The sequence below is a fragment of the Acinonyx jubatus genome, chromosome B3 (genome assembly GCF_027475565.1).
Source record: "Acinonyx jubatus isolate Ajub_Pintada_27869175 chromosome B3, VMU_Ajub_asm_v1.0, whole genome shotgun sequence".
Taxonomy (NCBI): domain Eukaryota; kingdom Metazoa; phylum Chordata; class Mammalia; order Carnivora; family Felidae; genus Acinonyx; species Acinonyx jubatus.
In genome coordinates, this window is record NC_069386.1 from 16,205,655 (window position 1) to 16,277,743 (window position 72,089).

Here is a 72,089-nt window from a genome sequence, read left to right on the forward strand (position 1 = left end):
TGTTTCCTGTTCCCCTTGGTAGCCCCTTCTTTTTCCCTTCCTGTGTCCCCACTCTCTCCCCCTCTCCTTTCCTTCTCACCCCTCTCGTCCTGCCTCCCAAAAGAAACTGCCACTCTGTTTTCGAAAGTGGCCAGTCCATCTTCGATACCAACCAGCGGCGTATGAGAGATCGAACCATTCCCGCCAACACTTGCCATGACCAGTTTCAATTTTAGCCATTCTATTAGCGGGGTAGTAGTATCTCCCTGTGCTTGGAATTTGCGTCTATAGTCTCCATGTGCAAGATGGACCTTCATCACATCACGCCTTTGGTTGTAAGTGTGTTAGCAACAAATTGGCACATTTTAACATGCGACTAACGATGTTGAGCATCTTTTCACGTGTTTATGGGCCATCCATATATCTTCTTTGTGAGGTATCTTATCGGACTTTGGTCCATTTATTTTTATTGAGCTACTAGTTTTTATATTGAATTTCAAAAGTTCTTTGTGTATTCTGGATACAGGTCCCTTATCAGATATGCTTTGCAAGTAATTTCTTCAGTCTGTGACTTGTTTTTTTTTTTCCATTCCCTTAACAGTATCATTTGAAGGGCAGATATTTTTAATTTTGGTAAAGCCCAGCTTATCAATTTTTTTCTTTTAGGACTCAGCCATTGTGTTGTCCTTTGGGAACCTTTGCCTAACTTTAGACCACAAACATTTTCACTTGTTTTCCTTTAGAAGTTTTGTAGTTTTAGGTTTTACATTCAAAATTATAATTAGTTTTTGTATTTTATTTTAATAATTAATCATTATATTTTTCATGCTATGGTAAATGTGTTTCCTTTATAATCACTATCTCCGTTTGTTTGTTGCTTGTATATAGGAACAAAATTATATTCTATATATTGATCTTACACCCTACTACCTTGGTGAATTAACATTACTTCTCGTAGTTTTTAGAGATTCCATTGGATTTTCTACATATACAATCATACCTGCGAATAAAGTTACATTTCTTCTCTCCTAATGGGAGTACAGCACTCCTTTTGTGCTTGACCACTGTGGCAAGAACGTGCAGTGCAATGTCGATTAAAATTTGTGAGAACTAGGGGCGCCTGGGTGTCTCAGGCGGTTGAGCATCCGACTTTGGCCCAGGTCGTGATCTCCCGGTTAGTGAGTTCAAGCCCGCGCTGGGGTCTCAGCTGTCAGCGTAGCCGCTTTGGATCCTCGGTCTCCCTCTCTCCCTGCCCCTCCCCCACGCACACCCGCTCGCTCTCTGAAAAATAAACACTTAAAAAAAAAGACTGGATGTTGACTTTTTTCCAAAAGGCTTTATTTGTATGCAATGGAATGGTCATAGGGTTTTCCTTATTCACTAGGAAAACATAAGAATAACATCAATTAATGTTTTCTAATGTGAAAACCACCCGTTGGTAAAATGCACTGGCATAGTTTCCTGGGCCTGAAATGGTCTTCTGAGAACGCTTTAAACTAAACAGTATATTTCTTTGGTAGGTATAAAGCTATTTTTGAGTGATCACTGTTAGTTTATGACTTTCAAGACAGTTGGCCATTTTAGCTGTCAGATTTATTGTCTTGAAGTTGTTCATAATATTGTCTTCACATATTTTTAATATCTGTAGAATCTGCTCTATGTCACCAACATAATTCTTAATGTGGGTAATTCGTGTCTTGCTTTTTCCTGACCAGTTTGGTCAGAGATTTATCAATTTTATTAATCTTCCCGAAGAATTAATTTTATTTCATTGACTAATTTAGAAGTTTTTCTGTTTCCTATTTCATTAATTTCATTAACTTCATTAACTTTGATATCGATTATTTCCTTTATTCTTATTACCTTGGGTTTAATTGATGCATATTTTCTATTTTCGTAAGATTGAACCTGAAGACTTTGATTGAGACTTTACTTATTTTATAATAAAAGCATATAGGGCTTTAAATTTTCCTTAAGTTCTGCCTTAGCAAAATCCTACAAATTCTGATATGGCATGTTTTATTTTAATTCAATTCAAAACACTAATGTCCCTTTTGCATTTTTTATTGACCTATGCATTTTTCAGAAGTATGTTACTTGTTTCCCAACTATTTGGGAAGATTCCACATATATCTCTATTATTTATTTATTTTAATTTGGTTCGAGAATTATGGTTAGAGAACATACATGACTTTAATCATGTGCAATTAATTAATGACTTGCTTTATGGCCAAGATTACAGTCACCATCTCCAATGAGTGCCATCAAGTGGCACTCAAGTGGGACTCCCCCACCTCAGAAACTACATCGGGTCATTTGGAGTTGGAATGACTGAATATATGAAAGGAGGGAAAAACTTGCTGGCTGGAGCCATGAAAACTTCTAGAATTCTTAGAAAAGAAATTTTAAAAGAAACATTTTCTATAAATCAGAACCCTTAAAACCATGATCCCATGTCCCTTAAGGAACACAAATCATAGATTTCAAAACACTATTTTGGTTCAATCCCAAACTCTTCAATTTTTTTTTTAAAGATTTTATTCTTACGTAATCTCTACAGCCAACATGGGGCTCGATCTCACAATCCTGAGATCAAGAGCCACATGCTCTGCTGACTGAGCCAGCCAGGCACCCCTCAACTTCTTCAATTAAAGGTAGAATTGATTCAAATGTCTGGGCTACAGAGCCCCTCGACTGAACCTTGGAAGAAGATTGGGACAAATGGTAATCACCCAAATTTCTGCCATATTTTTGGTAGTTTTGCCTCTCGCCTTAAACCTTCCCACCACTGCTGGTGCTGGCCTCACTGGCCTTGACACCTGAGTGCCTAGCATCCATGGGCTGAGTCCATGAGCACATCCAACCTAATAAGGAATTCATTTTTGTTTGTTTGTTATATTTGACTGGCAATGGATATTCTATACATAACATAGAATAAGTTCTATAGCATAAGATAGTATAGTATGAGTTCTTCTAAAGAGTAAGATCTCTTTCAAAGAATAAAATGGAGCGCTTTGCGATGGAAAAGGTAATGCAAAGAATAATAATACCAAGGATAATAGCTTTATCCTGATTCAAAATACAATTGAAAAAAGGCATAAAAGCCAGTCTCCGAAAGCTGTCCTCATTCCAAGAATACATACCTCCTGGTCATTTAAAAAACGAACTGGGTCCTGTTAGAGGCACCTCAAGCACAGGCCACACCCCCTCCCTGCTTCAGCCTATGCATTAGGAATTCTGCAAATGAGTGCTCATGGTTCACGGGGGGGTTCAATCACAGAAAACGAGTTGTTGATCTTTGGATGCCTGCAGGCCAGCAATCTGTGCTACAAGTTTATCCCTCCTAGGGAAAAAAAAAAAAATTTAAAGGAAGGAAGGACGAGACAAGAGGATGGAACCAGTACAAGCATCTGTAACAAGCTAATTGGACCCTTGTGGGCCACCAGCAGGCACAATATTAAAACAAACAAAGCCTCTCATTGTGCCCTTTCAGGGCTGCACCCACCCCCGGCCTATCAGCTTTACCCCTGCCTCCTCCCCTGGTCCCCACTTTTAAAGGACCTAATTATGGGTCTTTCTGAAGGATCACAAGCCAGTTTTCATCTAAAAAGAATAAGGTATTTTGCCTCCAAACTGGAGACACTGTTAGAAGTTGGTAATTAGTATGACTTGTTAATGGAGTCTGGCTGTGATTAAGCTGTGATTGAGTGTGAGTTTGGTGCCTGTCAGTGGCTAAGCCTGGGAGGACGAGAGATGTTTAATGAGACACCTGTTGTTGGGGGCCCACTGGGGTTCATTGCCGCTGATTGGCACTTGCATGCAGTGTTCTCCGGGTGGGGGCTGGGATGAGCCTGGCAGGTGGTTGGCATCACAGCAGAGCCCGCCGCTCCCTGTGAGTCAAGGCTGGCTGCGTTTCCTGAGCTGTCTGTCCAAGGCCACGGTCACATGTTGCCAACTCCCAGAGAGCACTGCACTTAGCCTGCAGGAGGAAGAGTCCCAGCTTCCCCGTGACCCCTGCTCTCCACCAAACACCAGGCTGGGCGTCGGACATCCCTCCCCTCAGCTAGCCTCCGCTGATCCCCGCGTGTAGATGAGGAAGCTGAGGCAAGGGAGATTAAATAGTGCGCCCAAGTTCACATAGCCAGAGACATACGCACTGTCCCCAGAGACGGTGCCTCTCAAACTTCTCAAGAATCCCCGAGGAATATGTTAAAATGCAGATTCTGATTAAGTCCAGTCTGCAGTGGGCCTGGAAAGATCACGTCCCTAAGAGCCTCCAGGCAGGGGGCGCCTGAGTGGCTCAGTCGATTACACATCAGACTTCGGCTCAGGTAATCATCTCCCAGCTTGGGTTTGTGAGTTCGAGCCCCACATCAGGCTCTCTGCAATCAGCACAGAGCCCACTTCAGATCTTCTGCCCCCCACCCTCCGTCTGCCCTCCCTCACTCATGCTCGCTCTCTCTCTCTCTCTCTCTCTCAAAAATAAGCAAATATTAAAACAAAAAAGAGCTTCTTTGGGGCACCTGGGTGGCTCAGTCGGCTAAGGCCGACTTCAGCTCCGGTCATGATCTCACGGCTGGTGAGTTCGAGCCCCTCGTCAGGCTCTGTGCTGACAGCTCAGAGCCTGGAGCCTGCTTCGGATTCTGTATCTCCCTTTCTCTCTGCCCCACCCTTGCTCATGCTCTGCGTCTCTCTCTCTCTCCCTCAAAAATAAATAAACATTAAAAAATTAAAAAAAAAAAAGAGCTTTCAGATGATACCTATACTTTGTAAGTCTAAATATAGGATACTTCCTTGTGTTTGAGTTGAATAGAACCCACGCAAGATATATGCCTATGGTGCATTTCAGATTTATGAGTAAGATCTCATTGTATTTTTAAAGTTGATTTATTTATTTTGAGAGAGACTGAGACAGCGCAAGTGGGGAAGGAGCAGAGAGAGAGCGAGGGAGAGAGAATCCCAAGCAGGGTCCACACTGTCAGTGCAGAACCTGATGGGGGGCTCGAACCCGCGAAACTGTGAGATTATGACCTGAGCTGAAACCAAGAGGCGAACGCTTAACTGACTAAGTCACCCAGGTGCCCTGACCAGATTGTACTTTGTAAGGAAGAGAGAAGGGATGTACATCATACTGCGATACCTCATCTTTGCCCTCAAATAGAGCCTGATGCTAAAGATGTTTAGGAATTGTCTACCTAAGCATGCAGTGGAGGAAGCAGGTAGACACAGCAAAGTAGCAGGGGCCAACCTGAAAAATCACAGGAGTCCCACACTCTACATGAACACATTGGCAGAACATTCCCAGGAGGGAATAAAAAGTCTCGTCTCGGGGACACTGCCCTTTCAATCTGTTAGGGATCCAGCCGCAACCATCCACCCTTACACCTGACTCTGCCCCTGTCCAAATCCGCTTGACAAATACCAACCTTTCAAGATCAGCAACCAGGACCTCAGTAAACAAAACAAAACAAAAGAAAACAGCCCTTTGTTTTTTCCTGATGGTTGTTTCAGGCTGAATGTTGAGTCAAAACACACACAGGAAGTCATAAAGACACCTGCAGCCACCTGCACGAGGTTAGACTCTCAGGTCCAGGGGGAGGGGCTCCAGGATTCCATCTGACCTTCCCAGAGACTCAGCCTACAATTCAGACCACGTTGTTTCAGACATTCTGCTGAAGATTTTCCGAGCTGGAAAAAAAAAGACCCACAGCCTCCAGCAAAAATCTGGGCTCACTTGGATAGTTTGTTGAGCATAAAAATACCTGAAGAACAAAACAATCTTGGATGCCTTCAGGTTCCAACACCAATATCAAAAACAGACAAAACTGCATGGGTGGGTAAATCACAATACAAAACACTTTGTCTTAAATTCCATAGATCATTGAGGGTAAAATGATTTTGTTCTGATTATCCAGACAACCATCTCATTTCTTGGTTCCCCTTGGCTGGGGGAGACCTGGCCTGAAGGACATACAATATTGTGTCAAGCATATTTTCCTTGTATGAAAATGATCAGGGTATTGATTTACGGTTCTAGAGAAGTAAAATATTTAGCTGACGTGGGCCAATTTTATTTCAAAATTGATAGAGAAATGTCATACTAACCACAATTTGATCTAGTGAAAGGTAAAACCCAATAAATAAGTTGTTTAAAAATTTTATATGTATTCTCTTTCTTTACATTTATATTTATGACATCAGAGTATGAGGTGTTATCAGGACATTCACGTGTGTCATTTCCAACAGAAAAGTATGCTTTAGACTTCTAGAAGGATATCAAAATTTCAGATCCACCTTTCGGTAGGGATTCAGTATGCTTTTTTGGTAAACATGGAGATAGGGGGCAGTCATCTGCCAGAAACTTACAGAGAGGCAGATATGGTGTCTGGCTTATGGGAATCTTTCTTTTTGAACTGTTAAAATTTTCAAGTACCAAAAGGTGCTACATCTCACAGATCCCATATGAAAAAGGAATATGCAAGATGCTTTAGGATAGAGTGAATAAACAGCAGATCTGGAGACAGATGGGTTTGGGACAGAGGCCCAGTTCTGAAAAGTACTAGATGTATAGCCTTGGACCAGTGGCTTAACTTCTTTGAGCCTCAGTTTCTCCATTAGTAATTTGGAAGCAATCATATTATCTTGGAGTATTTTCATAATAATTAGACATAAGGTATGGAAAGTTCCCAGTATGTGGCAGATGCTGAATGAACCCCGAAGAGGGTTTATCATGATCACTATCCTACCAGCATTACACTGGTAAACATCCCCCAGCGGGAGCTGGGAGGGCATCCATTTAACCGTTTCACACCGCAGAGGTGGACTATAAAAACACCCATCCAAGTACCATCAGCTCTCACCCGGGACTATTGCCATAGCCTTCTAACTAACAGGTCTTCTTGACCCACTCTGGAACGCCCTCTCCCCTGGCATCTGTTGTGTACATGAAAGTGAAAGTGAGCCTTTGGAAACGTAAGTCATATCGGGTCACTCTGACTCAAATCAGATGGAGCGATAGCCAAAGTCCTTCTGCTTGCCCAAAGCCCTACTTGATCGAACCTCACGTCCCAGCACTCACCTGCCCGCTCACCCTGCCCAGTCTCCCTGAACTCTCCATGGGCCCCAGCTCAGCTCCTGTTGTTCCCTACTGAGAATGTTCGCCTCCAGCTCTCCACCAGATTCACCCTACCATCCCATCAGTTTTCTATTCAAATCAGAGAGCCCTTCACAGATTAGCCTGTATAAATTTGCCTTCACCCATGCCTCATGGTGCTTCTCACCTCCTTACCTTGCTGTATATTCTCCATAGCACTGATCTGCTCTAACACGTCATAATTTGTTGTTCCTAAACATTAATATCTTACTCTCCTCCCTAAAGGTAAAGGCTGTATTTTTTTTGTCTTTGTTTGGGTTTTTTTGATAAATCCCAAGAGCCTAGAAACATTACCCGGTACACCATAAGAAAGATGGTAACAAATGGATACATAAATTAATAGGTGAATAAATGAATGAGTTCCTGACAAACAGTAGGCCATGCGTGACTGTTGAGAGACTGAATGGCATTGGTTCTTTTAATAAGACTTCTCTCTAAATAGGAATCAGCCTCTTGTGGGGTACAGCGCTGTCTTTTGACCTCAGCATGTTTCCACAGGAAAGTATCAGAAAACATTCAGCCATCTGAACAACCAGTCTGCAAAATAAGAAAATCAACAATGGGAGGGGAAAAGAAGAAGAGGAAGGAGAGGAAGGAGAGGAAGGGGAAGAGGAAGAGGAAGAAGAGGAAGAGGAAGGAGAAGGGGGAGAGGAAGGAGAAGGGGGAGAGGAAGGAGAGGGGGAAGAGGAAGGAAAAGGGGAAGAGGAAGGAGAAGGGGAAGAGGAAGGAGAAGGGGAAGAGGAAGAGGAAGAAGAGGAAGAGGAAGGAGAAGGGGAAGATGAAGGAGAAGGGGAAGAGGAAGGAGAAGGGGGAGAGGAAGGAGAAGGGGAAGAGGAAGAGGAAGGAGAAGGGGGAGAGGAAGGAGAAGGGGAAGAGGAAGAGGAAGGAGAAGGGGAAGAGGAAGGAGAAGGGGAAGAGGAAGGAGAAGGGGAAGAGGAAGGAGAGGGGGAAGAGGAAGAGGAAGGAGAAGAGGAAGGAGAAGGAGAAGGGGAAGAGGAAGGAGAAGGGGAAGAGGAAGAGGAAGGGGAAGAGGAAGAGGAAGGAGAAGGGGAATAGGAAGGAGAAGGGGAAGAGGATGAGGAAGGAGAAGGGGAAGAGGAAGAAGAAGGGGGAGAGGAAGGAGAAGGGGAAGAGGAAGAGGAAGGAGAAGGGGAAGAGGAAGGAGAAGGGGAAGAGGAAGAGGAAGGAGAAGGGGAAGAGGAAGAGGAAGGAGAAGGGGAAGAGGAAGGAGAAGGGGGAGAGGAAGAGGAAGGAGAAGATTCAGCCAGTGAGAAGAACTGAAGCCCAGAGAGGAAAACTAATCAGGGCAAGAGGAACTTGAACCTGGGGCCGCGTGTTGTTCAGGCCTAAGCTCACTATTGCCTTGTCCTTGCTGCCTCCTTCACTGGGCCTATCACCCACTAAACACTCCTGGGCAGAGAGTAGGGCTGGAGGAGTCTTGGTCATGTGACTGACTGAAGCAGGCCTCCTGTTTCTGTGTATGTCACAGATGTCCTTATGCATCCCACGGGGAGGAGCGAGGCCTTCTTTATTCCTCAAACAGAAGAGCACAAGGTAACAGCCCTGGAATAATTCCCAGGAAGAAAAGCCACCATGGGCTGGGCACCTGCTGCTTTCTGAGTGCTGCTCAGTGAGGCTTGTGTGCAATGGTTCAACAGACCTTCTTGAAACTGTCTGACCAGGAGGATGACGTGCTGAACGTGCCAGGGACCCTCTGCTGGCGTTTACCCCATATGCAAGAAAAAACCATGAGTCCTAAGGGGGCAGAGTCCAGAGCATCCACATGAGAAGGAAAAGCTTCATAGAATCCCGGCCCAAATAGAGAGAAAGCCCCCCGCCCCACCTTTCCCTGTACCCCCTGACCTCTGGTAACCGGCCTCAGCCACTGGCAGAGTATATGATAACAGCAGGCCTTCTTGGAATCATCACAGAATGAGCTTGGAACCATGGCCAACGGGACCTGAACACATGCACAGAGGCAGGAGAGTCAGTGTACAAGCAGGGAAGACCTGGCCACAGGCAGGTAACCTCAAGAACCACCAGAGGCCCCCACAAGGGGGTCAACCCAATGTGGGCAATGCAAGGGGCATTGCAAGTCGTGCAGATGAGCCCCAACCACAGAATGCTGTAACCCTGCAGCTGACTCCTGGACAGCCTGCCCACCAGGGCACAGCATTGAATGTTCGGTGATGCAGGACCATATTTAACTTAACCGCATTAGAATGAATTTCATCTCTAGTTCACATTCCAGAATGTGGGTTTAGTCATTCTCAACTGGTCCTTTTGTTTTCTTACTAAAGTTCCAAATTAAAGCAAAACAAAACAAAACAAAACAAAAACAAAAAACAAAAAAAAGCTTCAGGGGGCACCTGGGGGGCTCAGTTGGTTGGGCATCTGACTCTTGATTTTGGCTCAGGTCATGACCTCGTGGTTGTGAGTTCAAGCCCCACGTTGGGCTCTGTGCTGACAGAGTGGAGCCTGCTTAGGATTCTGTCTCTCACCCTCTGCCCCTTTCCTGCTCTGCTCTCTTTCTCTCTCTCTCCCTTTCTCTCTCTCTCAAGAATAAATAAACATTAAAAAAATCCCAACAGGCTATCATTTTCAAGGGCTACATGGGACTAGCAGATATCTACTGTTTTTATAATTAATACTCCAGTGCATAGTCCAGAATTGGTAAAACCAAGGACTTTCAGGATGTGGCCTCAAGGAGGCTTACGTATGTCAAGGTGTATACACGTTACATTATAGCACAATGCGATGTACTATATGTTGTCTAATTCAACCCTGAGTGTTAGGCATATTACGTCCATTTTTATAGATCAGGAAAATTAGAGAAAATAAGTGCTTTTGTTAGCTGGCTAGGGCTGCTGTAATAACCACAGACGGGTGGCTTAAACAACAGAAATGTATTTTCTTATCGTTCTTATGGTTCTAGAGGCCATAAGTCCAAGATTGGGGTGTTGGCCAATTTGGTTTCTTCTGAGGCCTCTCTCATTGGCTTGCACATGGCCGCCTTCTCTCTGTGTCTTCACACGGTCTTCCCCCTGTGTGCACCCCCTGGTGTCTCTTCCTCTGACACCAGTCAGATTGGGTTATGGCCCAACCTAAAGGCCTCGTTTTAAGTTAATCACATCTTTAAAAGCCTAGCTGCAAATACAGTCACATTCTGAGGTACTGAGGGCTAGGCCTTCAGCATATGAATTTGTGAGAGGACACAATTCAGACCACACCAGGGGCCATATACTCCCGTTTGCCTGGAATAGCCAGTGTGAGCTCATTGCCCCAAGGTAATTATTACATAGCACCTTTTCACTGTCAAAAATCATCCCCGTTTGAATGATCAATCCCACACTCATGCAACTGTGACAGCAGAACTCATAAAACATCTCAAGAACGACAGATGGAGTTTCAGCTTTACTCACCAAATCTGCCTGTCCCCTCTTGCTTCTCAAATACTTCCTTTGTACAGATATGGGGTGCCCCTGAAGGGAATTATGCTTGCCTGGCACTTTTCAGGATCCAGGTAAAGAAATCAGGAGAAGCACAGTGACCTGGTAGGCAACAGTTGGCCACACAGTACGACATGGCTTCTCCCCAATTTCAAAAGGGAGTATAGCTTCTTTGGATGAACATGGGCATATGGGTCTTCTCCTGTCCCTCTCTCCTCACTTTAGTTTTGGCTGAGCATGTTTTGCTACTGTTCCTTTGTTCCAAAATTAAGAACATTCTTTTATTCCATAATGAAGAAGAAAGCCATGTGCATGTGTCCAGGAGAACGCCATTGGAGGACCTGAGAGATCTTGGTGGGTGTTCCAGCTGGAGCCTTGTGCCAGGCTTCTGCTGTTATTTATCTCTCTCCCTACCCCACATACACACACACACACACACACACACACACACACACACACACACACAAAGGCCCAGCAGCATATGGTGCTTCCCTCACCTCTTCAGCATCTTCCATATCACATGCAGCAAGACTTTCTCTCCTGGGGTGTGCGTGCTGGGCCCCTCACTGGGACTGCGACTGTATCGTCTGACAGACAACAGGCTGCATATTGCTGGGCTCTGCCACTGCTGGGAGCCGCTTACTTAGTCTTTTAACAGTTCACCATCGGGGAAGGTAAGATGGCACCCCGAGACTGTTAGCGTGAGGGATTTTGTCTAGGGAAGGAAGGCAAGACAACTCTGGCAAAGTCTAAACTGATTGTTTGACCTTTCTGCTCCAATTTATCACTCCAAAAATGAAAATTATAACAATAGCTTCCATATAGTGTTTGCCATGTGGTAGGCTTCGTGCCAAGATTTTTCAAACCAAAATTTAATTGAACCATACAAACCCATGAGGCTTCTGACAGTGAGTGAGCAACAAATCTGACCTCGGGTCTACCTGTCCCTCTATAGTTCTTGCTGCCATAGTACCTCTTCAGATCTTTTTTGCAATCGTTGGTAGGGCAAGCTTCCTGAAATGCATTAATAGCATCACTTTAGCTTTAAAAAAAGTGACTCATTCATATCTGTAGTAAAGCGCCTCAAAGTCTTTCCAAAGAATCTTTTGTCCACAAAATATTATTAAATCCCTGCCTTCTAGTCTTGACCCCGTCCCCAAAGAGGGTTAGTGGCCTCTTGTGTTAGAAAGGGTAATTTGCTCTGTTTCATTATTGCAGAACTTCTCCAAGCCTGAAGTATGTTACTATTCATCATGACTCTCCACTAAGGAGAGACAGCATGTGGTGTTTCCCAGCTTGGATACCTCATGGAACCCATTGCCTTCCTGAGACCCTCAGGAGCCTCGTCACCTGGACAACATCCTCCTGGAAATGCTGGCCTCTTAAAATGCCTCAAGCTTCCATATAGACCCCTCAGCCCTGCTTAATCATGTCCCTGCATTATTATTTGGCAGGAACATTTTCTCTTCTAATAGGTAGTAGGTAATCTTCTACCCACACTATAATTTGCCTCAACCCCAAGCCTAAACTCAAGTTATTTCTTCCTATCTACCATGCCGCTATCTGCCTGTCCCTACTTTGAGGTCTCAGCTAAACCCTATGGACCTCCTCCTTACCTTGTCCGTAATTCATTCTAGCTACCCAGTTAGTACCTGGCCCATGCCCTTAACTGTGTGCAAAGCACAAATTCACACTAAGTCCGCTCAGTGTCAAATATTCTTTTGTAATGCTAAAACTGTTCTGTCCTTGGTAGTCTTACTTCATTGGCTAGATTGTAAGCTCCATGTGGTGCTTTACCTAAACCAGCAGCATCTCCCACTGAACTGGGACCATGACTCTCCCGTCCGGCCACAACCCTCCTTTTCATTCTGGCTTTCCTGTAGGATAACCAATTTGTCCCAGCTGTCCCGGGACTTTGCTGGTTTTAGCACTGAAACCTCAAGCCCCAGGAACCTGCTCACTTACCAGGCCAACCAAGACAGCTGGTCACCCTACCTACCTTCCCTGGCGTGTGTTAAGGTTTTGCATCCTAAATCTTCATGCTCTGCCTGGAATGTTCTCATCCCATGGTTGGTCTTTCAAGGCCAGGTTCAAACGGTTTTCCCTCATCAGACATTCCCTTATAGCATTCCTCATCATATGCCTCTCTCCTGAGGGGTCTTAGCTAGATCTTAGCTAATCACCCACTGACTCGTGGGTCAGCTCTCCATACAGCTGTGTCCCCTCTGGGTGATCTCAAGAACAGGGCGCTGTCCTGCATCCCCAAGCCTCCCTACTAGTTCAGCATAATTGTTTACCCCAAAGGTTCATCAAATGAGTGGACAATCAGGTTTTGCTGATAGATTGATCGGTTCTGATCCAGGGCAGGCCCAATCTAGGGCAGGCTGAAGTCCCGGCAGGTGTACCAGAGAGAATCCGGAACTGACGGCACTCATTCTACTGCAGCTAAAAATCACAGGAAGTAATGCTCAAATCTTCAAACCAGCGGAGAACCGGAGCTCCTCTGTGCGATGCACGGGACTGTCTGTAACTCATTAGTTGTACGTTCGCTTCTTTCTAAAGACAGACCCCCAGGCTCCGCTGATATATGCAGGTAGGAGTTGACTTCCGTGCTGTATGCCTCCCAGGAACGGGAGCACTCTCCCGCAACGCTGCTAGGTCATGCGGAATAGTTATCATTACAGATCTTGCTGGGGAAATTGTAGGGGCCATCTTTTTTTTTTTTAAATGAATATAAAGTTGAAAAGGAATTTTGACAAGTCGGATTCACCAAAGCCAAAGTAGGCCACCCTGACTTGAGCTGTCAATAAGGTGTTAGGGAAGCCACTGGGAGATTAACACCCTTTCACGGTGACCCAGCTGTTCTCTTGAAGGTGATAACACGCAATCAGACACAGGATGATGAACAAAAGCAAGTGGGGGCTAGGATGGGGAGTTTTCCTATCTAAGGGTCCAGGAGAGCTCCTGCTTATTTTTCCAAAAAATGACGTTTATTTTTCTTAATCTAAGTAGTGTGATTTTCCAACCTGCATCAACTACAAGAAAGGAAAGATTTCACTGAGTATTTTTCCTCCTATTGTATTGCAGTACGTTGATTTTCAGGAAGCTACTATATAAAGAGAAGCTCTCCATATAGAGAGAAAACCTCTCTCTCTCTCTCTCTATTTTTAATCGATTTTTATTATGCCATTTATATTTCATTATATTATTTATTATGTAAAGTGTGTGTGTGTGTGTGTGTGTGTGTGTGTGTGTGTGTGTGTATGTATAAGCAGAGAGGCAAAGACCAATACCCGTCCAAATACAACCTGTCCCATTACCAGGTCGGCTGTGCACCATGTTGGGAAAAGTCACAGCAATCCTCAGACCCACCCTCCTCATCTAAAGTCAGGATTCCTCGGAGGTCATAGGTGAATTGAACTCAAGTCAAATGCTCAGTGGCCTGGCCTCTCACAGCTCAGCTAACGACGCATCAAGAGGAAGCCCTTGTATTTCCAGGATCCCGCTGTACTTCTTGATGAAATGGAAGTACAGCAAGTACAATAAACCCACATGTTGCTTTTAGAGTTTGCGTGAAAATAGAGCGCGGTGTAGGGGAGTCGACTTCCCAAATGGTTAGCAACTCCACGCGCTACAGAATTTAGTATCTGTGTGCCTTCCATTTTTAACATCTCTTATCAAAATTCTTTAAAGAGAGTGAAGGCTCCACGTGTCATGTAGTATTGCCAGTTAGCAGAATTCCTCTGCTCACACATCTGGCCTCCTGGGATGCAGCAATTTACCTCACTACCATCCCCATTAAATGGTAGAGAGCTCATTTGGACATTCTGAAGACGTAAAGATAGTTTTCTGTGGTCCGGAATGATTGTCCTGTGTGGGCAATTTGAAGCTTTTTTTTTTTTCAACTTACAGACAAGTGACAAAGAACAGGAAAGATACTGGAAAATTAAAAAGCAATTTTTAAAAAGGCAAAGAAAAAAAGCAGCACCAGTCTGTCTTCCGAGCCTTCATTCGTGTTCTTCTTATAGCTCTTATTATCTATTGTTTTTGTGTTTTTTGTTTTTTTTTTAAGTGGGCTTTGAGCCCAATGTGGGGCTTGAACTCATGACCCTGAGATCAAGACTTGAGCTGAGATCAAAAGTCAGATACTTCACCCACTGAGCCTTCCTTTAGGCAAAGCTAAGAACTCTGTTCTGGAGCTCCAAAAATATTGGAGCCATGCTTTGGTAAACTAATCATTAGCTAGTATGAATAATTTTAAAATAAAGGGGAAATAAATAAAAGCAAATTAGATTTTCCTTTTTTAAAAGCAGGAGGAAGAGTGTAGAACAATGCTTTAATAAACAGGCAGTCAAGAATGTTCTTGGACTCCAGCGTCTGGATTTGCCCTAGAGTAGCTCTGTGAATAGAAGCAATTCAGGCCATCTCCTGGAGACTCAATTTCCACACCAGTAAGTACACAATGTAGTTAGACCAGCTGAATTTCAGGTTCCCTTCCAGTCCTGACAGTCAATCAGTCTACAAGGAAAAAAAATTCGTATTTAAGAATCAATTAATTAAGATTCATTATGATATTATTTTCTCTTAAAGACATCCAGTCTTAGAACGATAGCATTTAAGTTTTTAAATACAAAACCAGAAAATGTTCATTACAGAAAAAAAGAAAATAATGTCAACCTCCCTCACTCCCCACCCCCAAATATTCCTAAAACCCTAGTATCCAGAAATAACCATTCTCAACATTATAGTGTTTATCTTTCAGAATATTTCCTGAGCTAAAACATAAGTGCACATCTAATGACATGTATAAATGAGATAACTGTGCTCATATCACATAGCTGAAGGATATAATCATTGGCTTACGTTTTCTAGAGACCAGGTTGGCCTTACATACCGAAAGTTTTAGAAATAGATGTGTTCTTTGATTTAACAATTACACTGCTAACAAATGTATATTAAAAGGTTATTCGTGATAGCATTGTTTAGCATCAGTTCTTAAAAATGGAAACAAACCAAATGTCCTAAAGTCAGGATTGTGTTAGGTAAATTGTACGGTGCATCCACACCGTGGAGTACAATGCAGCCTTTAATAATGATACCCAGATGAACAGATCGAAGGATATGAAAAACAACATAGGACCATTTCCTCTGACAACCACAGGTAAGGGAGCTCACGGAAACGCTTTCTTAAAGCCCCAGGGAAGCTGCCAGGATGGCACAGCCCTGATCTGGGCTGCTGACAACAATTCCAGGCTCCCCATATGCTCTGCAGCTCCCAGAAATGGCAGACTAACATTTCCCTCCTGCTGGCACTTGTGGGCTTTGCCACAACTGTCACTGTTCCTGTCCTCATTCTCCGCTCTATCTCCCAAAGCCCTTGCCCGCTCTTAACCAAGGCCAAAGAGACTGGCTTCTTGAAGAGTGTCAAGAGACACTCTTGAAGCTAAAAAAAAAAAAAAGAAAGAAAGAAAGAAAGAAAGAAAAAGAAAAAGAAAGAAAGAAAAGAAAAACCTGCTGGGTGGTCCTCTTAGACTTCACAGTGACAGGAGCCTTTCTTCCTCTGGAGCTGGGCAGGGGATGAAGGCGGCCACAGGGGCAGGAAGCAGAGGGGGCTGGAAGAGGCAGGGGAGTGTGTGGAGACACTCAGCAGAGAGAAAGAGGGTCCCAGAGGAAAACGAAATCAAGAGACCAGGCTCTGGGGCTACAGCAGGAAATGGGAAGCCGTGTTCTTTAAATAAGCATTCAGACCACGAAAGGAAGGAAGGCATTGTTGTGCTTTCTTTCTTTGGTAATGCGGCCAATCAAGGAAGGAAGGAAATTTAAGGTATAGTCAGCCAGGTTCTGAGCTGTTTCCTGGTCCCTGGGAAGGAAAAGCTTTCCTTCTGTTTTCTACTCCCCTTCCCTTTCTTCTCTACCATCCCACTCAGATTCCCCTAACCCACGGGTACACTTTCCCATCTCTGTTGTCAGAGTCCAGCTAAACGTCCCGATGGTTGGGCTGGTGCTAACAAGGCAGGGCCCTAGATGGGAGAAAAGTGGCTGGTCCGCCTGTGCAGGGTAGGGTGCGTGTGATGGTTCACCTCCTCCTCCTCTACTCTGCCACGTGTTGGTCCCCCAATGGGGTGACTACAGACTAAGAGAGTCTGGAAGTCCTGTACAGTGACTTCCACATCCTCTCCTGGCCACTCCAGTCATTGGGGTTTGGCTATACCCAACTCCTACTGGGCACTGTCTAGCTTTCCTTTTTACCTTAATTTCCCTTAATTTCCTTTAGTTCCTAATGCCATTAATGCCAAGTATACTTATCAAACTTGGGCTGTCAACAACCCCCCTTTCGCTCTATGATTTGGAATAGTACCCAAAGATCAGTTAAACTAATCCAACTCCCTCTCTAAAACGAAGCATCCTTTTCCTCAACGTCTCTACATTTTCCACCTCCCTCCTTTCCTGTTAGTGTGCCATGATGAACTATTAATTAATTTACATTTTTAATTAACAGACCCGGTAAATCTGAGATGCAACAATAAACAATTAAAAGTCTGCCCCAGCATCCACCTCGGCTGCCTGGTGGTGCCTGCTGCCTCAAAACTCTTGCATTTTTGTGTCCCCAACCACCATGAGGCCATTGGTAGATATAGCTTTTGCCAGCCTGATGCTATTGTGTTGTCCCCTGACTTCCAAGAATCCTGAATTTCTTAATGAGAAGGAATAAAACGTACAAGGAAAGTCCTAGGGTGACACAAAACTAATGGAGACTGTAGAGCACCACATTCCCCAATGGAAGAGGAATCCAATGAGTCAACAACACAGCTTCACAGTAAAGGGAATTCAATTGCCTAAGAACCTGCTATGTGCCAAATACTATGCTAGATGCTTCATGCCCACCAGGAGCCATTATCTCTTCAGGTGCTGAAGACACAATCCCTGTCCTCAAAATAAACATGTGTAGACAAAGCAGGCACATGATAACTGGCTTATAGACACTTGTAAGCAACATCTTAACACAGGGAACTCCAAAGGCAGTCAGACTAGATAAGCATGCATTTATGATACTAAAAATAATTTGTATTTATTTGGTGCTTAACAAAAGCCAGGCTCTTCATCATCTTCATCATCAGAGAGATGTTGAATGATGTAGGTATTAAATTAAATTACTTTTAAAGTCGGCGATCTATTGGTATATATAATGGCGATGAATTGACCTGAGTAAGAATTAAATCTTATTTTGTGAATATGTGAAGTGAAGTTTATTAAAACCCAACAATAATTAGTCATATTGGCTTAAAAGCTGCTAATTCTGGAACACAATTAATACTCAGTAATATTTTAATGGTAATTGATATTTAAACCACAACACGAATTATGACTAGTGTTCGTTGTGACAATTAGTCATTTTTGAGCACTGTCCTAAGTACATCCTAGAAAGCAGCTCATTTATTACTCCTATTAACCTATGTGAGAGATTCTATTATGGATCTCATTTTACAGATGAGGAAACTGAGGCACAGAACAGTAAAGTGATCTGTGCCTGGTTTTAAATATGGTGGGGATAGAAGTGAGACTGAAACCAGGTTCTCCTTGGTTCTGAACCCACAGTGTCCTAACCCACGACCACACCAACTAGATTCAGCTACTAGTTTGTTGGCTTATTCTTTAAAGTGGGCTCCATGCCCAACGTGGGGTTTGAACTCATGACCCTGAGATCAAGAGTCACGTGCTCTACTGACTGAGGCAGCCAGGCACCCTAGATTCGGTTACTAGTTTTAATAATAAAGAAATTACAACTTAGGGGCACCCGGGTGGCTCAGATGGTTAAGCATCTGACTCTTGATTTTGGCTCAGGTCCTGATCTCATCATGGTTCGTGGATTCGAGCCCTGCGTTGGGCTCCATGCTGACAGTGCAGGCCTGCTTGGGATTCTCTCTCTCTCCCTCTCTCTCTCTCCTTATCCCACTGGTTCCCTCTCTCTCGCTCTCGCTTTCAGTCTCTCAAAATAAATAAATAAACTTAAAAAAAAATAAAAAGAAATCACAATTTAAAGAAACCTCTAGGGTATGTTCCAGTATAATATAATAGGTAAAATCTAGTTGAAAACCAACCACATCAGGCCGCCTGGGTGACTCACTTGGTTGAACGTCTGACTTCAGCTCAGGTCATGATCTCACACTTTGTGGGTTTGAGCCCCCACATTGGACTCTCTGCTGTTAGCATGGAGCTCACTTTGGACCCTCTGTGTCCCCCTCACTGTCCCTCCCCCAACTTACACTCTCTGTCTTTCTTAAAGTAAATAAATAAACTTAAAAAGAAAAAAGAAAACCAACCACATCCTTTTTTCTTTCTTTCTTTCTTTTTTTTTTTTTTTTTTTTGTATATTTCTGACAAGTTAACTGTTCCGTTTCCAGAGGGTTTCTCTATAGGAGTGGTCATCACTACTAAAATCCTTTTTATCTGAAAACTCCTAGCCTGGCTTTCAATCACCCAAGCTGACTTTTTAAAAGGGGGTGTTGCCTCTTGTACCAACCGTTCTTTCTTTGCAATCCGACACCTGCAAAAGCCAAAATTGTTTTTCCCCTGCTGCTTCTTGCTTGTGGGATGCGGGCTCTGGGGCCTGACATGACTCACAATAGGCCATGGGGACCCTTGCAAGATCAGCTCATGGTGCTTCCTGAAGAAGCTCTTTGGACACCCAGGCCTGAGGGGCTCCTGGGGAGGCCTCCCGACTGCCTGATGAAGACATCCAGACCAGAGGGAGCATTTAAACACCGCTGGCTGCTTTGCATCCCTCAGAATGGAAAACGCTCTGTTTTGCTGGGTACCTTGCAATGGAAGGACCAGAATCTGACTCCTTCTCCAACTGCCAGCGACTTAATGCGTTGCTCTCTCTTATCAGGAGTTGAAAAACGCTTTGCATGATCAAAATATTTTAAGGTCTCCCCAATTTTTCTTCTCAAAATTGCCACTGATTCTGCCTAGGGTTAGTTTCTCCAGTATTTGATTACCTTCCCCTCTCTCCTGTGGGTTTTCACTGCGTGTTGATGGGTACTTTGAACTTGCTGAGTGTTACAAGTGGGGGCTGAGCTTGTATTATGCATTAGGTGAGATAACTTCAAGGCCATGAATCTAAAAGGATTCTAAGATGTGGCTGGAGGAATTTCTGTCAAATATCGTACTGAATTTTTTCCCACCAAATTCCTCACTGGAAAGATGAACGCCTTAGAGCACAAGGCTTATAATCTACATCTCCACTTAAATAATTTTATGCTTGGGGGCATGTGGGTGGCTCTGTCGGTAAAGCATCCATCTCGTGATTTCTGCTCCGGTCATGATCTCACAGGCCATGAGATCGAGCCCCACGTCAGGCTCTGCGCTGACAGCACAGAGCCTGCTTGGGATTCTCTCTCTCCCTCTCTCTCTCTGTCCCTCCCCTGCTCTCTCTCTCTCTCTCTCTCTCATTTTCTCTCAAAATAAATGAATAAATATTTAAATGATAATAAGAATAATGTCATGCTTGAATCTATTTTTAAAACCCATAAATCTGCAACCTATTGTAAGATTCTGATGAGGACTGATGTCTTGACTACAGCTGCTGAAGGTTCAAGAGAAGCTTCCCTAGGAAAACTGGATTGGGTTTGTAAATGAAAAAAGAAAAAAAAATACAAGCGCTCGTTCTTAAACTCTAGCTACACTGAAGACGAATGTGTGATTTACCAAAATGGTCCGGATTCAAGAAGAGGCTCCCTGTAGCTGACCCCACTCATATGTAAAGCCAAAACCCACAGCAAGTTAGCCTTGAGTCAAAATAAAACTTTGCTCCATCAAACAATGAGAAAAGATCTTGGAAACAAAAGTCCTTTCAGTCTTGTATCATCAAATGGATAGCAACAATTCTCGCCCTCACCAATATCGATACTTCCTCGAAGTTCAACACCAACAATTACATTTCCTGGACATTTGTGCGGCTCTCACAAGACACAAGTCACCTTCCACATTCCCACATTTCAACTCATCCTAGTAATTTTGTTCAGAAATTTTCAATGCATTTCCACTGAGACTCCCATCTCCAGATAACTGTTACTTCGCACAGGCTGGGTTAGAAAGTCAAGGTGTTTTTATTCTCCCATGGCAGAGTCACCAAGTTTTCTAAACAGCACTCATGATTTTCTACTTGAAATCCATTGTTTGTGTATACTTCTTGCTACCTGAACCACAAGCTTCATGAGAAGAGGAACCATCTCTTCTTCAAAGATTGCATCCTATCACCTACGGCACTTTGCACACGATAGTTACGCAATAAATATACATTGAAGGACCCAGAAATTCCCCTTCTAGGAATGCATCCTACAGATGTGTTGGCAGAAATGCAAAAACAGATATTCCTTGTAGCATTGCCTTCCACGATAAAAATTGGGATCTACATAAAATGCCCATCAACAGAGGAATGGTAAGATAACCTTCCATAGCATACAAACTATGGATTGCTACATAGATAAAAATATACATAACATGTACACATGCACTGATAACAGGAGCAAATTAACTATGATATGATAAAGTGTGCATGGCATTATTATGTGAGAAAAGTTAAAAAGGAAAGTTGCAGAAAACATGTATAGTATGCTCCCATTTTTAATACGTGCATATATATATTATGTACTATAACATTTTTATGCATCAAAAACATGTCTGAAAGGATATACAGTGTGCTCTCATAAGGAACATTTCTGGGAAGTGGATGTGGTGGAGGAAAGGAGAATTTTGCTCCTTTATGTGAATTTTGAGGCTGCTGGTGCTCTGTGCACTGAGTATGTATATCTTTACAATAAAAGCTTGAGGAAAATAAGTATTATCTAAATGAATGAGTGAATGAATGAAAATTGAATGAATAACATCCACATAATCAAGTAGCTAATTCTGAACACCTATGGTGGTTATGAGGACAAGCTGATTAAATCAGTCCTCTGCTAGGGATGGAAACATTATAGGATCAGACAGGTATTTACTGAAAGGCAACATAACACCATGCAAATTATCCCACCCTAGGAGTCTGTAAATTCCTGGATCATCTGCTTACCTACCGAGCTGTGGGACTATATAGCTTCCCTAGATCTTAGTTTTCTGAGTTACGAAATAAGGTTGAGCTGATTTACAAAATAAGGCTTATAAAAAAGAGTTCCAAAATTCCTTTGAATTCTAAATTTCCTACCCCTTTCTTGAAGGGAGAGAGAGAAATGATGGGGGTCATCAAATGGCCAAAGGATTAAAGATGGGAGGTGCACTGCTGGAAGAAGACAGGCAGTTAACAGAAACTGACATTGAAAAAAAGAAGTACTTAGGAGGTTAACATTCATTTTATACTTTACTTCATGATATAAATTTATGCTTTCATCTGCATTCAACCCTACATAACATCCTATAAGACAAGGGAACACTGTTTACAGCATGACATTTCAAATATCCAGATGATGGTCCATTTGGAATAGATTACAACTCTGCTTTCTGTCATCAAGCATTCTTGGACCCATATTGCATCCATATGTAGCCAAGAACCATTTGTTGGTCCAGTTTTCTTTCGTTTGGGGGAAAAGGGGGAAAATGGAGAAAAAGTTTAACCCAGAAGTCTTTCTTAATATGCTCTTTCTTCTAACTTTTCTAGATTAGAAACTTTTCTACATAATGGTTGATGAGCAAATAACGTCCAGTAATAACGTGATAGCGGAAGGGAACCTGAATCTCATCAACATGAAAGGTAACCTCCTGCCTCAGAAACCATATCGATCCATGAATTTTACGCCAAATATGTTGCAAATATCAGACCAAGAGGGTTACTCAGATATAATCTAATGAGAAGAGCTTCTTTTCTATTTTCCAATTCCTTGGTTTAAAAAAAAAAAAAAGCTAACTTCTTTTTATCATGACATCTTATTAAATGCAAAAGGAGCCAATGGTTTGCATTGCCCCCCGTGATATTATATACAGTTCTTTTTATGTTTTCTGACAGAGGATCTTAATTAGACCTTAGAAAGGACAAGTTCATTTTTTTAGCCAACTTTGAAAGACGATCTTACCCACCTAATTCTAGTTGAAAATCAATACATAGCATTCTGCCTTTAGCAGTTCCCAGAATGATATCCACACTGTCTTACCTCCCAGAGACCTGCATCTAGTTTCCGTTACCCAGATATTTCTTTGTTCCTTTAAGAGCTACAAAGAAACATCCAGTCTGACTGCATTGAGAACAATGGAAAATAAAAAGTTTCAGAGTCGGAAGAAAGGTGGAAAGCATTGCCCTCCTTGAAGTGGGAAGCCTGAGAATTTCAGCCTCGGTTGCCAGAGAGGGTGATGAAATCAGGGCTGGAAAAATAAAATGGCCATGTGAGTTCTCTGATCGGCACTTGCCTCCCACAGACTCTGTCTCCTTCTGCCTGTCTGCTATTCCTTCCAAGTGCTTTCCTACCTCCTGACAGTTGACCGGGCACCCCGTCTTCCCGACTGCAGGACCTCAAACCAGACCAGTCTTCCTCATTTGGGCAGTGTCCAGCAATGGGATCTGTTCTTCCAATCCTGTCCACACATGCCTAGCCTGTGTAGACCCTACTAATCTGTAGCTACTAAAACAGTTAAATGGTTAAAGTAAGAGCTACAGTGTAAATATTGTTACAGTGGCTTCTGAAAATAAAGTCTTAGATCCAAGACAACCCTTCCCAGGTCCTGTCTGACAATCCTACATTTGTTCCCTCTAAACCCAGGTGCAACCTTACAAATCTAAATACAGGATTCCAAGTAACCACTTCTTTCGGATGGAAACTATTGGCCATCATTGCTTGACCCTCTAAAAGCAAACACTACAATTGCTTAGATAAGCATGGATAGCTGTCAAAGAAGGTGGGTAAGATTAGTACCTTGTCATAGGTAAGGCGGACCTTTCAATAAATCCATATGATGACACCACCCCAGTTACCTATGAAACTGGCCCTACTTTAAATACACCCCGGGATGCCTGGGTGGCTCAGTCGGTTAAGCAGCTGACTTCTGCTCCAGACGTGATCTGAGGGTTATGAGTTCGAATCCCACATCGGGCTCTGTGCTGACAGCTCAGAGCCTGGAGCCTGTTTCAGGTTCTGTGTGTGTGTGTCTCTCTCTGTCCCTACCCTGCTCTCTCACTCTCTGTCTCTTAAAAAAATGAATAAATATAAAAAACATTTTTTGAATATAGCCCTTCTGATTCAGTACTGTAAGGACAGGAGTACCTCTAGTCCATCTATAGTATTCTCTGTGACAATAAAGCCAACTTCTTCCATCCTTGACTGCTTAATGATTTAAGTCTTAAGCCTTCAAGTCAACAAATTCTTTGCCAAACATTTAAATTTGGTGAAAAAAAAAAAACATAAGTCACCGCCGTTCTTGTCTAATGCATTTCTATTTCACCCAGTTCTGAACTTGCAAGCACTTACCCAAGGGTATGACAAAAGCATGCAATGGTCACTCATAATGCAAAACAGCCTACACCTAAAAAAGTCAGCAAATTTTATTAGTCAGCTTGAATTTGGGGAAGCCTTTCTGACATTGTATAATCCCATTTGATCTCCAGATTATTGTACTGAATTAATACATTTGTTACACATGTATTAAGGACCCACCATATACAAAGTAGCCATCTGAATCAATGACATATGTGATACCTTCATTGTCTGACTTTGAAAACACAAGACAATTGCTTGGCATTGATATGGAAGCATCATTTCTCTTCGGTGGCTTAGATTTGTGACTTTTCTCCCTGTCACCCCACCCCCACCTACACATGCCCGTTAACACAGGAATCAAATTACCCTTGTTTTATTCATATCAGGGTATTTCACCACAGATGTCTTCTGAAAACCTGTTAGATAACCAGAATCCCTCATTCATATTCACACAGTGTCTCAGTCCTTTCTGCAGGATTTCAACACATTTTTCCAAATTGTTTGGCGTTCTTCTCATGTAAAGGTTCTGAAGTTAGCTCTAGCTTTCTCTCAGATGAAAACTGTCTACAACACTTAGTAACTCGTATTAATAATGAAGTTTGACCCATCCAAGTTTGATCACTTACACAATTTGCTCTGTAGAAAATACCAGTTTGCCACTAAATCAAACTTAATTTTTCTGTAAGCTGATTTCATCCTAGAGGGACAAGGTAATGAGACTTGGCAAGTAGGTAGGGAACGTTAGAATCCCACAGAAGAGCAAAAAGCAGCGATCTCTCTACTCCTGACGTTACTTACTTTTCCCTACCTGGAAATCTTAATAATAATAATCTCAGACTCAGTGTTTATTTCATTCCCCATGAGCTGGACCCTCATCTCTCCAAATAATCCTGGACCATTCGGATTTAGTGACTGGCTTGAGATTCAAAAATTTCTGTACAAGGAGGAATTGGGTTTTGTTTTGTGTGTTTTTTTTGTAGTAGTAGTGATAGCATAATGCTACACATAGAGTGAATAATTTTTTTTAACGCACATGTTTTTCCAAAAGGCCAAATTTTTGTGGAAATAAACAGAGACCACCCACATGAGAACAAGCAGAGGCTCTCTCTTTTGAGTTCAAGGGAGCCAGCGACAATCACGGGCGCTTGGCAGAGATTCAAAGGCAGACAGAACAGAACATGTGTGCCGCGGTGGGGAAAAGGGAAGGTTTCAGGTGTGGCCTCATTGGAGGCACTGGTGATGGGGATGCTGGACACGGGCTAGCTAGAAGGGGGACATCCTATGTCATTGGTTAGGGAAGCGTATCTGGCTTTCTCCGCTTGGCCCTCAACTGGAAGCAGGGACAAAAATTAGGGAAGGTGTCAGTTACTGATCAAGTCCTGACTATTCACAGCCCGTTGGTACAGCGGTTGACTTAGTTGCCCGGATTTGTTGCTGCAGGTTGCGGGTCAGAGGTCTATTTTATTCATGGGCTGGCCATTGCCGATTTATACACTCAGTTTCTCGGCTGACACACACTGAAGAGTCTTGCTTAAATCCAGCAGCATTAAAATGGCCATGCTGTTTTAACAACTGGTATTTCCCATCCAATTAGCTAGTTGAACATTTCTTTTCTGTGATGACAAAGTAGAAGTCATTCAATGTACATTATTTTGAAGAAAGTAAAACACACACACACACACACACAAATAAACACCAAATATTCCACCATGTTTAAAAGATAACTGTGTTAACATTTTGGGGTGTACATTTCCACTGTTCATTCTTTTTTTTTTTAGTGTTTATTCTTGAGAGAGAGAGAGAGAGAGAGAGAGAGAGAGAGAGAGACAGAGCACAAATGGGAGAGGGGCAGAGAGAGAGAGGGAGACACAGAATCAGAAACAGGCTCCAGGCTCCGAGCTGTCAGCACAGAGCACAATGCGGGGCTCAAACTCACGAACAGTGAGATCATGACCTGAGCCGAAGTTGTAGGCTCAACCAACTGAGCCACCCAGGCACCCCTCCACTGTTCATTCTTTATACAAAAGGTACAAAAAAACAAAACAAAACAAAACAAAAACCAGAATTGAACTGGGCATAGTAATTTGCAAACTCTTACAAACTAACAAAAAATCCAACAATCATGAGCATTCCTCTGCTTTGTCATTTAGCAATCTTCTCTATCATCATTTTAATAACTGTTATTTTAATGGCTACATATATTAAGCATCCTCTGATTTGAGATCTTCATGGTATCTAGTTTTCACTATGAGAGAAAGGTATTGCACAGAACATTCCTGAAGGTAACTCTTACTACACAGCTCTGAACAGTAGATTCTCAAGAAAAAAAAAAAATTAAAAAGTGTTGGTGAGGGGCGCCTGGGTGGCTCAATCAGTCGGTTAAGCATCCAACCTCAGCTCAGGTCATGACTTCATGATTCATGAGTTCGAGCCCCGCGTCGGGCTCTGTGCTGACAGCTCCAGCCTGGAGCCTGCTTGGGATTCTGTGTCGCCCCCTCTCTCTGCTCCTCTCCCACTCGCACTCTGTCTCAAAAATAAACATTTTTAAAAACAATTTCAATAAAAATAAAAAGTGTTTGTATTAAGAACTGACCAAGAGGCCATAGAGTAGTGAATACCCAGGGAAGCTGGTAGGTGGATTGTACCTGTTTCACAGCCCCCCCCCCCCCCGGAACCCCCTCGCTTCTCCTCCTCCGCCCCAGGTCCTCTTCCATGGGAAAAGAGCTCTCCAAGGACACGGCAACAACACCACTTTGCAATCCTTCCAGCCCACCTCCTGCTGCTCTGGAGAGCAATCCTCCGGCCTGGGGCAGCATCCCGTGGGAGCTCGTCCTGGACGGAGCCCCGCAGAGCGTTCAACCTGGAGGCCTGGACGTCTTGCTGGAGGAGGTTGCTACCCTCATGCTACCTGCTTTTCCCCGACAGGCTGAGGAAGACCTCTCATAACTCTCAGAAGCCCTCTCTCTGGGCCTCTTTGAACTTCAGAGGGTGTCGGGCTACAGCCTGCCTGCGAGCCCGGGGCAATCCGAGCTGCTACAACAGGTGAACTGAACATTGAGGTTACCTTCCTGCTGCATAGACAAATCCTTCTCTCTGGGTGAGCCGTATGATCGTGTGGTTTCCTGTCAAGTTCAAACGTTTTAGAAATATCATAAAGTTTGCGTAAAACACCAAGTTGCCCAGACAGAAACGAGCTCAGTGTTAGGGGAAGAAATAGGCACATTTTAAAGTCGTGACGAAGTGTGGATCCAGGTGGAGGTCTTTTTTTCTTTTTTAATTAAAAAAATTTTTTTTAATGTTTCTTTATTTTTGAGAGAGAGCACGCACACAAGCGGGGGAGGGACAGAGACAGAGTGAGAGGGAGACACAGAATCTGAAGCAGGCTCCAAACTCTGAGGTGTCGGCACAGCTCAGCACAGAACTGACTGAGCCCCCCCAGGAGCCCCCCAGGTGGAGGTCTTGAGGCTACCATTTGGGTGTGCCCTTTAAGACAGAGAATTTGAAGTTACTAGTATAAAATTAGCTACAAGGGTTTAGAATTCACCTTGCAGGGAAGGGTGCTGCTGCTCAGAGTTGAAGGTAAATCTCCCGGGACAGGAGGCTGAGAATGTGCAGTTCTAAAGAATTCCCCTGAGATACGGGGCAAATTGCTGGCCCCCACTTCGAGAGGTTTCACACTTTGGGAATCACTGGTTTATACAATCGGCTGTTGGGGGCTCTTTAAGAAAAAGTACAAAATTCTTCTTCACATTTTACACAAATCTTATTTACTTTTCTCTGTTTGACAAACACACACACACACACACACACACACACACACACACACACACGACCCCACTGTAGGGTCCCTCCCAGGCTCTTGGAAAGGTTCCAGCAAGTAAGGGGGTGGGGGCTGTGAGGCTTCTCTTGATGTCCTGGTCAGGCCACCACTGGGGATACCTGCTCTAGGGCTCAGCAGAGACCTAAGAGGCTGCATTTCTTTCTTTTTTTTTTCTTTTTGTAATTTACATTCAAGCTAGTTAGCATCTAGTGCAACAATGATTTCAGGAGTAGATTCCTTAATGCCTCTTACCCATTTAGCCCATCCCCCCTCCCACAATCCCTCCAGTAACCCTCTGTTTATTCTCCATATTTATGTCTCTTATGTTTTGTCCCCCTCCCTGTTTTTATATTATTTTTGCTTTTCTTCCCTTATGTTCATCTGTTTTGTATCTTAAAGTCCTCATATAAATGAAGTCATATGATATTTGTCTCTCTCTGACTGACTAATTTCACTTAGCATAATGCCCTCTAGTTCCATCCACGTAGTTGCAAATGGCAAGATTTCATTCTTTTTGATTGCCGAGTAATACTCCATTGTATATATATACCACATTTTCTTTATCCATTCATCCATCAATGGACATTTGGGCTCTTTCCATACTTTGGCTATTGTGGATAGTGCTGCTATAAACATGGGGGTGCATATGTCCCTTTGAAACAGCACACCTGTATCCTGTGGATAAATGCCTAGTAGTGCAATTGCTGGGTTCTAGGGTAGTTCTATTTTTGTTTTTGAGGAACCTCCATACTGTTTTCCAGAGTGGCTGCACTGGTTTGCATTCCCACCAGCAGTGCAAAAGAGATCTAAGAGGCTGGATTTCTGCAAAAGAAGAGATCATGCCAACTCTCTTCAAAACACAAAGACGAGGGGCGCCTGGGTGGCTCAGTGGGCTAAGCATCCGACTTCGGCTCAGATCATGATCTCGTGGCTGGTGGATTTTGAGCCCCGCATCAGGCTCTGCACTGTCAGCTCAGAGCCTGCTTGGGATTCTGTGTCTCTTTCTCTTTCTGCCCCTCCCCAACTCGCGTTCTCTTTGTCTCTCAAAAATAATAAGTAAATATTAAAAAAAAAAACCCACAAAGACAACGGTTGTTACAGTTACTGCGGGGGTGGGGAGGGGGGGTGGGGATAGCACAGTGTGCCCAGGCTGAACACTGATGAGGTCAACTAAGGGAACTCTAACCTTGGCCTTGCCCTGGACTGCGTGGCCTCGGTCGGTCACGGCCCTCTCTGGGCATGTGTTACCTCATCTCTAAAACGGAGATGACAACAGCATCTCTTTCACAACAGAGTTGTGAGGAGTCAGCACCCAGTCAGGCCCGGCTGCCCTCAGTAGAAGCAGGAGCAGCACGACGTAGTTTACGGCATCAACCCTGGAGGCAGATCACCCGGGTTGGGATCCTGGTCTCCTCACTTCACAGCTGTGCAAACACAGGCGTGTGAAGTAATCTCCCTGGGCCTCGTCTCCTCATCCACAAATCAGGAATAATAATAATCGCAGTCTCCATCAGTTCAAGGATGATATGAGATAAGGTATACAAATATGCACAGTGCCCGGCACACAGGCAAGTGACGTAAATGCTGGCACTGCTCTTGCTGTCGCCGTGATTTTCTCAGGTGATGACCCTCTGAATCCTCACTGGCTCGGGAAACCTGAAGCATGGAGGAACCCCCCTGCGTCTTCCTCATCGCCCACCATTAAGCACATGGGAAAAAGTCAGTACAATTTTTCTGAATCGAAAACAAAACTGAACTGAATGGCTCCAGCTCATCAACATCAGTCACCCGAACTCATCATTCGTGCTGTTAACAAAGAGTTCCATGAAAATCACAGTCTAATCTAACCAGCCTGCCTCTGCCTTAACCTTCCATTGCTTCCCCACCAAATTACATTCACACCTTAGAATTCGTGGTGGGAAAAAGTGGGGGGGGACCTCGCTTCTTAGGGGTCAATCAAATTTGTCCTCTAGGGAGAGCCCCTGATTGGCTTACCTATTGAGAGCTTCATGATTTTATGAATGTTTCATGTGGTTGATCTTCAATATGCAGAATACTGAAACCATCAGGGGTATTAGGAAGGGAACAGCTATAGAGGTCATTGTCATTTTGGAAGCCATCAGTAAAATGGCTAAGGTTTTGAGACGGCCACCAGTGAGCCTGCTGGGCGCCATCTGTGAAGGGGGTCCAACTACGAAATGCAGAGGTTGAGAGACAGCACAGAATCCTGGTCAAAAAGCCTCGAACAAGTGGTGGGGGCCACCCCTTTGATAAATGGGCCTACTGCCACCCTGTGCCCTACCCAACCTCCCCCAAGGGGAACCGTGAAGACAGCAACACTGAGTCCTCAGTGAAACCCTCAGGGGCTTCCGTTAAAGGAAGTCTGGGTTGCGTTTCACTATTCAATGCTAGGAAATATCATTTGTGATCGAGTACAAACATGATATCTCTCTCTACAAGATTCTAAAATACTCATCGATTCATTCAAAAGCATGGGTAGCACCTCTTATGGGCCATCAATGATTCCAACACGGGGATGGGAAGTAAAGTATTTCATGCAACTTCTTTGGGATCATGTCAGTTGCAAACTGCCTGAAGACCTGTGTCCTCCACAGTGCAGGGCACAGAGGATGTACTCACTTAAATCTGGACGAATTTAAATACACCGGTAATATGCTTCCGGTACCATGAACTAGAACGACACGGTCTGCTAATATCATGTTCACCAAGGAAGAGAGGGTACCTGTCGTGTGTCTTCTATATGAACACACCCTGTCTTCACGAGGAGACCAGGAGTACCTCTCAGAGATGGACTGCATGGTAACCAACACTGTCCTGATTCAAGCAGATATACGTATGCCCACGTTCATAACAGCATTATTCTCAATAGCCAAAAGATGTCGGCAACCCAGTTGACCCATGACAGATGAATGGCTAAACAAAATGTGGTCTATGCAAGCAATGGAATCTTACTCAGCCTTAAAAAGGGAGGAAATTCTGACACCTGCTACAACACGGATGAATCTTGTGGATATTATGCTAAGTGGAATAAGCCAGTCACGAAAGGACAAATATTGTATGATTCCACCCATAACAAGTACCTAGATCAGTCAAATTTGGAGGCAGAAAGTCAAGTGGTAGTTGTCTGGGGCTAAGTGAGTTGGGAATAGAGTTATTATTTAATGGATAATGGATTGTTTCAGTTTTGCAAGATGAAAAGAATTCTGGAGATGGATGGTGGTTGCCGTTACACAACATCGTGAAGGTACTTAATGCCTCTGACCTCTGCACTTAAAAAGTCAAAATGGTAACATTTGTATGTATATTTCTTAATGTTTATTTATTTTTGACAGAGAGAGAGAGAGAGAGAGAGCACAAGAGAGGAGGGGCAAAGAGAGAGGGAGACAGAGAATCCCAATCAGGCTCCATGCTGTCAGCACAGAGCTGGACGTGGGGCTTGAATTATGACCTGAGCCAAAATCAAGAGTCAGACACTAGGGGCACCTGGGTGGCTCTGTCGGTTGGGCATCCAACTTCGGCTCAGGTCATGATCTCACGGTCTGTGAGTTCGAGCCCTGCGTCAGACTCTGTGCTGACAGCTCAGAGCCTGGAGCCTGCTTCAGATTCTGTGTCTCCCTCTCTTTCTGCCCCTCCCCTGTTCATGCTCTGTCTCTCTCTCTCTCTCAAAAATAAATAAACATTAAAAAAAAGATGTAAAAAGAGTCAGACACTTAACTGACAGAGCCATCCAGACGCCCTTTTAAGCATATTTTTTACCACAATTAAAAAAAAAAAAGTGTTTTCTTTAAGGGCAAACCAAAAGACACAACTAAGCCCTGAGTTAAAACTTTAGCTTCTATTTAGACCTTTATACTTTCAAAAATACTGGGCAGTTATTTATTTCAAGGGGGGTGACTTATATTTTATATAAATTCATATTGTGCAGATTTGAAATAGACACAATTGAAATAGTAATAAATATGACATTATAAAAAAAAAAAAACAACAATGTGAACCTCCCTCTAAAATTTTGTACTTAACCAAGAACCATTTAGTTTTAAGCCATGGGAATTGTAAATTGTGTTTAAGATCAGATACATGACAGCTTTAATCGATAAAAATCCCATCATCTTTGTGAGTGACTTCTCAACTATATGGCACACAATTTTGGTGAATATTGACTCATTATCTTTAAGTACAGTCACAAATTTTAAATGTTTCCTATGCTATATTCTTGAAATGCAAGCTCTTATTTTGTGATACCATTGCTAATGTTGGAAAAAAAATGGAAAACAAAGAACTTTGGAACAGAAGATATGCCACCATCTTAAGAAGCAAATCAATCATTTCTCAGTGGTTTATCTATCTCTAGAGATTAAAAAAGCATATTTGAAAATTTTTAAATGCCCTTTTTCTCTCTCTTTTTCTCTCTCTCTCCCTCTGCCCCTCTCCCCTGCTCATGCTCTCTCTCTAAAAGAAGGAGAAGAAGAAGAAGAAGAAGAAGAAGAAGAAGAAGAAGAAGAAAAGAAGAAGAAGAAGGAGGAGGAGGAAGAGGAAGAGGAGGAGGAGGAGGAGGAGGATAAATGCTACAACTGGACTCAGCAAATGTCTGGCCTGCCACTCTGGAGTCTTCCTTTGCAATCCCCATGACTGCAATGATTCCACTGCCAGGCACAGTGTCTGTAGACCCTGGTCCCAGGCACGGAGCTGCGTTTGCTCAAAGACATCCATGCACATGTGAGTGGACCCGAAGACACTAGGGTGTGCACCTGCCTGGTTCCCAAGCACCGAGTCTGGGAAAACTTCCACTGAACTGGAATACATGGACGGTTGGAGGCTGTCCCCCAAGATGGCAAGAAACCTCCTCAACTCCTACACAGATCTTACCTCCTGAAGCCAGTCCTGAAAAACTGTCATGGTATTGGACCTTGGATCTTTGGAGGCTCCAAAAAGTATCAAAATAATTCAAGAATTGGCCCCCTAGAGAATGTAGTAACTTGACCCTATAAACATATAAAGCCCTAACCAAATCTGTGGGAATAGAGATAGATTATCACGTGTCTATCTCTAGAAATAATGAGAAGACAATTGAAGGCTGGAAAAACATTACTGGACATACTGGAGCCACATAGAACATTCAGCTTCTTAATCACATACACACTTTTCTCTTCAAACTTTTCCAGAAGGGACACACAGTCTGTCTTTACGCCGATGCCAAGGTGGGTCCATGAAAAGGCAGCCACGAGTAACAGAGGGCAGTTTCCTGCCACTCTTTCAAAACATGAAAAGAAACCAACCGCAGTGTGAGGAAGGAAGCATCCAAGGAGACCGTCATGCATATCACCACTCAGAGTCCAGCTCCAGGGTCCATCACGGCAGCATTATTTGACTCCCTTTGCCCGAAAGTACGAGAAGTTTGGAGTCTGGAGAGGTGACTTCCCATTTCAGCCAGAGTTTTCTAGGGTAACAGGAATGTAGTCATCTGCAGAAGAAACTCTGAAGGGGTGGGACCTCCCCCCAACCCCGAATCCCTGTGAAGAGCTCCCCAGGCCAGTCCTTAAAAGCTTGTCACCCTCGTCAACACACACACACACACACACACACACACACACACACACACACACGTAAGCTTCCCGGCAAGGACAGGACGGCAATAATTAAATGGGATAAAATTAGAATGTTAGAAGAAGCCTTTCCATCACCCAGATGCATCTGGAAATCAATCTTAAGGGTCTACTCGGATTTCTGCTTCCTGCAGAGGCTTGGTGGGGGCTGAGTAGAGGAAGTGTCTGGGTCTCCACTCATCCCCAGACTAGAATCGACATAAGGAGAAAAAAAGAAGTTCATTGTGTTCCTAACTCAGTTCTTCTCAGATTTAATGTTTAATGCCAGGACGCCCTTTCTATTTTTCAATCACACAAAATGGTGCTTATTAATGAGCTCTCAAATTACATAAAGAGAGAGCTAAAGCCCAGCAACACTGGTATGGCCCGTGGCATTGTGGCTTTGAGTGCAGAATGACATCTGTGTGCAAGTTAGGAGGACCTGTCCACCGCAGCTATGGAAACCAGAGCCAGAGGAAGAGGGAAAAGAGATGCCTCAGAATAAGCACTAGGGAGCTGCAAAGAGGGGACATCCCAGAAAAGGAAGATATTCAGCATCCCTAAACACAAACACACACGCACACATTTCGCTGGTACCTTAAATGATGCGAATCTCATATACCAATCATTTAAAAATATTTTTTAATGTTTATTCATTTTTGAGACAGAGAGAGACAGACAGACAGAGTGCGAGCTGGGGAGGGGCAAAGAGAGAGAGGGAGACACAGAATCCGAAGCAGGCTCCAGGGTCCGAGCTGTCAGCACAGAGCCCAGCTTGGAGCTCGAACCCACGAACCGCGAGATCATGACCTGCGTCAAAGTTGGATGCTTCACTGACTGAGCCACCCAGGCGCCCCGATCACTTTTTGTTATATTGCTGGATTGTAAAATTATAGTCTTTCACATGAGTAAGTGTGCATACATATATATGTGTGTGTGTGTGTGTGTGTGTGTGCATGTGTGTGTACATATATATGTATGTGTATGTATATATGTATGTGTATATATGTGCATATATGTATGTATATATGTATATAATACTAGCTTAAAAACAAAAAGTATTTTTGCAAGATATAGAAGGGCTGGGCCTTCAATCCATTATGAAGATCCTCTGTGTGTTCCTCCCCCTTTCCAGATGGTACCAATTAAGAGTAAGACCCTCGTCCTAACAGATGTTAGCCAAATAAGCCCAATCTGAGGCTTTAATGAACAAAACCAGACACATTTACTATACCCAAGAGAAGCAAAAATAAATATAATGCATACAGTGGGCCACTTGGGTTAACTTGCAGTGACTGGGGCTTTGACCCTCTGCTGTGATTAGTTTCAACTTTCCCCAGTACTTGTAATTAGCATACGGAAGGCCGAGATAGCTTTTAACACAATCCCAACCTTGGATTCCATCCACTCCCTTTCTCTTTCCTTAATATTGTTTGAAGAGGCAATTTCCACCTCTAAAATACTTCTCATTGCTTTTATTGAAATGGGAAGCATGGCTTTTTAAGATTCTAAATCAATAATGATTAGCAACTAAGAGCACAGCTTGTTCCGTGTGGAGAAAATACAGCATTTTCCAGCTCTCTCGGCTAGCTCTGGATGATGCGAGCTTACATCACCTCCCTAACCTGTGCCTCAAAGGGTCCCAGCAAGGATGACCATGCAGGACAGAGAAGCACCTCAGGAGTTCAAACGGGCTCCCAGGACCCCCATGGAGCTCTGATATTCTCCTGAACAACAGGTGGCAGTAGAGAGGTACTTCTGCAGGAACTAATTAAAGAGGTTTCTGTTTCAGGAGGGGGTGTAAAATGCTGCTTAAAAGCAAGGATTGGATAGTAAAAAACACAACCTGATTCAAATTTCTGTGCACACGCTGCTGTTCTGTTTCTACATATGTCGCACCTAGCGGAGATATTCTCTCCCCACCACCTCCTTTTCTTATTTAAAGAACTCACCTTGTGATATAAATAGTTTCCTTGCAGGGGAGATCTCCCTTTTTTTTTTTTTTGCAATTAACAGATCTCCCACCACCGACTCCGCCCTCCCCCCCCCCCCCCCCACCACACATCTAAGAGAGCTTGAGCTTGTCAAAAGCACAGATTCCAAAGCAGCAAAGCCAAGGGAGAAAACTGCCATATTATGGGAACATTTGGTTTCTGAACTGCCTTAAAATGGTGACCTTTTTTCTATTGCCAAATAAACATTCTGCAAGCTGCACTGGTGTAGAACAAAAGTATCATCTGATAGTTGATCAAAGAGTTGTCTTTTAGATCCTGTCGTCATTTTGACCAGAAAAGGCATTTGTTTGAATTCTGAGCAGAAACCCGTCCGCGTTGCTTTGAATGCACATCTCACTTTTAAAAAATCTTTTAGGCGTGTACAGAACAGAGCTTTCCTCTGAAAAGGGACGGAGAGAGAGAGAAAGAAAGAGAGACTTAATAAAACACCAAGTCCCAGGGAATCCACATGACTAATTTTGTATTAAAAAAAATACTGAAGACGTCTGTTCCAGTGGGAACTGTCCCCAGCTATTAGTAATTGCAAACATTAGTCATGAAGACATGGAAAATACAATCTGTAAGCTCATCCAGGACATTCTGCCCAAAAATACAATCTATGGAACTCAGTACCACCCATTTTGTCGCAGTGTGCCTCCCGGTGACGCAGTCCAATTTTCAAACCCAATCTGCCAAATTTCACTGACGCATCAAGTTCTCTGGGCAGCTCTCTGGAAGCAGCAGCCCCCTTACACCCAGTAGGAACACACAGCCAACTTCCTTTTCCCTACGCCCATTCTGTTTCACCTGCCATCTCATAGATACGCTCTACTTCTGACACTATGGATTCAAACGTAGCGGGCAAAAAAAAAAAAAAAAAAGAAAACTTTGAAATGTAGGGTGATGTCAGACATGTGGGTATTTAATAACTCAGTCTGCATTCCTGGGTCTTGGATGCCAGGAAGTAGACGTGACTCTTTGTCATTGGTTAGTATGGGATCTACCAAGCTCGCAGACAATGAACATCTTGAAGGTTTCCCAACATTCATTGTGGTCCAGTGACTCACTTCTAGAAGTGACTACTTTGAAGGTCTAAACCTAAGGAGGCAGGTGCCAAGCCAGAAATCTAGGACTCACTTTTGATTCCTCCCTCTGACTTCTTCCCACATGCCCGCACCCCATACTTTCTACCCAAATAATGACCAATGATTCTTGCCTCGACCTTCTAATACATCACCTAGCTACGTAACTCTTACTTGTACTTCCAGACTTACTAAGGCATCATTTCCTCCTGAAAGTGGTTCTTCTTTCCTCTCCTGCACTTAAATTAAATCCTGCACCTGAATATCTCCACAATCCACTGTGCCTACCTCTATCAGAACAAAGTCACAATTTATTATAATTGCCTACTTATGTGCTTGTCTTCCCTAAAAGACTGTGAGCTCCTTGAAGAATACAACTGTAGCATTTTTCTGTCTCTTCTCAATCTGTATCTAACCCAGGTGTTTGGCAGATGGATGGAAGGATGGATGTGTGGGTGGATGGACCCGAGCACTCCCAACAAGAGGACCCTGGCTTCCCCTTGTCCTGTACAGTTGCCAAGGACACCAGTCCAAATCACATCTGTCATGAGGATGCTCTTCTCAGCCAGAATTCCTTGGGCAATTTTTAAGAACAAATTATTTTTAAAGAAAATTTAATTTGTATTCAAAGACAGTCCCTGAACACCAGCCCTTGAAGAAAGCCTCAAGGAACCAGCTCTAAGTCACGAAAGACTCGCCTTCGAGGCTGGACTACATTTAAATTCCCTAACAAATAGGCGGCTATATTATCCCCATTTCTTTAAGCAGCCAACAAATGGGGCCCTGCTCTGGTCTAAATAGCCTGGCTGGAATTCTTCGAGGTGAAACATTCCTGCCTAAACAACTAGAGACACTTGATCTACTGAGGTTAATGGCCTTTTTTTGGACCTGGAATATAAATCCCTAGAGAACGGGGACAAAACTTTCACCAGCCACACCATACCTTATCATACTATTGTGTGCACTTAAAAATATCAGCAGTCCAAATGACATATCGGATAAAGGGTCAGTATCCAAAATCTATAAAGAACTTACCCAACTCAACACCTGAAAAACAAATAATCCAGTGAAGAAATGGGCAGAAGACATGAACTGACACTTTTCCAAAGAAGACATCCAGATGGCCAACAGGCACATGAAAAGATGCTCAATGTCCCTCATTATCAGGGAAACACAAATCAAAGCCACATTGAGATGCCACCTCCCACCTGTCAGAGTGGCTAAAATCAACAACTCAGGAAATAACAGATGCTGGCGAGGGTGTAGAGAAACGGGAACCCTCTTGCACTGTTGGTAGGAATGCAAACTGGTGCAGTTGCTCTGGAGAACAACGTGGAGGTTCTTCAAAACATTAGAAATAGAACTACCCTATGACCCAGCAATAGCGCTACTAGGTATTTATCCAAAGGATACAGGAGTGCTGATACATAGGGGCACTTGTGCCCCAATGTTTACAGAGGCACTTTTAACAATAGCCAAATTATGGAAAGAGCCTAAATGTCTATCAACTGATGAATGGATAAAGAAGATGTGGTTTATATATACAATGGAATACTATTCAGCAATGAGAAAGAATGAAATCGGGCCATTTGCAACGACACGAATGGAAATGGTGGGTATTACGCTAAGTGAAATAAGCCGGTCAGAGAAAGACAGATAACCTATGTTTTCACCCATATGTGGAACTTGAGAAACTTAACAGGAGACCATGGGGGAGGGGAAGGGGAAAAATAGTTTCAAACACAGAAGGAGGCAAACCCATAAGAGACTCTTAAATACAGAGAGCAAACTGAGAGTTGATGGAGGGGTAGGTAGGGGGAGAGGGGAAGATGGGTGGTGGGCATCGAGGAAGGCACTTGTTGGGATGAGCACTGAGTGCTGTATGTAAGCGATGAATCATGGGAATCTACCCCCAAAACCAAGAGCACACTGTATACGCTGTATGTTAGCTAACTTGACAATGCATTATATTAAAAAATAAATTAATTAGAAAATAATAAGAATAAAAATTAAATAAAACACCTGAACCAGAAAAAATATATATATCAGCAATCTTTCCGGGGAATTGCCTGGATCCAGGTAGAGTTGCCGGATAAAATACAGGACACCCAGTTAAACTTGTTTCAGATAAAGAACAATAATTTTATGTAATTGTCCAGAAGAACCTTTTCTTTTCTTTTAAGTTTATTTATTTTGAGGGAGAGAGAGAGAAAGCAGGGGAGGGGCAGAGAGAGAGGGAGACAGAGAGAATCCCAAGCAGGCTCTGCACTGATAGCACTGAGCCATGTAGGGCTCAAACTCACAAACTGCAAGATCATGACCTGAACCAAAATCATGAGTCAGATGCTTACACGACTGAGCCACCCAGGCGCCCCAGAAGAAGCTTTTCTATAATCATCTCAGGTTTTGTGACAGCGGTTCCTGCAGTCATATATCGGTTTCTAGATATCTACAGGTTTATTTCCTTCTCTGTGGCTCCAGGTACAAATGTACAGGGTCTAGACCAGGGTAAGACAAAAGAGGCATATAGGGTGCAGAGTTTAAGGGGGCGTGGAATCTCCGAGCAGTGTCAGTGGGCAGTCAGCGCCTGAGAGTGGGAGCCTCCTTAAATTTGTCATCCCAGATGACAAATGGCCCTGCAATTGTAGGTTATTTTCCCCTCCAGCTGAAATGGTTTGGGAGACAAGAATTTAACATTTCCAATGGTCATTTAGTAGTCATTCCTAGGTGGGAAGAACACAGATTTTTGGGGACAGAGACTGCAATCTTTAGCAAATGCAGAACACAGTCCCTTGCCTACAGAGAAGTATGTAACAACAGGACAATATTCTTCATATATGAGCTTGTCCCCACCTTCATTAACTCGGGGAGCACCCTCCAGCGCGTGTTCACTTCCCAGGACTGCTGTACCGAGTACCACAGGCTAGGGAAGGGGGCTTAAGACAACAGGAATTTAGTGTCTCGGGGCACCAGGGTGGCTCAGTCAGTTGAGCGTCTGACTTCAGCTCAGGTCATGATCTCGTGGTTCACGAGTTCGAGCCCCGTGTTTGGGTTCTGTGCTGACAGCTCAGAGCCTGGAGCCTGCTTCAGATTCTGTGTCTCCCTCTCTCTCTCCCCCTTCCCCCTCTCTCAAAAATAAACACACATTAAAAATTTTTTTTAAATGCAGTGTCTCACGGGGCACCTGGGTGGCTCAGTTGGGTAAGCTTCCAAGTCTTGGTTTCAGCTCAGATCATGATCTCACAGTTTGTGGGTTCGAGCCCTGTGTCGGACTCTGCAAGGCTCTGCGGAGCCTGCTTGGGATTCTCTCTCTCACTTTCTCTCTGACTCACTCTCTCTCTCTCAAAATAAATAAATAAACTTAAAAAAAAAAGAAATTCAGTGTCTCCTGATTCTGGAGGCTGAAAGTCTGCGATCAAGATATGGTGATCTCAAGATATCAGGGCTGGGTCTTTCCAGGGTCTGTGAGGGAAGGATCTGCCCCAGACCTCTCTCCTATCTTCTGGTGGTTTCCTGGCAATCTTCAGTGCCCCTGGCTTGCTGAAGCCTCACCCTGACCTCTGCCTTCATCCTCACATGGTGTTCTCCCTGTGGGCCTGTCTCCAACTTTCCTCTTTTTATAATGCCGGTCATATTGGATTAGGGCCACCCCAGCGAGCTCATCTTAACCTGACCACTTCTATAAAACTCTGTTTCCAAATAGGTCACCTCCCAAGGTGCTGGGAGTTAGGACTTCCCCATATGAATTGGGGGTGGGGGGCTCACAATTCAATCTGCAATAGAGCGCCTCTACCCTGATGGTCAAGGGCCCACCTGTAGACCCACAAGGCCCCTCAGGCAGGTGACTGTTCCCCTCATGTCTCATTGTGCCTATCTTCCTACCCACTCCCCGTGGACACCCCGTATGTCTCTCTCCACACGGGGACAGCTCTTGTACACCGGATAACACGGTAACCCGCCTGGCTCTGCTCTCCACACCACCGAATCATGCTGGATCCGTCTCTAGGACACTCTCCTCCTCCCTCAGTATGCGGCAGCACCAGAACTAAATGAACTTCGAGCACCCTTCCTGCTCTCGATTTTTACTTTTCTGCTTGCCTCACTATAAGCATCACTTCCTGGGAAGGGGGAGGTCAAGCACCACACGTCTCGAATCACAGAGGGATTCTTTTTCTGTACAAGCAAAGAGCCGCAGGTTGCAAGGGAGGGTTGTGGCGATCTGGGCACGTCCATAACTAGACCGTGCCTCTCAAGGAGACTCGGGACAGCTGGCCAGGAACCAGGCAGGGGTCTGTAAGGGCCAACTGGAGTTCCTTCCAAACATGTGACATGTGGCTTCTAAAGCAGGCGGAGCTAGAGGCACCTGGGTGGCTCGGCCAGTTGAGCATCTGACTTCAGCTCAAGTCATGATCTCACGGTTCGTGGGTTGGAGCCCCAAGTCGGGCTCTGTGCTGACAGCTCAGAGCCTGGAGCCTGCTTCGGATTCTGTGTCTCTTTCCCTCTCTGCCTCTCCCCCATTCTCTCTCTCTCTCCGAAAAATAAACAAACATTAAAACAAATTTAAAACAGGAAGAGCAACATTTTATGAGCATCCAGGAGAGAAGGACAAGATGTGAATGGTGAAGGGAGGAAGTAAAACGGGGTGGGGGCAGGGGGGAGGCACAGAATCAGAAAAAGTGCCCTTGTCCTGGAAGGAAACAGCTGGTGGTGCGTTGGAGATCTGGTTCTTTCTGGAATGGCTGTGTGACCTTGGAAAAAAGTACTTAACCTTTCTGAATCTCCCTTTCCCCCATTTATAAAATGTGTTAATGATAGCTGCCTCAGAGGCTTGTTGGGACATCAAATATAAAATACCCCACATACATTCTAGTTTCTCTTCAGATCTTATAAACCTTTCTTTCGCCTTTTAAATAAATATCCCACAACCTGGCCCACCCAGCCCAAGAGAAGTAAGTTCTCGGTGTCAGTTCCCCTTTCTGGCTTCCCTGAAGGCTTTTTAAAATCAGTCTCCAACCTACCAGAGAGGTCCAGGAGGGCCAGAGGGGTGCGCAGTGGGAAGGATCCAGGGGAGGAGGGAACGCGCCTGCAGTTTAGCTCAGCCCTGGCTGCTGTCCATGGTCGCGATGCTCTTGGAGCCGCAGGGTACAGCCAGGACTGGGGCCCGAGATGCGACACGCCCTCAGGGGCCCTTACGACAAGGGTTGGGGACCGTGCAAGGTGAAAGCCGAGGATGCTGAGAAGAGTTCTCCGGCTTTTGGCAAAAGGTGTCACCAGGACGCTGGGTGATTTCCTACACCCTGAGGAAACGAGGCGCTGAGCAAGCCCGGCACCGAGCGCGGCCGACGCTAGGTGGCGCTGCGCGGCCAGGCAGCCCGAGGCGGCGGGCAGTGCGGTTCCCGCAGGATCGCTCCTGGGAGCCAACAAGTTCTGCTCAGCCCAAGGGCTGTTTGTGTTTGCTGAGTAAAGCACCTTATTGACTGATTGATTGATTGATTGACTGATTCATTCATTCATTCATTCATTCATGAGTTCGTTCATTTATCTATCTATCTATCTATCTATCTATTTATTGATTTATTTTGTAACACTCACCTCCTAACAGACACGTACAGGCAAAACTTGATGAACACGGGACTCTGATGCCCTTAACCAGTTTTTCCTTAGTTAAAATGCGATTTGAACAACTGGTCACCAGGGAACCAAAAGATATGAAATTGCCCTAAATTTTGTGACTCTTGCCTGTGGGTAAAGTCTAAGTTGGACAATTAACATTTATAAAGTGCTAATGTTTAAAAAAAAAAAAAGTAACTAGGGGCGCCTGGGTGGCTCAGTCGGTTGAGCCTCCTGCTTTGGGCTCAGGTCATGATCTCACGGTTTGTGGGCTCCAGCCCCACGTCAGGCTCTGTGCTAAGAGCCTGGAGCCTGCTTCCCATTCTGTGTCTCCCTTTCTCTCTGCCCCTCCTCCGTTCCTGCTCTATCTCTCTCTGTCTCAAAAGTAAATAAATGTTAAAAAAAAATTTTTTTAAAGGAACTAGCTAAAAAGTCATATGGCACTCTCTAATGAATTTCAACATAGCCTACCCTGTGACCCAGGAATTTCCCTCGTAGGGAGGAGTGTGGATGTCCACAAAACGTGGGTGCAGTGAAAATACTCAGAGAAACTTCATTCATAATAGCCCAGAGCTGGAAACAATCCAAATGCCTATCACGCGCAGAATGGAAGAACCAACTGTGGTATATTCATACCCCGGAATCGCTCACAGCAATAAAGAGGGACGATCTGCTGATCCGTGCAACAGCATGGCTTTATGTGGAGTGAAGAGAGCCAGATACCAAACACTAAATACTCTAGGATTCCATTTATATGAAGAACAGGCCAGCTTTCCTACGGTGATAGAAAGAGGGTCAACAATTGCCTTTGCAGTGTGATTACTTGGAAAGGGCATAGTGGAAGTTTCTGGGATAATGGACATGTTCTAGCTCTTGATTTGAGCAGTGGCTACACAGGTGTGCACATATGTAATACTCACGAAGTGTATACTTGGATGAACTTTGTGCATTTTTCTATAGAAAATTATACTTAAAAGAGAGGAAGGAAGAAAGGAGACAGATTACCTCCACTCTTGCATTTCCTGTGTTGATTTCTGTTATTTCTCTTTTTTTTTAAGTTTATTTTACTTATTTTTGGGGGGGGGGGGTAGGCAAGAGGCCGAGAGGGGGAGAGAGAGAATCCTAAGCAGGCTCTGTGCTGTCAGTGCAGAGCCCAACACAGGGTTCAAATTCACAAACTGTGAGATCATGACCTGAGCTGAAATCAAAAGTCAGATGCTCAACCGACTGAGCCACCCAGGTGCCCCGATTTCTACTATTTCTAAAATGTCCCCTCAGGAGAAATTTACCTTGGCCTTTGGAAATGGCAGGGTGTGGGGCATGTGGGTGGCTCAGTAGGTTAAGCGTCTGACTCTTGGTTTTGGCTCAGGTCATGATCTCGCGGTTCATGAGTTCAAGCCCACGTCACGCCGGGCTCCGTGCTGACAAGGCAGAGCCTGCTTGGGATCTCTCTCTCCCTCTCTCTGCCCCTCCCCCCACTCATTTTCTCTGTCTCTCTCAAAATAAGTAAATAAACTTAAAAAAAAGGAGGGGGGGCAGGGGGCACAGGTCGAAGGATAGGCATTTCGGTCAGTTGGTTGGGTAGCTCCGGGTAAGTGGTCCAACCTCACTGATCTTTCTCAACTGAGAAATACCCACTTAACCATCAGGGACATAGGCAAAGTGCCAAAGCTGTTCAGCACAGTGAAAAAAGTGCGCCTCCTTACACAGATACGTGGTGATGCTTGTACCTTTCAGTGATAGTAAGATTTCACACCATTCTGACTCTCGATTCTTAGATCCTTTTTAGGATTTGTCTCATTTTTCCCTCTAATGTGAAGAATATGGCCTATTTCTGGCATCTGTCCCTCCCGTCCAGTTTTTCGCTGTGTTTTCAATAATTTAGCTCAAGACATCATTCGTTTTTAAAAGCGCTTATGCTTCCAACTAATGAATTGTCCAAATCTGCATCACACGACTTCCATTTCACTCATTAGAATCCTAATTGTCGAGCAGCTGAAATGGCTCTTATTGTTTATTCTAATTGCTATTAGGAAGAAGTGCCAGAATTATATGTGATTTATTAGTCACATAAAAATAATGAGGGACAAATAAAATTATTTTCCCTGAAGTTATTCTCAAGGTGCAAGAAGGGGCATGTTTAAGCAAGGCCACTGTGGAAAATCTCTGGGAAGGAGAGAAGCCTGTCTGTGGGTATTTCAACTTGCCAGTTTTATCCACTGAGTTGCTTTTCTTCCACTCCCTTCAGGCACTTGGGGCCTTCAGAGATTGATTCCTGTTGCCCCCACCAAAACCCACTCTTTTTGTTGTTGTTGTTTATTTATTTTTGCAAGAGAGTGAGATAAAGCATGAGCAGGGGAGGGCAGAGAGAGAGAGGCAGACACAGATTCCGAAGCAGGCTCCAGGCTCTGAGCTGTCAGCACAGAGCCAGACACGGGACTCGAACTCATGGACCGTGAGATCATGACCTGAATCAAAGTCGGATGCCAGATGACTGAGCCACTCAGGTGCCCCAAAACCCACTCTTGAAAGTATCCAGTGTTGGTCATTATGCCTTCATGCCAGTGGGACCCACACTTGCTACTCACCCCAGTGTCTGGGATGGGGGAGATGGGGTCATTGTATTCAAGGCCCAAGCCCCAGTAGCCTGGAGCTCATGACCAGACCTTCTGATGGGTAGTGGTGAGCAGTGGGTGCACGGAACACGATACCCAACAAGAGGCAAGTGGGGGCCAAGCCCAAAGGCACAGGCTTTAGAGCAGGGTCTAGGGAGGGTGCCTTTCCGTTGTGCCTGACGTCTACACCCAGAGGGATCCCATTTGTAATCTGCGCAAGTGACTGTTGGGGTTAACAACGGCTTTAGATTTAGCTTCTGGAAGATTGTATTGCTATTACAGTCAACACACCTATGCCTGTGCCTACTGCAAAGAATGCAAAGAGCCTGTGGATGTCCCTAGAGTCTCCCAAAAAGAATTTACATTCTAACCAACGAGTGCACCATAATGCCTGAAGCTGATCCCTTCCCACCCCCACTCTCTTCACATAGACCATTCCTGAGAGGCCATATTTGATTTTCCTACTTTGAGTTGGGAGTCCCTCCAAACCACCCCAGAACTCTAGTGCTTAGACCAAGTCTCACCACAATTATAACAAATGGTGCCAGAATTTACATATGCTTATATGTATATTGCATGTTAAAAAAAAAATCATCACCATAACCCAGTAAGGTCGTGGCCTCTGTTTCCTCATCTATAAAATGGGAATAACATGGGTCCCTGCCTTCAAAGTTTGCTACAAAGATTAAACAGAAAACTTACTCATTTGTTTAATGCCTCTGTGGTATTCTACTTTGCTAAGAAGTCGAGGTCATTACTTCCATTTACACATTAGTAACAGAGGGAAAGAGACAGAAAAGTACTGCAGTACCCAGCTATCAGGCTGGTTACCAGCTCCCTGGCAAACTGGCCTCGGCTCCCACCAGGGAATGTCTACACAGGCCTGAATTCTTACCTGCCTTTCTCCTGGCCCATCTTCCAGTCAACTGCCTGTCACAGGAGTTCACAGTTCTGTAAAAAGAGAAAGTCTAAATGTACAGAGGTTGAAATACAAAAATGAATTTTCAAGACATCAACATGTTTGAAATGATTGCCTTTGAAAAACAAAATCGTGAGAGATTTCTTTCCTTCGACTTTTTCTAGCCCCGCCCCCCTCATTTTCAAATAAGTACCTACTGTTTTCATAACCAGAAAAATGTAACGTAATGTTGAAAAACAAACCCAACAAAAATCCCTGCTTCTGCCCTTCCTGCCTTGGCCTAGAAAAGGTCTCAGAGCATGGGGTACAAGGTGAAGGCTGGGGGTTTATTGCATGTAAGCTCCTTGCAAAGATGAACGGGCAGTGAGAGAAAGCTGAGCTATCCACGCCAAGTCCTGCAAGGTTTTTATTGGTTATTAGCGATTCCAATTTTATGTACTTTATTTTTCCATGAGTGTTTTTTGTTTTTGGGTTTTTTTTTTTTAAGGTTTCTATGTATTTGAAGTGGAGATTCTCGCCATACAAGGGTTAAAAAACGATCCGGGGGGCACCTGGGTGGCTCAGTCGGTTAAGTGGCCGACTTCGGCTCAGGTCATGATCTCGCAGTCCGTGAGTTCGAGCCCCGCATCGGGCTCTGTGCTGACAGCTCAGACCCTGGAGCCTGTTTCAGATTCTGTGTCTCCCTCTCTCTGACCCTCCCCCGTTCATGCTCTGTCTCTCTCTGTCTCAAAAATAAATAAACGTTAAAATTAAAAAAAAAAAAAAAAAAAAAAAAAACCAACCAACCAAACAAAAAAACGATCTGGCCATCAATGATGGTCCAGATGCCACTTGACCCAGCAAAGCAAAGGCACGAAGAAGGTCAAAGCCACACTCCCAAAGCATGAGAGAGAGCTTCCCCAGAGGGATGTGGGCAGGTGCACTGGGGAGCACATGCTCCACTGGGGTAGGAAATGTGCTTCCCCTGGCTCACCGCACAGCTGCCCCCCCCCACCCCCCACCCCCACAGAGTTCGGTCAGACGGAGCTGGTCCTGGAGTTCCAAAGAGCAGAGCACCCAACTCAGGCCTCACACCAGATCGACTGAGTCAGACGTGCATTTCACAAGGGCTCCAGGTGAGGCATAGGCACTTAGCAGCTTGAATAGCACCGCCGTAGGCAGCTGGCCCCAGGTGGGTGCCGAGCTACTGACAATCAGGCCTGCGAGTCCACATATGTGTCACCTAGGACATTATCTTATTACCTTGTTAGGCTCCCCCGGCCCCCGCCACTCTGCGGCAGGTGAGTAGGAGAGAAGGCACAGGCCCTAACAAACAATTGAAGAAAATGATTTCGGGGGTAAGTGGGGAGAACGAAGCCCGCTAGCTTCTTAATTATGGGGCAAAGCCTAGAACCCTGCTTCCATGTGCTGGACCCGGAGCAAACAGCAGCTCAGAGAAACAGGGGTCACCATGTCACTTGCAGATGGGCCACGCTCATCGTCGCAAGGGAGATGGTTTCTGTTGAGCGCAGTATAACATTTCCTATCCTAACCTTTTGGTTTCCTTTACCCTCTGGGTCCCAGGGCTGTCTGCTCCCTTGGTTGGAGTGACACACATTCATGGTCTCATGACATCTACTGGGAACCCAAATAGGTAGACCTTGAGATACTACACCGACAAGAGCAGAAGTTGCTGGTTGTTTCAAAATACTCATTCCCATCTTCTTTCCCAGTGATAGACTCCAGCTTCGATTGGGGTGGCATTATACCTAGGTGAAGGCTATTTCCCAACCAACCTTATAGTTAGGTCAACCTTATAGTTAGGTATCACCAGGTAACCAAGTTCTGACGAACAAGATAGAAGCAGATATTCTCAGGAAGGATTGTGGGAAAGCTCTTTAAAGGGGACACAAATGGCCATGCAGGCTTTCTCTGTCCTTCTCTCCTTCTTCTTTTTTCCTTCCTGGATCATGGCTGTAATAGCTAGAGCTCCAGCAGCCATACTGGACCATGAGGCGCCCTTAAGGATGAAAGCCAATGCCTGAGGATACAGAGTGGCAATAGAAGAAGCTTGGTTCTCCAGGGGGAATGTGGAACCCCCACACCAGCTCTAAGGTACTTTTCTTCTCAGGACTGTGGTATGTGAGAAAAACATCCTTTTATCTTATTCTGTTCAGCCTCAGTGACTAACAGTCAAGTAAAATTTCTAGTGGATACAGTACACAAGACCAAGATACCCGACTTTACAGAACTTAGGGACTCATCAGCTGGAACTAATACAACATGACAACGTGGGCCAGGGAACCATAGGAGCTACAAATCCAGGGAACCTGGAAGATGCAGGAAGATTTCTCTGGAGAAGTAACATCTAAGGTTAGGACTAAGAATGGGTTGGAGAAGGGAGAGAAGAATGTTCCAGAAGAGGAAAGAGTATGCACAAAAACCCACGGGCAGGACAGAGAGCATAACCTGTTCTTTCCATAAGTTTGAACTTAACCACAAGAGCTGTGATGACTGCTGAAGGTTTTTAAGTAAATATTTCCTTGCTAGAAAAATCCTCCCGACTGCTTTACCAAGCAAGGGTCTCAAAGGGCATGTTTGAAGGGAAGAGATAGGTGGGAGGCCAGTGCCGGAGTCCCGGGTGAGACCCTGAGGCAGCCTGGACCCGGCAGGACACTAGCAGTGGGAGGGAAAGAAAGGATGGATTTTGAGTGATATTTGGCAGAAAGAGCTGGCAGGGTGTAGAAGGTAAGGTGGTAGGAAGAGCCAAGACTGGGGCTCCATGTACTGGCTTGAACTGATTTGGGGACCACAGAGTCAGCTCCGTTCGGGTCACCTTGCGTCCAGCACCATTGTAGGAAAAAGTTATTTCATAGCGACAGATTGTTCTCTCACCTCACTTGTGGGCATGTCAATGAGTCAACCCCAGCCCAACAGCCCATTACTACTGAAAATAGCTAAGAGAGTCTTTTGTGTGTTTGTCTGCTTTTGGTAAGAAAGCCTTTTCTTTTTTTTTTTTTTTTTAAGCACAAAGGTCACGTGTTCTATACGAGTTTAACACCTGCTGGGTAATAACTTAATGAAAATATTTTCAGGGTTTTGTGTGAAAGTAAACCATCGCAGGCAGATTTTTATACATGAAAGTACACGAACACTATCTTCTGGGCAAATGATTCCAAAACGGATTCTTAAAGTCCAAACTCTACGGTTCTCTTACAGCAACATTGTCAATCTCAACTCGCAGGGTCCATTTGGAGAAAGGTTCTGAGATTCAGCCCAGGAAATATGCTGAACATCGAGAAAAAGGGTTCTGGAAATAAGGAGAAAGCCCCCTCACCACAAGGAGAGCTGTGTCTCCCTGAATGCACTCACTGGTGTGGTTCTGGCTCCCAATAGAAGCAATGGAAGAACTGAAATGTGAGTGTAGTTACAGTGGCTGCCATGGGAGGGCAGTCTAGCATGATTCTTGCAAGAGTCGGGGACGCTCAAAGCAGAGGTATAAATTACCCTGGGCTTCAAAACAACCACTCCCACTCCCACCTAGTGAGCCCTCCTCTAATTGTGGAAATAACGCAGAATATGGGGTTGGAGATAAATCCTTACACGCAGTGAATGCAGTGTAACACACAAGAAGGGAAAACTGGAAACAATCTAAAATCCAATGTTGAAGCGACGGCCAGGTACCTCATGATACGTGTAAAATAAGACCATGCCTGCTTTCATGAAAATGATAACAAACTTATCATGTTTGTTGTTAAATTCTGGATACAAAATGCTGCGTATGAGCACTAAATGTACCTGAATATACAATGAAAACCGAATTACTATGGAAAATGTTACGAGTAGACAAGGTTAAGGTTATCAACCTTGATAATATAAAATATGAAGATGTGACAGTCATCAACCAGGATATGCAAGGCAGGAACAAGAAGTGTAATACAAGGCAGAAAGTGTAGGCGTGAATTAGGAGAAAAAAAGTGAACCAACTAGAAAGTTTTAAACAATATCTTACATTATTCATGGATTTTTTTTAAACAGAATATCAGAGGAGAAAAACGTGCTTTTCTAGATTCATGGCATGAAAGACCTACATAATGAACTAAGTAAAAATGAATTACTTAAGCATCCAGTTCAAGAAGTTAGAAAATCAACAATAAAATATGCCCTTTCAATAGATGGAAGAGTATAACAAAGGTAATAGCAGAAATGAAAGAAATATCAAACAGAGAAAAAGGAAATGAAGCATTTTCTAGAAAAAATACAAGGTACAAAATTGACCTCAGAAGAAGGAGAAAACATAAATAAAGCAATACAAGTGAAAAACAACGCCAAAAAAAGAAACAGAAAATGACTATAGTATTTATGAATAGAGTTGTATCCCTACTATAGAAAACTCTGCAATCTGTTTGGTTTTTTTTTAATGTTTGTTTTTGAGATAGAAAGAGACAGAGTATGAACAGAGGAGGGGCAGAAAGAGAGACACAGAATCCGAAGCAGGCTCCGGGCTCTGAGCTGTCAGCACGGAGCCCGACATGGGGCTCAAACCCACGAACCCTGAGATCATGACCTGAGCTGAAGTCGGACGCTCAACTGACTGAGCCACGCAAGCGCCCCAAAAAACTCTGCAATCTATTAAAAGAATACGATTCTTTTGAATTAGCCCTGGGGGGAAAAAGTTTTTAAAGGGAAAAAAAGCAAGGTGCCCAATAGCAGGTATGGTGGTGTGACCTCCTTTATGTAAAATGTAAAGACTCAGGTAGACACATGGCATCATGTGTTTCTGCCATTAAGGATCTACTAACATTGAGGCAGTGTGGTAGAAGCCACCATGGAGACTCTAGAGCTATAGTCCCTGGATTTGTACCCGGGGTCCACCACTTTCTAGCTGTGTAACTGTCAACAATTTCCTTAGCTTCTCTGTCCCTAATCTCCTCCTCGGTAGAATGGTCACCCTAGAGCCTAACTCACAGATCTATGGGGAGTCCATGGGTCAGTTAATACAAAGTGCTTTAGAACAGTGGCTAACAGTTATATGATAAAAGCTCACAAATTGTTTGTTATGGTAATTATTTTACACCTATTGGTATATACTTCTTTTCCTCTCCCTGAGGAAGTCGGGAAATTTTAGAAGTCTTTTGGAAATTAGGAGGGAAAGACAAGGACAGGTGGAGGGTGCTTACAGACAAAGGGAAGGAGGCTTTCGCTAAAAGGATGTTTCGCATTTCCTAAACACATAATTACATAGGACAATGTCAACAGCGGATTTACCAGGACACTGGTTTTCTTTTTCACCCCTCTCTGATTTTAGACACTGTTACAGGTTTAAATGTTATGTTCCCTCAGAGCACCACTATTTAAGATATATACAAATGAAAAAAAAGATTAGAAGGAAAAATCACAAAACATTCTGATGGCATTTCTTTGTTAGAGTAAGGAGATTCAGGATCTTTTTTTCCCTCCTTCATTTTAAGCAATTCTTTTGTACTTGTTTTCAAATGTAGACAAAATTGAATATATTTTTGTTGTAACCTTTCCCCATTTCCCGGCCTCTCCAGGGTAGCGAGCATCTTTCTCGACATTTTTTTTCTGCGCATTCACGTAAATACATAATTACAGGAATATATAAATATTTAGTATTTTTAGTAATATAAATGTTATCACACTTTTTGTGTCGTTCTGCGATGTTTCTTTTTTCAATTAAATTGGTCTTGAGGGGTGCCTGGGTGGCTCAGTTGGATAAGCGTCCAACTCGATTTCGGCTCAGGTCATGATCTCACGGTTTGTGAGGTCAAGCCCCACGTCCGGCTGGGGTTCCCTGCTGTCAAAGAGGAGATTCCTGCTTGGAATTCTCTCTCTCCCCCATCTTTGTCCTGCTCTCCCTTGCTTGACTGTGCTCTCTCTCTCTCTCTCAAAATAAATAAATAAACTTTACCAAAAAAGAAAAAAATTGGTCTTGAAAAAAGAACCTTCTGTATCAATACACAAAATATCTACTTGTTTTTTAATAGCTGCATGGATTTCCTAACGTGTCCATGACAACACTTATGTAACTGTTTCCTTATTGATGGACATTTAGTTAGTTCTCAGATTTTCACTCTTGCCATCAATATTACAACACACAGCCTTCTGCACCTGCCCAAGCCCATGAATAGTTTCTTATCATTTTTCCCTATTCTGTGTACTTCTGGGGATGTGAATGCACTGCTTTTACGATATGAAATAATTTTGAAACCAACAAGAGTAAGGATAAGAGGAATGTTAGCTAGCTTTCCCAAACAAGAATTCTACAGTGTAATTCATCCCTTAAAGCAATAGCACTCAAGTGAATACCAGGATGCCTGAAAGGGAATAATAAAGAACAAAAAAAGCCCACACAAGCAAAACAATAATTATTTTTCCTCAGGAGCTTGCAGGTAGTGCAAACATAAATCTGTGCTTTGGCCAAATGCATAGATGTCGCAGCATTAATTGTCCACTGGGATGATTAGGGACAAACTGCATGTAATAGAAACATCGCGAACACTTGTGTTTCTTGGCCCAGCTGCCAACGACAGGCAATTGGACTAAATGAATCGAGAGCCGGCCAGGTGTGATCAATCTTACATCCTCACGACCGTTATTACCAACCAATGACAAACCTTTGCAAAGATCCTCCCCCCAATAATTTATCATCGTGTCTCTTTTCCTAATAGGGTTTACCGTTTCATGAGGAAAGACCCACGAAATCAATTAAATATAAATTTATTATTTTATTTTATTTTATTTTATTTTATTTTATTATAAGTTTATTGTTTTAGATGAGAAAAGGGAAATACTGTTTTTCTACCCCTCCATTTTTCTTTCTCTGAGTTTGTATACATGCTAATAGGAGCCTTGTGTCATTTATCATACCAAAGACCAGAGGAAGCAAAAGAAATCTCCAGGGAAAGGGGAGGCAGGTGGAATGTGGATCTCCAGATCTTTTGATGGGGGAAAATGTCCCTCTAGTGAGCATTCCCGTGAATGAATCCCAGAGACAGTGAAGTTGAGGCCTGCCCTACTAAACATCAGAACAGAATGTGTTATTTTGTTTAATGGAACCCCATAGTGATCTTCTACTGAATAGACAGAGTTTGATTTAGGGGGAAAAAAAAGAAAGAAAACAATTTGGCCATTCTTGGTTAAATTGTCACACTGACTGAAGAAGAAAATAAAATGAATGTTTTCTATGGAACATTGTGGTTACAGGTTAAATATCTCCATATGCATATTTAGCAGAGAAAAAAAAAAAACACAAGCACACAGCCTAAAGCACAAATTTCTGGGCTTTCCATTGGCTAACTGGGCTTTCCATTGGCTAAGCCATAAGACAAGAGTAGAAAAGGTACACTAAATCTCAAATAGCCATTAGATGTCTTTACGTGAGTTTTCAAGTGGGTCTTAAAAAGAAATAATAGTGCTGCATTGCTCTGGCAGACAAATCTTAAAATCACGTTTTAACATGTGACCCCTTTTATCTAAGTCCCACTGTGACACCATAGGTCATGTTGGCCATCCAGATTTCTTTCTGCCTTCAAAGTCGTCCTGGCCCTGGTAGCTCACGGCACCACACGATTAGATCGGTCACCAGTGCCTTCTTTCTGCCCCACATCCCTCCCAGTCGGACTTCTGTGTCTTGTCCTGCATATTCCTTTTATTAAATCCAACCCCCGCGCCATGAAGAATGAAAGCAAAAGATAAGGAGGCATGCATATTTATTGAGCTCTTTTTTTTGAAAGCAATGGCCGAATTAAGGGCGAATTTATAGTTTTGTGGAATACTTGAGATGGTGTTTGTTCTTCCTGTGCCAAGGGCCTTAGGAGGAAGAATTCTCGCTGGGGCATCGTCTAGCCCCACGTACCCTGCACGAGCAGTAGCATGTGGTCAGCCATTGGAGGGCAACTAATTTGAACTGATTCCAACCTGCTTTCCTTTGCCAGTTTCTACAACAGACTCTAAAACTCAATCTCCTCACCTCTGCTACCCTTAGGAATTGCCATGTGAGTCAGTGCTGACCGAAGAGATAGAAGGGAAGTGTGCTGGTTTCTGAAGAACCCTCCTCTTGCCTGCTGAGAATGCAGAGATCGCAGAGATGGTGGCTGGCCAAGCCGCTGCCATCTTGCCACCAAGAAGGAAATGCTGGAAGAAGTTTGGAGGTTGAGACATGTTGAGTTGCTGAACCGGTGACTTCAGCTGCCTACCTCTAGGCTTCTAATAATATAAGGGAAACAAGCTCTCTACTTAAGTTTCTTCTTTTTTTTTTTTAAGGTTTTTTTTTTTTAAGTTTATTTATTTATCTTGAGAGAGAGAGAAATAGTGCATGTGGGGGAGGGGCAGAGAGAGAGGAGAGAGGATCCTAAACCGGCTCGAGCTACCAGCACAGAGCCTGATGTGGGGCTCGAACCCATAAAACCGTGAGATCATGACCTGAGCCAGGACCAAGAGTCAGCCGTTCAACCCACTGAACCACCCAGGCACCCCTCCACTTCACTTCCTTGAAGCAGATTTCTGTTAATCACAGCCAAATGCAATCGCTTGACTAGATGTCACAGGCAGCAATGATGGTAGCCTAGCTTCCAAGACTTTATAACGTCTTGAGAGAGGCAGGCATCTAACCACTTAACCAAAATATTGAGCAGAATATGAAAAGCACCAAGTTGAAATTAACACAAGTCCACAATGCGGAAGCAGAAAGAGAAAATTCGCGTTACCAGTGGGACCTAAGACACCCTCATGGAAAAAAATGGAGAAGACACTGGAGCCGAGCTCTGCAAAACGAAGAGTGTTTTTCCAGACCAAAGAGGGCTTGGACCGCACCACCACCCCCGCCCCCGCACCCCCCACACACACCAAGGACCCAGAGTGAAGAAAGGAAGTGTGGTCTGTGGCAACCTGGTTAGTTTCAGAACAGTCCCGGTGGCTGGAGAACTGGGTTGTGTTCAATGACACTGGAGTTGTCGCCCCTCTGTTTGCTCTTCACACGTTGCAAAACAGTTCTTGCAGCCCTCGTGTCTCCTAAACCACTTCCCACTTTTTCTTCCTTTCTGCGTTCGGTAGTAACCTCCATCACATTTTCATTTACTGCAAGAAGCTAGGTACGAATCATGAGCTGTTACCCTGCAGAGAGAAGGAGGGAAGGAAAAAAAGAAAAGAAAATAATAGTTTCTAACAATTGCTAATGTGAAAATTTAATGATTCCTTTCATAGGAGTGGTTTGCACCCGAAGGTGATTTTTTTTTTTCCCCTGGAGGACACGTGGCAATCTCTGGACGCATTTGTGGCTGTCATAATGGGGAGGGGGGTGCTCCTGGCATCGCACGGGTAGAGGCAGAGATGCTGCGCAATACCCTATAGGGCACAAGACAGCCCCCAACACAGAATTATCCAGTTGAAAGTGCCAGTAATGCCAAGATTGAGAAACCCCATTTTTATGTTATTTGACGGTGACGGATGGAAGTGCCCACGTGTGGTTTCGTATCACCTAATGGGTTCATCAGGGGGTAGCACATAGGTGACAGCATCACCCTGAGGAAACATTGGTGGTCACTACAGGACGGGCCATTGTGTTGTCTAATTAACCACATCAGGCTCTGTGCTGACAGCTCAGAGCCTGGAGCCTGCTTCGGATTCTGTGTCTCCCTCTCTCTCTGCCCCTCCCCCCCCTCAAAAATAAATATTAAAAAAGTTTTTTTAGGGGCATCTGGGTGGCTCAGTCCGTTGAGCGTCTGACTTCAGCTCAGGTCCTGATCTCGCGGTTCACGAGTTCAAGCCCCACATCAGGTTCTGTGCTGACAGCTCAGAGCCTGGAGCCTGCTTCGGATTCTGTGTGTCCCTCTCTTTGCCCCTCCCCCACTCGTGCTCTGTCTCTCTCTGTCTCTCAAAACTAAATAAACATTAAACAAAAATACTGAACAAAACTACAATGCCTAAGGCAGCACAGTAACACCATTTGATACTTTTGGACTCACACGGGTAAACCCCTCTGACAAGATTGTTGGTAATAAATATTTGTTGAATCTTAACGCATGAAGAAATCCAAACCTATCACACAGGGCTCAAAACTACATTTCTCTCAGGAAGTTTTCTGGGGACAAGGTGGTGGAAGGCAGCTCTGGCCGACTACCTTTTCAAAATTGCAAGCCTTTGCGTGTCACAAAAACCAGTTCTTAACACAGTTGCAAAGAGCAACATCGACTATTTCATTCAGAAGGAACTCCACGCCAAAAATACCAGCGTCTTACAAAAGTCGTCTTCTTGGAAAAACTTTTCAAAACATCATATTGAACGACAATGGATTCAGCTTTTGTTAAGAACCGCGTTCAGATCGCAGATGGAATATTGAGGACTGTGCTAAATCACAGATGGTATATTTTTTCCTATATTTCACGAAACAGGCAATTTCTACCACTTTTTTTTTTCCTTTTGCATTTTGCTCTTGGTAATCCTGTAGATTGAACAACAACAACAACAAAAACTAAACTAAAAAGAAACGTGGAAACATTTACTTTTAGTGCCGTTTATAATCTTACTCTTTAGTGGGTGGAAACATCACTGAATATTCTGTGTAATTTACTTAAAAAAAAACTTAGAGTGTAATTCATTTTAGGTGAGCAATTTGTTTTATGAGCCGTGTATGTTTATTTGGGGTTGCGCTGTTTTTTTATTGAGTGCAATAAAGACACTTCTTATCAATTGATTTGTTGTATCAGCAATGGGCTTCTTTCCAGACTGAAATATGGCAGCGTTTCCAAGGACATTATCCAGCATATAATTTCACCACAGATATGAATCCGGGTTCATTAGGGCCCACTTGCACTGCCTGTTATGACCTAATTTCTAGGATTCCTGCTTGATGGTGGAATTATCTTTCCCTGCACACAGTGTATAACATGGCTATCAGATGAGTTCTCTCTCTTTGATGGTTCATCACATACACAGTTTTGAATTGTGCCAACTTTTATACCAGCTGATAAAATCAGAAGTTCAAAAGTTCACTCCCGATCCCACGTGACATGGAAACTTCGAAGATTCTAAAGCCGACACCTTTTAGAAATAATTAATGGCAGGGCTGACACGGGAGGTCTTGGGTTACTGTGCTGATGGCGTTAAAAACACTTGTCAGGAGGTAATGCTTAACCCAAATGTGGGCTAGTAAGTTCCAGCGGTACCTTACGTCTAGCCTGGGGGTGATTTCTGGCCTTTTGGGTTCAGCTGACTTACCGTGACTGTCAGACCATGGGGCGTCTTGCACGCCCTGATATTAATGCTTTTGTGTGGCATCAGGCTCATACACATTCGTGCATTTCCGGAATGAGAAAACCTCGAGAACTAAATCATGGCCGATGCAGAGCTCACGAAAGTGCCTATCACAATGTCCTGGGGAACATTTCGTTTGCACTTCGGTAATGCCGTGCGTGAGGCAGAACAGAAGTGATATACACTCACAGAAAGTAGAACAGTGAGATTTAACAGCTGTGCACACGGCCTCGAGAACGTAAAATCAGGAGGCTGTGTCTTTAGAAAACTATTTCTTTTAAATCCCCAAATATCACATCTGGTTGCATTGAGTTGTCATTATGACATAGTATTTAAGATGATTTAATGGGTTATTGCAGGATAAGAATCTTGGAGTTTACTTAACTACTGTGCATTAAGAGAATGTAGCTGTTTAAATGATGTTCTGACAAAGCAGATAAAAAGCTGTTCTTGATGTCGAATGACTTTATTATATACTTTTTTTTTACTGTAGTCAGTATAAATATAGATGCTCAAACGTAAACAGAGTATATGAAAGACAAGGGTGAAAGTGGAGCTGTGTGACAGAAATTTAAAGCAAGCAGCACGTAACAAATGCAGAAAGCTATTCACCGTTGAAAATTTACGGGGCATATTGACTACGTGTATGAATGTGGCAAAGTCACAATACAAAGGCATCATGTGTCTGCTGTCCCTTGTTAACAAGTCCCCTGACTGGGCCTCTGCCAGCTCACGGGTCAGTCCCCGCTTTGGTGGCAAGGTCTCGCTCCCATTTGGAGAGGCTCCTGGTCTTGCCCCTGCTTCATACCCCCACACCCTCCACCTCCCACACCAGCACAAACCTCTCCCCGCTTTCCCTCAGATGCACACATCATTTTTTTCTAATGTTTTTAAGTGTGTATTTATTTTTGAGACAGAGACAGAGCACGAGTGGGGGAGGGACACAGAGAGAGAGAGAGGGAGACGACACAGAATAAAAAGCAGGCTCCGGGCGCTGAGCTGTCAGCACAGAGCCCAACGCGGGGCTTGAACTCACAGACCGCGAGATGGGGAAGGGGCAGAACCGACTAAGTCACCCAGGCGCCCCTGTACACATCATATTGAATAGAAAACTGAGGTTCTATGTACCTAGAACAATTTCAGACAACTTACACGGGGTCCAAGTCAAAATCCGACATCCCAGTTGCCCAATGCGTCGCTCCATTACCTCATCACATTCCTGCTGCTGCTTGTGGCAACTGTCCCAGTGGACATCAACGTGCCATGTTTTTCCAACCTGGAAAAGTATACAAAAGTCTTTCTGTTGGCCTTTCTATGCCTACAGTAAATGGGTCTTGCCTTAATATCTGAAGGTGCTTGGAACTCCCCATGAGGGGGGTTAAATACACAAACCGGCAGGGGGAATGGCAGACTCTCACCGGATTGCCCTGACTGTGGAACGGTGTCTTAAACAAGAGAGAAGCAGAGTGTCCCCCCAGTTCACTGTTTGTCATCGCTCCTCGGGGCGAGTCCGCATGGCAGCCGCAGAACGCGGGAAGAGACGAAGAGAAGAGGCAAAGAGCTGGTGTGACTGCCTCCTGAGAAGGGTTCCCAGAAACTGCCACTGAACATAGTGGCTTCTGTCCCACTGGCCGAAACCCCTCCTCCCATCGCCACATCCAGCTGCAGAGAAGAGAACAGAATATTCCATTTTGATTCTGAGGAACCGTGTGCCCAGACAAAATCCCACCATTACGAAGGAAGACAGTGAATGGAACAACATAGGTGCTGTTGACAGTGAAATGGGCATTTGTCTGTGGACTTCTGACCACTAACGAGATTCTTCCTTACTCATGGCTTCCTTCACAGGTCACGGGCTCTAGTGTTAAAAACAACACCTGGGTTTTATCTCTTGAGCCAGCTCTGATTAATAGCTTAACCCGATGAGTGAAGGCTTGATTAATCATCAACCGTGGTTCACGACTGCTTGAGAAGGAGTCTGAAACGAAGTGTGGCCTCCAGGATGAAGAGTTCTGCTATCCATTGGTGATGCCTGCAATGCGTACAGGAAAAGAGGGTAGGGATGAAGGTGCTTCTTTTCTATTCCTGGTCTGACCCTCTTACTTGGCATTCACTTTCAAATTAATGTAACGGTTCTATAATCCAGCAGCATATTAATAACAAATGCTACTCACACTTCTGTGTCATGTTACCCGAAGCAATACATGCATGCAGGTATTATTTCCATCCTAACAGCTTTCTTCTAAGATTAAAAAAAAAAAAGTGTATTTATGATCTCTAATTTGGAGGCAAAGGGTATAATTGTTAAGTAGAACAATGGGCTTCCACTAAGGTCACCTAATAATAAATAGAAAATTCAGGGGCACCTGGGTGGCTCAGTCGGCGAAGCATCCGACTTCAATTCAGGTCATGATCTCAGAGCCCAGAGCCTGCTTCGGATTCTGTGTCTCCCTCTCTCTCTGCCCCTCCCCCACTCATGCTCTGTCTCTCTCTCTCTCTCTCTCTCTCTCTCTCTCTCTTTCTCAAAAATGAATACACATTTAAAAAATTTTTAATAAATGAAAAATTCAGAATTTGAATTTAATTCTTTTTTTTAATTTCTTTTAATGTTTATTTATTTTTGAGAGACAGAGCACAAGCGGGAGAGGGGCAGAGAGAAGAGGGAGAAACGGAATTGGGAGCAGTTTCCAGGCTCTGAGCTGTCAGCACAGAGACTGATGCAGGGCTCAAACTCACAGAGAGTGAGATCATGACCTGAGCCAAAGTCAGATGCTTCACCGACTGAGCCACCAGGCTCCCCTGAATTTAATTCTTTTAGAAACAAGATAGTCTTTTCACTCCCCTATACAATACTATTCAAAAAAAAAAAAAAAATGATAGAGAAAGAGAATTAATCTCTTGATAGACTATCTTGGATCAGAGTGATTATATATTATCTACTAATGATTCTCCCTTCAGATTTTTTGCATCTTTCCTGCTAATAAATTCTCCATGGTACCCCACAAGCCCAGATGAACCATTCATTCAACAAAGCTAAAATTTAAACAAGAAACTGACTAGGAACTCAGCTACAGATATGAATAAAAAATTAGTTTCTGACTATAGTAACCTTACAAACATGTAAACAAAGAAATGAGCTGCAGTGTGCTAAGGACTACAATGAGAAAGGCCCACGGTGGTGCACAAAAGCCAACAGCCGCCATACCAGGTGTGAGTGGGCAGGGAGGGTGCCACAGTGGCCTCATCCGAGAAGAGTCGAAAGGGTCCTGAAGGGTGGGTGGGGGTGATCACCAAGCATACTCAAGGGGTAGCCAGCCAAGCCAGGAGAAGCAAATGGTGGGACTGGGTACTAGAATAGCATGGCCGTTCCAGAAAACAACAACAACAACAACTAGGCAGGATGTGTGCACGTAACAGAGGCAAGCAAGAGTCAGGGTGTTCACTGGGGTATACAGAGAGAGGTAGGCAACAGCAGGAGACGTAGACAAGAAGATGGTCATGAAAAGCATTCAAGTGCCTGGATGAGACGGGGCTTTATGGACTTTAGCCTGTAAGCACTGGGAAACCACGAGAAGGTTTTCAGCAGGGGTGCAAAATAATTGTGTTGGCCTTTGAAAAAGACCACCCTGGAAACTCAGCTGGAGTTACCAAAGTCACGGGCAGTACAACCAGGCAAGAAAGGAGCAGAACCTAAAACGGGAGTTCTTCCTCTGGGACCTACATGTTTTGTAGGATTTATGGAAGCTCTCAGATTATGTGCCCTAAATGTAGGAATGAGCAGCTCTGTGCCTTTTCCCCAAGGTTCTTAGTGAAACCCAGAACAAGAAGGACAATAACATTCTAAAGTTGAAAAATGTCTGGCCTTGGGGCGCCTGGGTGGCTCAGTCGGTTGAGCGTCCGACTTCAGCTCAGGTCATGATCTCACGGTTTTGTGGATTCGAGCCCCGCACCGGGCTCTGGGCTGGCAGGTCGGAGCCTGGAGTCTGGTTCAGATTCTGTGTCTCCCTCTCTCTCTGCCCCTCTCCAACTAGCGCTCTCTCTCTGTCTGGAAAAAAAAAAAAAAAAAGTTAAAAAAATAAAAACAAACAAGCAAAGGCCTTAACAATAGGTCAACTATATTTGGATCATATTGTATACACACAAAGTTGAAGGACTCATGTGTGTGTAGGAGACTTGCCACAGATTTTCCAAGATGAATCAGACTGTATCACTATCCCTTCTTCCAGCATCTCCCTAAACTTCCAAGTGCTATCTAACGTATGGACCATGTATCCCAAAGGTTGGTTTGAAGAGTAAATTTCCTAGGGGCGCCTGGGTGGCTCAGTCAGTTAAGCACCTGACTTCAGCTCAGGTCATGATCTCACGGTCTGTGAGTTCAAGCCCTGTGTGGGGCTGTGTGCTGACAGCTCAGAGCCTGGAGCCTGCTTTGGATTCTGTGTCTCCCTCTCTCTCTGCCCCTCTCCCACTCCTTCTCTGTCTCTCTAAAATAAATGAATGTTTAAAAAAATTTTGAAAAGTAAATTTCCTATAAGAAATTTGGCCACTCTGAGAAGGTGGCCAAAAAGACATGTAATAGCCTTTTACAGGACAGGAAAAAGCGGAGAAGCACCAAATCTCAAATCTCTAGCTACAGAAACTTCTAGAAGCAGAAAATGGAACCGTTACCAGGCAACAAGGTAAACACAGAAAGAAAAATCTAGATCACTTGTTCTGAAACTTTATGGGGATTAAAGACCCATAACCCCCATAACCTTGAGAAGTTGCTGAACCCTCTAGAACTTCTCCCAAAACAATTCGCTCAGGTATCTTCTTACAAAACTGTGCGTACTATTCGGAGAGGTTTGCAAAACCTCTGGAGCCCAAGAACGTCGGCGTGACCCCAGACACCAGCTTGAGAGCCCCAGTCTCGATAACTCTCCTTCCCTCAACAAACATTCTGTTATCATAGTTTTTCATCTAAATTAGGCCCAACCAATATTTATATTATCTGACTTTCATTGAGCCATGCAGTCCGCAATTAATTTCACCTCTGCCACATGCATGTAACCTCCATCAGCTGTACAATCACAAAGTCTAAAAGGAGACTAATTCTAATTTCCGCTAAATTACACTATCGCCCAAATGGCATACGAAATCCTAAATGGATTGATAAACCTAGAATAGGAAACATTGTTCTATGCTTAAGCTTCACAAAATGCCTTCTCCCCTCAGCAAGGGTATCTGTTCTTACCAGCAGGTATTTGAATTCTGGTCTACTATATGGATATTACATATATATACATACACACACATATAATATCCTATATGTATTCTCTATCTCTATCTATCTATCCTTGAACATTCTCTCTACTATGAAGCAAATTACATAAATTTTCAAAGTAAGTCCAAGCCCAGCAGTGGTCTTGATTTCCTAATGGATTAGGGAAAAGAGTAATTTGAAGGGGAAAATTAACGGCAAATTCTATGTTGTTTCTTCTTGTTCCCCTACTGCAGTTACTGAAAACCTTTGACTAGACCTCTAAAAGAGACCACACATTCGATAATTTGAAGCAAAAGGTTAATGGTGTTGTTACAACTATTATCCCTTTTAAAATCATTATCGTCTTGTTTTTTATGACTATATTACCTTCACCTTTCGATGAACCCACTTTACCAGCTGTTTCCCTCCGTCATAAAGTTTGCCGAACATTATCGTAGGAATAGGAGAAATGCCATGTTTTATCAATCAAGCCTAAGGGAATTTGAGGCTTCTTACAACCACAACTGTAAAGGGAGTTTATTGCAAGTTTCTGTTTTGATTTGTAAATTATCCTTAAGTAAAATACATACCTGATGCCAAGGTATGGAATGTAAAAACGCAATGCGGTATACGACAGAAACCTGTATCATAAAGTTTGATAGGTTGACAAATGAGAAGGCAATAGACTCCTGACAAACGCAACCAGACTTTCTTCCTTGACGCGCTGAGACCCGCGGCATCATTCAGCCTGCCGGTGTCCCTGATCCTTCAGCCCACACCACCTCAGCACCCCAAGGAATACACGAAACGTAGGACAGATGCTTCTAACTTACACAGGACTACACAGAAAGTCTCAATACCGTTCCAAACTTGATACGATAAAGGTATTATTTCATTATGATGCAATCAAATTAAAATTTTACCAGGAAAGTCCTAAAATACCACCATACAACAGGAACCAAAAAACACATTCCTAAATACTAGACATTATTAAATATGTGTAACTAAGTGATAGCAAATATCAAACCTGTAGGATACAGCTAAGTGAGTACTTTGAGGAAATGCAGCCTTAATGTGCATTTTAAAAGACTGAAAATAAGTGAATGAAGTATTCAACCAAGCAGATGTTAAAAGAGCAAGAAAACAAATCCAAATAAGGTAGTGGAAAGGGACCAAGCATGAGAGCAAAACTGCATTTTTTTTTAATGGGGAGAAGTAAAACAACAAAATCAAGATGTAGTTCCTTGGTGAGTACTATTTACAAATCTCTAGCAGGACTGATCAAGAGGAAACAGAGAAGCCAAAAATTAACATAATTAGAAATGGAAAAGAGGGGCACCTGGGTGGCTCGGTCAGTCAAGCATCTGACTTCGGCTCAGGTTATGATCTCGTGATTTGTGGGTTCAAGCCCCACATTGGGCTCGGTGCTGACAGCTCAGAGCCTGGAGCCTGCTTCTGATTCTATGTTTCCCTCTCTTTCTTTGCCCTTCTCCTGCTCATGCTCTGTCCCTCTCTCTCTCTCTGTCAAAAATAAATACACATTAAGAAAAAAATTTTTAAGATAAAGAAACATAACTATAGATAAGTTATTTTGTTTTATTTTTTTAAAAGAGTTTTATTTTTTTTAGGTACTCTCTACCCCTGGATGTGGGGTTCAAATTCACAGCCCAGAGATCAGGAGTCACAATTTCTACCAACTGAGCCAGCCAGGCAACCCCATAGCTATAGATAAGTTCTAAGTTAATACTATAAACAATTTTGTACCAACACATTTGAAAACACTAATGAAATGCCAATTTCCCCAAAATATTTTAATCACCAAATGACTCAAAAACAAATAAATTCTGAACAAGCCAGCAGCCATTAAGTAACTTGAATCAGCAGTCTAAAAACTATCTCTCCTTGGGGCGCCTGGGTGGCTCAGTCAGTTAAGCATCTGACTTTGGCTCAGATCATGGTCTCATGGTTCATGAGTTCAAGCCCTGCGTCGGGCTCTGTGCTGACAGTTCGGAGCCTGGAGCCTGCTCTGGATTCTGTGTCTGCCCCTCCCATGCTCATGCTCTGTCTCTCTCTGTCTCTCAATAATAAATAACTATTAAAAAAAGACAAAAACTATCTCTCCTCAACCAATTTCACAAGATAACTTTAACTCCACAAAGCCCAAAACTCTCTATTTGTTTTCACAAACTTTTTTTTTTTTTCAGAATAAAGAAATAGAGAAAGCTCTCCAACTGATGTTTTGATGTTACTATAACCTTATTCTGAAACCTGGCTAGGGGAGTGCAAAAAGATCCAAATCATTTATAAGTATAAATGCAACAATAACAAAATAGTATCAACTCAAATCAAGAGTGTATAAAACTAACACATCATAGGGGCGCCTAGATGGCTCCGTTGGTTAAGCATCCGACTCTTGATATCGGTTCAGGTCATGGTCTCTAGGGTTTGGGAGACTGAGCCCCGCATCGACTCCAGCTCTGTGCCAACATCGCAGAGGCTGCTTGGGATTCTCTCTCTCCCTCTCTCTCTGCCCTTCCCCTGAGCATTCTCTCTCTCTCTCTCTTTCTCTCTCAAAATAAATAAATAAATAGACACTAAAAAAACCTAACACATCATAAGTGCATTGGACTTATATTACTAGGGCAAAGATATTTAAAAATTATGAAATCAATCAATAAAGACCAAAAATGACATGATTATCTCAACAGATGCAGAAAAGTGGTAAATAGAAACATTTATTTAATATAAATGCATTTGGCAAAGTAGGAATAGAGAGAAAGTTTCTTAATTCAAAGATGATGTCATTCTTTTTGTTTGTTTATTTACTTTCGAGAGACAGAGACAGAGTGCGAGCAGGGGAGGGACAGAGAGAGACACACACACACAGGATCTGAAGCAGGCTCCAGGCTCAGAGCTGTCAGCACAGAGCCCCACGCAGGGCTCGAACCCTCGAACTGGGAGATCATGACCTGAGCTGAAGTCGGACGCTTCACCGAATGAGCCCCCAGGCGTCCCAAAGATAACGTCATTCTTAATATCAAACTTTCTAACGGATTCCAGTAAATTCGGGAAAAAAGTCGAGAATTCCCACTGTTGGCCTCACTACATAATACTATGCTAGAAATCCTAGCCCATAAAATACAAGAAAAAGAAGCAAAAGGCTTCAGGTATGGCTAAAAGAACAAAACGTCCTAATTTATAAATAAAATGATTATCTGTGTCAGCGAAATAGAGCCCACAGGCTAAACGAAGCCTATTGTAGCCCAAATCCAGCCACACCCATCTGTTCACAATTGCCTACGGCTGCTTTAGACCTAGAGCAGCAGAGTTAAAAGCAGTGACTGCTGGACCCTCAAAGACAAAACTATTGGCCATCTTGCCTTCTCCAGAAAAAGTCTGCATGCCCCGGTCTACATAATAATAAAGATGTGGTAGATCAAGCAATCCACAAGCAAGCTAGTAGAATGAAAAATAATACTGAATAGTTTCTGGGCCCGAGATCAATGTACAGAAAATGAGTAGCATCTTTCCGCGCTGTACCATCTACTCGAGAGCTGTATTACAAAAAGGGCGACTTCTCACGGTAACAATAAAATCAGTAAGTAAGCAGAATATACGGCCTCTAGCAAAATATGTTACACTTTTGCAAGAAGAGTCAACTAGTTTTGAAGGACACAAAATAAAAAAAAACGGAATAAAAATGGAATAAATGCTTATTTCTTTGGCAAACTGTCCAAGCACAATACAGTCAGTAAGCATCCAGTCCTAGACTCTCAAGTTCCCGTTGTCTGCCTGTGTGGCAGCCTGTCTGCTTTGGTTATTTCTGGATTTCCCAACAACATGTGGTGTAGACAAATAGTAGATAGAGGGATGTGATTGTGCCCAGTGTGCACAGAACAAGTAGAAAATGAAATGAAAGAAGAAAGTGAGAAAGATAGGAAAAACCAATAGCTAGAATTTTTAGTATATTACAATGGTTCTAAAATATTTAAAATTATGAAATATTTATCATGTGCTAAACTCTGAAATAAAACATTATGTGTCTATATGTTGGCTCTCAACTCTGTGAGGAAGCTACCATTACTTTCTTCAATTTATCCACAAGGAAACTGAGCCAGGGAGAGATTAGCGCCATTAACAAGTTACGCAGCAAGGCATTCAGTGGGGGTCCAAACTCATGCGACATAATTCCAGATCCTACTCTCTTAATCCTTACCCTGCGAGGTAGGTGTTACTCCCTGCATTATTAGATGTCATATTATTATCTTCGCTAACAGTTCCAGAAGCTTGGAACTACTCAGTGACTTGACCAACTTCATCAGCCTAGATAAGTGACGATGCTGAGATTCGAATAAGAAAGTTGCCAAAATTCATCTTATTCCCACTGCACCAACTGTGGTCCAAAACTCGAGTGACACCAGCAGGGGAGCAGGGGAAGAATAAAAAGCTTTAAATATTAATTATTCAGCAGGTACTGTGATTTGGGGTGGAACAGACCTTTGGAAATGTCAATAGACTATACATTATTAATTTGTCAAAGTCAAGAATTTAAATATTTAAACATTTCTACCACTGAAACATACGTAGCAAACCCCACAATCACTAAAACTATTTATAGCACATTAAATTTCTACCCTCTACTAATGACGTACGGCTTCAATTTCTCCAGTTCTGATAACTCTCCTTAGAGAGACCGGCCTGGGAGTCTCTGGAGAGAAGTGACAAGCAGGGAGGCATCCCAAGTTACTGATTCTCAATCTGCAAAGCTGTTTCTTTCGACTGTTATTTCATCTTTTAGTGTCCTTGCTGTCCGTTCTAGGTAGAGTTTTAATTCTTGACAATAATAATTCAAAATAACCTTAGCCCTTTATATTCTTTAAAAGGTAGTCACCCTTATTGTAGATTTTAAAAAAGAGATAATCTTTGACAACACTAACACCCATAGATAACCATTCTTGACCATCAAGGACATTGTTAAAACCACCCCCTGAATACAACTATAAAATTGCCTTAATCAAGAAACTTGCTTCTATTTCAACAATGGGCCATCAAAGGACACGGGATTTTGTGGAGCAAAGGTTGAGTCTGTGATGTAGAAGTAGAATTTGACCTCCAAATAAAGTAGTTAGCAAGCACACTGTTGTGTGTAAAAGTTCCAGTCAATGTCCAATGAACCAGCCCAAACAGCCAGGTCAGAATCTCTGAAGCTTCTGGATAGCGAATCAATGCCAAATAGACAGAGCTTCCTGCTTGAGCACATCTCTGGATTAGGACACGATTCCAGGCAGCAGCTGGAATTACCGGGATAGCTTCGAAGCCTTTCAAGAAAGCCACCTACGGGTCAGTCATGGGTTTAGGGCCCCATTCAAGCAGGATGAATTTTAGCAGAGCTGAATGAGGAACCTGATTTTCAGAAACTCCCCCAAAACTTGAGGCAGAATAACTGTCAGATATGCCAAATGATGGTCTGCTTCAAATTGCTGATCTAGCCAGCTTTGGTTTTCTAGGCTCAGTGATTGGGTAACACCAAGACTGTAGATCAAATATCTTTCGTGCCCAGAGCTGAGTGATACAAAAGCATCTAGTAAAGATCCTGTTTCCCCATGACAGGTGTTAGCAATAGGTCAGTCTTCCTGAATTTCCAAATTTTCAAAGCACGTGTACCAGGTACGCATTGTGTCTTCATCAGACAAATGATACTAGGTTGAGTTTGTCCCATCTGGTTGGATTTGGTTAATACCGTTCAAACTCATTCAATGCGGGTTAAAAACAACACACCTAAAAAATTACCCATTCACCCTCCAAACATCTCACTGAGGTGACAAAGGCAAAATAAAAGTAATATTTGATAGAAGTAGTGAAAGGCCAAGGACTTTTCTCCCAGAAGACTAGAAACATTGGAAATTATCTACAGGACCCAACGCAGGTGGGACTGAACTGAGGGTGAGACCAAACTGAGTTGTGACCTATTCCAGGAAAACAAGGATGTGGCTGAAAAGTGACTAATACTTTTTATGAGAAAGCCCCCCAAATCTTCAAGTACAGAGTCAGCCAGTTCAGGGAGCAGTATCAGGCTGTGAGCTCTTGGTGGGCTCCTGATGGGTATTAAAGCCAAAGGAAAAAGGGGGCTGTTCCCCAGACAACTTCAGGCCACCACAATGGATGTAGGCTTATGCATCTCTAAAGAAGCTGGCCCGCATCCCCTCATTCCGTTAGGACTCTGCAGATAACACTCTCATTCATGGCAAGAAAAGATGAACCCACAGTTGCTGTGTAGCTCTACATCAGCTGCTAATGTCAACTACTCTAGACATTTATATGTGTACATATATACACATATATGTATGTGTATGTGTATGTATATGTCAGTATACATATACTGACAACCAAGAGTCACTAGAAATTAAAAAAAATAAAGGCATAAAATTAAGGAGTCACCCCATAAAAGCAAAACAAATGGTTCCCAAAGGAAACAGCATTAACAAAGGGAAGAAAAGAATATGTGGCCCCAAATCTGAATATCCCTTATGATATTGAAGGCAATGTGCAGTCATATAATAAAAGCAGGCTGGTAAAAAGGCACAATCAGAAAGTAAAAAAAAAAAAAAAAAAAACATTTTTTTTTTCAAAACAAAAATTCTTAGACAAATAAAAATACGATTAGCACAATATAAAAACACAATGGGGGACAGAATAACAAGATGTACATACACCCAACCTCCAACTAGTAATTTAAAAGCCCATTTTGATAATATAAAGCAAAAGACGAGTGAAATATGAATTATTTGAGAAAGATTTGAGTTTTCATAACTAAAGTGCCACCTAAACACTAAAAAGGAATACTGAAAGTAGTTGTATATTATTAGATATATCCTGCTATTATTTCTGAACTCAGAGGTTAATTCTAAAAAATACCACTAAGAACTTTTAGAAAGATAAAACTCTTTTATTAAAAAGGAAAGAGAAATAAACACATGATGAATTTATCATAAAATACTAAATACTAAAATGCAATGAAGAAATATCTACATTGTTCTGAAGAAAATACTGTGAATCTTGAATCCTTTAACAAGCCATATTATCATTTGCACATGAAGACCAACTAAACATTTCTTCAGTTGTGTAAGGATTCACAAAACACACCAAAGGTTTGCTTTTCTGAAAAAGAACATTGCTCAATTATATTTCCTAGTCAATTAATATGTGTGTGTGTGTGTGTGTCTGTGTGTCTGTGTGTGTATACATATATGTACACACATATATATAATTTTTTGGATATATATATGTATACATGTATATATCCAAAAAAAATCTAAAACTTTGGATATAAAAACATACTAGAGATAAAAGCAACTAGTAAATCTTAGAACTACATCAAACCAAGGGTGACAATGCATTTCTAGAGTTTAATGCAGTTGCTCAGAACGGATAACTTTTATAAACAAGACAAATAAATAAAATTTTAAATTTCAAAAATAAAATTTAAAAACCATTTCTAAAAAATCTGGAGCCTAAAATAATGATTTTTAAAATTATAAATATCAAATCCAGGTCTTGGGAAGCAGAGGAGGAAAAATAGAAATTTTTAGAAATGCAAAGGTTTTATTTTCATAAGAGATTGTAGATACAAATGCAACAGAAAAACATAGGCTCAAAAATACCAACATTTAAGGGTACCTTTGGGAAGGAAAAGTGACTGAAAAAGAACAAGGAATATTCTAAGATGCTGATACATATTGTGCTCACTTTTTGAAAACTCATTATACTATACACTTTTGATTTAATTTTCTATATACATCTTTATACTTTAACTTTTTAAATTCATCTAAACTCCAAAGGCTAATAAGCAATTATAGCAAGGTTGCAGGATATAAGGTTAATATACAAAAGTCCATCACTGTCCTATATACCAGCAATGAGTAAGTGGAATTTAAAATTAAAAACACAATACCATTTTAATAGAACCTCCCCAAAGTGAAAAACTTAGTCGTAAATCTAACAAAATATGTACAAGAACTATATTAGGAAAATTACAAAACTCGGGTGAACAAAATCAAAGAACACCTAAATACATGGAAAGATATTCTAGGTTCATGGATAAAAAGACTCAATATTGTCAAGATGCTCACTCTTCCCAATTCAAATTATAGATTCAACACAATCCCAATCTAAATTTCAGCAAATTATTTTGTGGATATTGACAAACTGATTCTAAAGTTTATATGGAGAAGCAAAAGACCCAGAATAGCCATCTTAATATTGAAGAACAAAGTTGGAGATCTAAGATTACCTGACTTCAAGATTTACTAGAAACCTAGTGTAATCAAGATAGTGGGGTATTGGCAAAAGAACAGACAAATACATCAATGGAACAGAATGGAGAGCCCAGAAATATACTGAACTGATCTTTATCAAGGAAGCAGAGGCAACGCAATGGAGGAAAAGATAGTCTTTTCAACAAATGGGGATGGAACAGCTGGACATTCACATTAAAAAAAGAAGAATCTAGACACTAACTTTACACCCTTCACCAAAATTAACTTGAAATAGATCATAGATTTAACTTTTTCTCTTTTATTTTTTTAATGTTTATTTTTGAAAGAGAGACAAAGAGAGGGAGCACGTGAGTGGGGGAGGGGCAGAGAGAGAGAATCTAAAGCAGGCTCCAGGCTCTGAGCTGTCAGCACAGAGCTTGATGCAAGGCTTGAACTCATGAATTGCGAGACTGTGACCTGAGCCGAAGTCGGATGCCTAACCATCTGAGCCACCCAGGTGCCCCAGATCATAGACTTAAATATAAAACATAAAACTATAAAACTCCTAGGAAAAACACATGTGAGAAAATCTAGATGACCTTGGGTATGGTGATTACTTTTTAGATGTAGTACCAAAGGCACAACTGCTCTATGAAAGAGTGTTTCAGAGAATGAGAGGACAAGTCACATGCTGGGAGAAAATATTTATAAAAGACACATCTGATAAAGGATTTTTCAAAATATACAAAATATCTTAATACTCAACAATAAGAACACAAACAGCCCGATTAAAACATGGGCCAGATACCTTTAAAACTGAACTAAAGAACACATAGAGATGGTAAAGGAGCATATGGAAAAATGTTCTACACCATACGTCATTAGGGATATGAAAATTAAAACAATAAGCTACTTCTACACACCTATTAGAAAGACTGTATAGATTGCATGGTGTGTGTGTGTGTGTGTGTGTGTGTGTGTGTGCACATGTATTTGCATGTATGCACAATTCTAAAAGCAAAGTAAAATACGCTGAAGAATTCAGAACAACCTGCTGACGGTTGGTATCTTGTACAGGGAGTAGGAATGGATGAGAGATCAGTGAGGGACCGGTCAGAAGACAGAATCATGACAGTTACTTTAAAGAATGTAATATACAAAACAAATCTTAACCAAGTAAGAGGTTGTTAACTAAGCAACTGAGTGGGGCAAAGAGAGAACTCAAAGGTATCCCAGAGGAGGAATTGCGAGAAAGAGCTCAGAAGAGAGATCTTGTGCGCCTGGACCTGAACATCTCAGAAGAAGGTGTTAGTCAGCTGTGAATCTGAAAGTGCCGTGAAGCTGATTCTGCACATACAAGAAGAAAAAAATGCAAACTTCAATCAACTGGAACTACTGTGGCAGGAAAGGGAACCAGATACAAAAGCCACAGGAACAAAAATAAAGGAGCCCGGTCAGATCTCCCTCCATCAGCTTTGCAGACTCTCTCCAGGACCCAGTTGACAAAAACCTAACAGGAAGGCAGCTGGCAGGAAAGCAATGTGAGTTGCAGAAGCCTAGTCCTACATTACAGAGCAAGGCCATAGACAGGTAGGTACATGCACTTCAAGTTGAAAAGAGTTTTCCTAATCAAATACAGTCATCCTAACTAGAGTACT

General features: G+C 43.1%; 1 long non-coding RNA gene across 1 annotated transcript; it reads right to left on the reverse strand.

Moving 5' to 3' along the window:
- Positions 1 to 14,896: 14,896 nt before the first annotated feature.
- LOC128310974 (uncharacterized) lies at positions 14,897 to 46,414 on the reverse strand. The gene is made up of 3 exons (XR_003423255.2): positions 45,661 to 46,414; positions 24,033 to 24,087; positions 14,897 to 15,099 (listed from the first exon to the last, which is right to left on the reverse strand). It is a non-coding gene; the product is annotated as an uncharacterized LOC128310974 (long non-coding RNA).
- Positions 46,415 to 72,089: the final 25,675 nt, after the last annotated feature.